Raw genomic sequence first — 72,089 nt, 5'->3', positions numbered from 1 at the left:
GTCTTCTCTTGAAAATTAGATTGGATACTATGACCAGTTGAGATATCTTGGAGTAGCTGGTTCTGCTGCCATGATGGTTCGCAACGCTAGCTTTTCTTGATGTTTGCTTCTGGAATCTAGAACTCTGGCAAAGATTACTGCTACTGTCCCCCTAGATTTTTTGAATCCCTTGTCTTCATGATTGTCTTCTTCTTTTTTCTGATTGCCCTCTTTGGTATTTTCCTTACTATCCTTTCTTGTGTATCGATCTTTGAAGGTGTAGCAATCTCCGATGGTGTGATTTTCTTTGGGGTGCAAGACGCAACGCATGTTTTCAATGTCGTCATACCTCCTGGGCTTGGAAAACTTCCTTGATTTGTCAGTGACTGCTACCGTGTTGTCTGGTCCACGTTTTCTTTCCTGATGTCTGTTGTTTCAAGGATTTTGCCTGTCTGGGTTGTCTCTATTATTTCTATCCGGGAATCTTTCTCATGTCTTTTCCTCTACGGTAATCATCTTTTCCACTATTCGTCTGAATTCTTCATTGTTTCTTGGGTTTTCTTTGCAGAAGTCTTGAAATTGCCACCTAGCCATGATTCCGTGAGAGAAAGCTTCGATCACTTCTCGTTGGGTGATGTCATGTACTTGAGCTTGTAGTTCACCAAATCATCGATAGTAATTTCTGAGACTTTCACCTTCTTTCTGCTTGAGTCCTTTTAGCTCTACATGGGTGATTAGGTGTGTAATGATACCCATGAAATTTTTGTAGAAAGCTCTTTGTAAGTCCTCCCAGTTCCTGATTGATCCGGGATTCAATTTGTCAAACCATTGAAGTGGCATGGTTTCTAGGGCCATGGGAAAGAACAAGGTCTTGATGTCATCATCTCCTCTAGCCAATTCAATTGATTGCGAGTAAATCCTGAGCCACTGCCTTGGTTCGGTCTTGCCATCATACTTGGAGTGGTTGGATGGCTTAAACTTGTGAGGCAATCATATTGAAGCAAGTCTGTTTGCAAAATAGGGGAATCTATCATGCGTTCTGGCTTCTGTGTATTCTGATTCAGCGCCCCCTTCTTGCCAACTGTTGTCTTGGTGAGAGTAGTTTTGTGTGACTATCCGAGTAGGTGCTTTACTTCTGGCCTTTCTTGGTTGTTCGGCTCGGTCGTTTTGACTATGGTTTCTTTTACTTTCTCTGTTGTGACTTCCACTTGGTCCAAGTCTCTAGAAGGTGGACTTCCTTTGATTTTGATCCTCCTGCTCATGAGATGTTGATCTGTCAGGTAATCTTAAGTGGGCCTTTCCGTCGTGCGTCCTTAAGACTGTTGATCGGAGGAAGTCCCGGAGTTGTTCTTGTTTTTCATTGGGATGTGAAGTCGCCCTGAGTTCTAGTGCTTCTTGGATCTTGTCATAGGGTGTATTCGCTGCTCGTCCTTCTTTGACCTCTCGCTCTGATTTTCTTCTATTGTATTTGGCTAGGTCTAACTCATATTTGATCCAAGCTTCCTTGCGCTGCTTAGCACGGCATTGACGTCCTTTTTTCAATTTGTTCTTTCTTTCCCTGGCTTGCCTCTGACTCTCGGTCTCACCATCGTGCCCCTGGGTAAATGGTGATATGTTGGACTTAGATTCATCTAAAGACCTGACGTCGGGCGCTTCTAGGGGACCAATGGTGATCGAGGACGGCGAATCATGAATACTTCTCGAGCGTGAGTTATTCTGTCATGGGCGTTGGTTTCCGTACTGTCAGAGTTGTTGATAACTTCAGTAGAGGCTTTGAGGTCGCAGATCGAGTCTCCTTCTTAGTAGGGTAGAATTGTTGTTGTCGCATTGTCGACTAGTTGGGTGCCACTATCCTCAGGAACAGAACCTGACCAGTGGACGATGCAGTCTTGAGATGTTATAGTTAAGACGAGACCCTCTTGAGCTCCCGTCTGTGGTATTCCAAGCACTGGATTTAGAGATCTTTCGAGCTGTGCCTGATAAGATGTTGCCATGTTGTGGAGTCCAAACGGAAGGGGACCTGACTTCTTTAAAGTACTCTGACTGTACTCTAAGTTGTATTCTTGATAGGTTGATGTCATGTTCCGGAGCCTTGTTGGAAAAGAACTCGATTTTCCGAAAGAACTCGGATAAGACTCCATCTCGGAAGCGGAACTTGAGTTTGAATCAGATGCATGAAGCCGCGGAATCTGAGTCGGATCGGACATCGTGAGCTGCGCGAATCTTCCAGCAAGTTGATCTGTCGTTGTCGCCAAAATGGAAAGGTCTTGATGATGATCTGAATCTTCGAGGGGGTGGCCTTGGAGCTTGCCATTGTCACCTGCCTCGCAGATCCATGAACCAAAGATGAAGGTGGATCCCATCGAGAAGATCATGTTATCGAGGTCCATCGAGCTCTCGGATGCAAAGTCGCTGAAAGCCCCTACCTGGCACGCCAGCTGTCGATGTTTCACCACCGATAGCCTGCCATGGGGGTCCCCGGGGCAGTATGTTTGGGCTTCAGCATATGCGGAACTCGATGGTTAATGCAAGAGACAGTCGATTTATCCTAGTTCGGACCCTCGATCTTTGATCGAGTAATAGCCCTACGTCCAGTCGGCGTTAGCCTTTGCGTTGGATTGATTGTCAAGTGTTGTGTTGTACAAAAAGTTGCCCTTGTCTAGGAACCCTTCCCTCCTTTATATAGTCAGGAGGTCAGAATCCTAGTCGGTTTACAATGAGAGTTCCTAGTAGGATTATAGAATAATACTACTACTAAGGTTACAGGGGAAGAATCCTAGTTAGACTAGGTCTTCTCCCTTCTGTGCGGGGTATCCCGTGGGTCCCGCACCGACACCGATCCAATCGTTTGGTCATTGGCCGATACGTACAACTAAAAAGGCTTACCTTGCTGAGGAGGGACCAGTACAGGTGGACATTTCATATATTCTTTTATCTCCTCAAATGCCTTTTGTTGCCTGACACCCCATTTAAATTCTTGATCATTTTCAACTTCAACAAGGGAGAAAACGGCAGAACCTATTCTGACAAATTCGAAATAAACCTCCTGATAAAATTAATCTTACCAAGCAAAGATTATAACTTTGTTTTAGTAGTCAGGGGCACTGCCTCATCAATTGCTTTCATTCTTTTTTGAACAATTTCGATTCCTCTCTCGTGGACCATAAAACCCAAAAAATGTCCAGCTGATACTCCAAAGGCACACTTATTGGGATTCATTTTTAAACCATGTTTTCTTGTGCACTCTAAAGTCTCCCACAAATTAGCTAGATGTTCCTTGTACCCTTTAGATTTTACCATCACATCATCAATGTAGATTTCAACAACCCTGCCGATCAACTTATGAAAAATATAATTTATCACCTCTGATAAGTTGCACCGACATTCTTCAAACCAAAGGTCATTACAACCCATTCAAATAAATTGATTGCGCCAGGGCACCTAAAAGCTATTTTTGCTATGTCTTCCTCAACCATAAAAAATGAATGTATCCTGCATTGCCGTCCATAAAACTAATAACCTTGTGCCCGACTGCTGCATCTACCAACATATCGGCTATCGGCATCGGATAACCATCCATGGGTGTAGCCTTGTTCAGATCTCTAAAATCGATGCAAACTCTTAACTTTCCATGTTTCTTATACATAGGAACAACATTCGATATCCACTCTGCATATCGGCATGGTCGGATAAATTTCGCTTTTAGTAATCTCTCAGTCTCCTTTTTTATATCATCAAGAATATTTGGGTTAAATCTCCTCAGAGCATGTTTAAACAGCCGATATCTAGGTTTGATTGGCAACCGATGTTCAACAATTGATCTATCTAGACCAGGCATCTCGTAGTATTCCTAAGTAAAACAATCTCTAAATTCCTTCAATAAATCCACCAACTCTTGCTTATACTCAGGATCCAACTTAGCACTTACATATGTCGGTCTAGGCCTATATCCAGAACTAATATCTATCTCTTCTAATTCATCGGCCGACGTAAAGCCATGTCCTAGTTTACCATCTGTACCATCTATTGGATTATCCATTAAAACAAAAACTCAGAGCCGACTGCTTGGATCGGCTATTGGTTTTCATAATTGATTTTAATGAAGCATCCTTCCCATAGCTTGCCAGAAAAACACTCGAAGTCTTCTAGCTCCCAATACATTGGATCAGCTGTTGCGATACTTATAGAATCATCAGCGTGAACTAGCTCAACATCATCTCCATGCCACTGAATCAAGCATTGATGCATAGTCGATGGTACACAACAATTTGCATGAATCCAATCACGACCAAGGAGTAAACTGTATGAACCCTTTCCATCAATGACGAAGAATGTGGTAAGCAAAGTTTTACTTCCGATTGTTAATTCGACGTTCATTGCCGCCCTAGTCTTGGATGCATTAGCCCCAAAATCCTTTAGCATCATATCAGTCTCAATCAAATCTCCTAGTCCCTTGCCAAGCTTGTAAAAAGTAGTATAAGGCATAAGATTAATAGAAGCACCTCCATCCACCAACATTTTGCTCATCGGCTTCTCATCAACGAAACCTTTTACATATAAAGTTTTTAAGTGCTGATGCATGACTGGCTTATCAAATATAGCTTGCTGTATAACTGTCAACTTGACAACTATCTCCTCATACTCTAATTCATCAAAATCTGAGTAGACTTTTTGATCTGCTAGAGCTCTAAATTCTAACGGCAATAGAAAAGCCATTTGAATATTAGCCGATGGTTGACCCTTATCGGCTATTTGTTTAGCACGCCACATTTGAGGTCTACTAGATGCCTGAGCCTGTTCTAGCTCTCTGTTCCTTAGGCATTGCACCCTTCTTTTCTAGCTTCTTATCAAACCTCCTGGACACCATTGCCCTTTCTACCAAACATATTCTTCCTCATTATCTTCTTTTTCATAATCAGCCCAGTTTTGATCAACAACTCGCTTCCCAAGCCGATCATGAACACTTCTATTTCTAAGCGTCGATCCATATTATTATGATGATACTCATCTTGAGCATGGATAGACTAGCAGTTGGCTTGAGATTGCATAAACTCCCAATATTGCTCACTGCACTTTGAGCAATCATTTCTAGTAGGCAACTTCAAACCTTCATTCCAACAATGTCTGAAGAAAGGACAATTCCAATGTGATTTAACTTGCTTTCTTTCATACCTCTCTTTCTCCTATTGACGCTGGTATTCTTTCTCTTCTAACCAACGCTGATAATCCTTTTCCTTTTGTCGTTGCATTTATTCAACAAAATTTGAGATGTGACACGTGGCCTTATCGCCACGTTTCTTGACGTCTGTCCCTGCTCATATTGATTCTTCTATTGGTCGTGATGCCTTTTAATCTCTCTATATTCATCAGCCGATATTTGCATCTCAGGATCAACTATTCTAGTTTCTTTTGCTCTGGTTGATGTTAGAACCTTAGTCTTCCCTTTGAGCCTCGCATCAACCATATTCTGATCTCTTGAGAAAGGATTATCATCAACTTTCATCTTCCGAGGTGTATCGAATTTAAGCTTCCCTTGCTGAATATCCCTTTGTATATGTTGCTAGAAAATTCTGCACTCGTTAGTAGAATGAGAAGTAGCATTATGAAACTTGTAGAACTTCTTATTCTTCAACTGATCAGGAAGCAACATAACATAATTGGCGGGCAACTTGATTTGTCCTCTTTCAAGCAAGAAATCGAGGAGCTTGTCTGATTTTGTAACGTCGAAATCATAGCTCTCTTCAACCCCTTTTCCCTAAGGATTTGGCACCATCACTGTCTTCTTACCCCAATTCCATTCGGCCGTAGCAACCTCTTCTTCATCGTCCTCATCGTCGTCATCAACTGAGTATGGATCATAGGCTTTAGCAATTGCGACACTCTTCTAGAATCGGGTATCTCTACGCAAACTCTGGAATTGGCTATTGAGTGCTGCCACTCGTTGAGCTAACTGACCTAAATTGTCAAACTCTTGCCCAAGCAGCTTCTCTCTCCACATTAGCAACATTCCTTGAATGGCCAAAGTAGCTAGCTGATCATCAGTCAAGTTCAATGAGAAGCACAAATTTCTGGTCTCTTGGAACCTCTAAAGAAACTCGGCACCCGATTAATTAGTTCTCTGCCTTATAGTCATCAAGTCTATGATTTTCTTCTCTCCTGTCCTAGTATAGAAATATGTATGAAACTTCTTCTCTAGGTTAGCCCAATTGGCAATGGAATTAACTGGCAATGATGAAAACCAAGTGAAGGCTGGTCCTGACAGGGATAAGGAGAAGAAATGAACTCGATGAGCCTCTTCAATGGACGCTTCACCCAACTGTGTAAGATATCGACTAATGTGTTCTATTGTACTTGTGCTATCTTGACTAGTAAACTTAGCAAATTCTGGGAGCCTATAACTTGTAGCGAGAGCGACCAAATCGTACCACTCTGGATATGGACGTTTGTATAAAAAGGTCTGCCCCTTTGGCTTCAAACAGAACTAATTCTTCATCATCTCACTCACCCTGAGCAACAACTCATCAGCATTTGAATCTAGATTTCTTTACAATTGTTGACCCATCTACGGATCAAAATTTTGGGTACCTTGATACCCCAGATTTAGAATCATATGAAGTGTATTATAATCTGTGCCATAATAATATCCTTGTAGAATCGCTATTTGTTGGGTCCTTTGTTGGTTTGTTGCTTGGAGTCTCTAGTTATAAATGTTAGGATCTATATCTCTATGAATCCTTTGAACTGATGGCACTATTTTTTTAGCCAACAATGATATTTGGCCTGATGTGCCAAAATTAACCATTTGATTATGAACTTGCCTCATCGGCTATTGCACATACTGCACTGCTGATCCAGGATTATTTTGTACTTGATTAGTAGTGGTGCCTTGAACTTGCTTAGATGAGCTCTGAACTGTCTGGACATCATCATTACTAGTTAGTGCTGCTTCTTGATGGCTAGTATCGGCTTGATTAGTCCCCTAAGTTGACGGATGTGGAATGTTGTAATAAGCTGGCCCAACCTAATCAATTGGATACCCATGAAACATCTCTCTCATGGTATTGTGGTAGGTGTTCAAGAAAACCGTATCATGGTTCAACATGGCATCATGAACATATTTGTTTACAACATCTATGAAGAAACATCTATCATCAGCTTCGTTTGTATCTGACTGACCATGCAACAAAACTCTTGCTAGTGGATATTTCTGAACAACTTTATTATCACGTGTCTTGGTGTAGAACAACAAACACTTGTTCTGAAATTCTTCTACAACTTTACTATTGATATCTTTATTCTCATCAGGTAGGTCTTCATAAGGCACCATAGGGATGTCACTATTGTTGTAAGTTGCCTAGTTGATTTTGGTGTCCCACTAGGCGTGCCATAACACGTGTCGGCACAAAAACATGTCAACACGCAGCAAGCCGGAAGGATCTACTTGGGATGAGCCCGGAGATCCGCTTGGCTTCAATGCAGGACTAGTTGACAAGGAGATAAAATTTATTAGTAATTTAAGGTGCAACATGTTAGTTTTGCCTAGATAGTTTCAAGTGTGCCGCTTCGAGAGCAGCCAGACGGGAAAATCGACTAAATACCCAATATGAGAAGAAATCGACTGTTAAAGACTGTAACACTCGTGGGTCTTAATTTATTTTATAGTAACGAATGCAACATGCCCAGATATAAGTAACATCATTAGCTAGATAAATGTAACTGGTTTAAAGCATTGAGCGATAAGTTTAACGAGAAAGGATATAACATGCGAACAAAATTGGTTGTCTAGTATAAATGGATCTACAGATGCTCTGAATCTAATCTACTACCATCAACAGTGAGGTTCAACCAGATCGATGAAGCTATGATGATAACAACAAACTAAAGCCAAAGAACCCATAAAACCATCTATACATTGACAGGTTTCTGAAAGACATGCTATATGTATGAAAGCATAGGCAAATCGACTGAAATAGTCGATTCAGGTAGAAAAAGGATTACAGCATGAGAACAATCGACTATTTAGCATGGACAGATCTGTAAACTCATCAGACATAACCTATTATCCTTAATAGTGGGGTTCAACCGGATCGATGATAGCCATGATAAAGACAACAAATCAAACCTTTAAAATAAATAGATCTATTCACATTTTACAGGATCATGAAAACATACTATAAGAGTTAAAGTGCGGGCGATCGGCTATTTAGCCGATGTAGGCATAGCAAACAGCCAAGGTCATGCCTGGTCGAAAGCAAATCTACCAACTAGCATCGTCCGATCTAAAGTACTAACAGTGGGGATCGACCGGATCGTTACATCCATATTAATGAGCTATAGATCAGATTCAACTAGCTAGTAAACCTTCTCAAGATCAGACATGCCTTAACCATGTACTATGCATGGTAGCCAGAGTAACAGTCGAGGAAGGAGAGGAGTTCGTAGCCGACGGTGGAGTCTACAACCTCGTCTATCCGAGGCAGACTAAAGGGGTCTTTAGGGTAGTGTTTGTTGAGATCAGTGTAATCAACGCACATTCTCCATTCTTTATTCTTTTTTGAATAAGAACTGGATTTGCTAGCCACTCAGGATGATACACTTCTTTAATAAATCCGGCTGCTAGGAGCCATTTTATTTCTACCCTAATAGCCTCATTCTTGTCTAGCGTGAATCGTCGGAGTTTCTGCTTGATCAGTTTGGCGGTCGGCAACACATTCAAGGAGTGCTCGATCTTCTCCTGTGGTACCACCGGCATGTCTGTAGGTTTCCAAGCAAATACATTGGCATTGGCACATAGGATGGAGATGAGCATGCTTTCCTATTTGGGGTCAAGATGAGCCCTAATCTTGAAGGTCTTGGTGGGGTCATCGAGGCTGAGGCTGTGCTAGGATCTCCAGGTCATCGGCTGGCACCGTCTTGGCGTTGGTGACCACGCTAGCCATCTAGATGGAGTGGTTGGTGGCTTTAGCAAGGGCAAGACTCTCTGTTTCGCAAGCATAGGTGATGGAGAGGTTGGCCTGCAGAGCCAGAACTCTAGCAGGCAAGGGCATCTTCAGTACCAGATAGGTGTAGTGTGGTATGGCCATGAACTTGGCCAGAGCTGGCCGTCCAAGTATGGCGTGGTAGGCGGTGTTGAAGTCGGCGACGTAGAAGTTGATGTGCTCGACACGGAAGTTGCTAGCCATGCCGAACTATACTGGGAGGGTGATCTCTCCTAGTGGTTTGGATGCCCTACCAGGTACCACACCCCAGAAGGAGGAGTCAGAGGGAGTGAGGTCTTCTATTCTGAGGCATAGCTCCTTTAGGGCTCCGACAAAGAGGAGGTTCAGAACGCTTCCACCGTCGACGAGTACTTTCCTAAAGAGTACTTTCTTAATGGTGGCATCGAGGACGAGAGGGGAACGCCCTATGTAAGGGATGTCTACCCACTGGTCAGCCCTACTAAAGGTGATAGGGACCTCAGACCAGGGGGCAATAGCTGGGGTTGGCGATGGCGTCTTCTGTGTTGACGGCGAGCACCCGACGGGTGGTGAGCTTTCGATCTCTTCTGCTCCTAGTGGCGGTGAGGCCCCCGAAGATAGTGGCGACCACCTTGTCATGATCCTAGAACATGTTGTTGTTGTTGTCCCTAGGTGGTCGGCGACCTCTGGCTTCGTTGTTGTTGTCGTCGTCCTTCTTTTTGGCCTAGAACACCTTAGCCAAGCCAAGACAGTCCTTCATCTTGTGCTTGTTGTTCTTATGGAGGGGGCATGAGCCTTTGAGGATCTTCTTGTACTGCTCATCATAGTTGTGCTTGGCGCAAGGTTCATCAATGGCGGCGATGACGTGGTTTGGTTAGCGGCGATGATATTGACCAGCTTTGGACCCTTCCGCCTGAAAGCTCTAGTTTGGTTTTGGTGAATTGATGAAACCCTAAGTGCTAACCTAGTTTATCAAGTGATCATGAGATAGGTAGCACATTCCAAGTGGTGAAGCAAATGAAGATCATGACATGATGATGGTGATGCCATGGTGATGATCAAGTGCTTGGACTTGAAAAGAAGAAGGAGAAAAACAAAAGGCTCAAGGCAAAGGTATAAATAGAAGGAGCTATTTTGTTTTGGTGATCAAGACACTTAGAGAGTGTGACCACATTTAGGTTTGATAGCCATACTATTAAGAGGGGTGAAACTCGTATCGAAATGCGGTTATCAAAGTGCCACTAGATGCTCTAACTCATTGCATATGCATTTAGGATCTAGTGGAGTGCTAACACCCTTGAAAATGTTTGTGAAAATATGTTAACACATGTGCACAAGGTGATACACTTGGTGGTTGGCACATTTGAGCAAGGGTTAGGAACTTCACTGGTGGAGTGTCCATCCATAGAGTGCGGACAGTCCGATGGTGCCACTGACGCCTTAGACAGAAAACATGGAGGTCACTGTAAGTGACCGGACGCTGGTCCCTGAAGGACCGACGCGTGCGGTCAGTAGCAGCAAAAAAAGTGCAGCGTCGGTCATCGATCGGACGCTGGCGCTGAAACGACCGGATGCTGGCTGGCTGCATCTGGTCACACTAACATGGTCGTGCATAGAGGAGTCGCCAAGTGATCGGACGCTGGGTGTGTCTGGTCGAGCATGACCAGACGCATCTAGTCGTGAAAAGTCGTCTCTGGATGCTTACTGGAAACAACCGGACGCTAGGGTTCAGCGTCCAGTCACTTTGAGCCATAGCGTCCAGTCATCACTTGACCATTGAGATCGAGCAATCAACATTTGAAGAGAGGGGACACGTGGCAAGCATCGTGTGACCGGACGCTGAGGTCTAGCGTCCAGTCGATATGACCGGAGCGTTCGGTCACCCCATGTTGTGCCTAGTGAAGGGGTACAACAGCTCTATTTCGTGGGGGCTTCTATTTAAGCCCCATGGCCAGCTCAAGCTCACTCTCTTGGCCATTTGTATTGACATAGCAACCTTGTGAGCTTAGCCAAAGCCCTCCCACCCATCTCCAACATTGATTCATCATCTTTGTGAGATTGGGAGAGAATCTAAGTGCATTGCTTGAGTGTTTGCATCTAGAGGCACTTGGTGTTCGTGTTTCGCTGCGGGATTCGCTTGTTACTCTTGGTGGTTGCCGCCACCTAGATGGCTTGGAGCAGCGAATATCATCGAGCGGAGGGTGGTGATTGTCTCCGGCCCCGATCATGGTGATTTTGAGGGGTTCTTGACCTTTCCCCGGTGGAGAGCCAAAAGGTACTCTAGTGAATTGCTCGTGGCTTGTGTGATCCTCATCTTATATTGGTTGTGTGGCACCCTATTGAGGGTTTGGTATGTGTTGCCAATTAACTCATGAACCTCCAAGTGAGTGAATCGCCACAACGACGAGTAGCTTGCCGGCAAGCAAGTGAACCTCGGTAAAAATCATTGTGTTCATCATTTGATTCCGAGGTGATTGGTCTTTATTGGTATTTATTCTTGTGATTGATTGGCTCCTTCCTCAACACGGTGGTATAAACAAATTGCTCACTCTCATTACTTTACTGCAAACTAGTTGTCAAGCTCTTTAGTGTAGCTAGTCGTGAGAGCTTGTTAATTTGGTTAGTGTGGCTCTTTAGTTAGCTTTTGAGAGCACATTAACTTAGTGTAGTGTCATAGCTATTGTATGGAGAGAAACTATATGAACTAGAATTGTGGTAGGTGGCTTGCTTTTTAGTAGGCTAGCACACACTTGCTTTGCCTCATAATTGTCTAACTGGTTTGTTAAGTGTTGTTGTAGAAATTTGTAATAGGCTATTCACCCCCCCTCTAGCCATTAGGACCTTTCAAGTGGTATAAGAGCCAAGGTCACCATGATTTGAGGCTTAACAACCTTCGGTGTAAAAATGGCTCAAATCAACAACACCAAGAAGCCACCCCAATTTGATGGCACAAATTATCCATATTGGAAATCAAAGATGACCACACATATCAAGTCAATCAATAGAAAAGTGTGGAAGGTGGTAGAAACCAAAATTGAGATTGGTGATCCGGAGAATCCCACCATGGCCGAAGAAGTGCTTCTCCAAAACAATGACATTGCTCTAAGTGCCATTCATGATGCAATTGATGAGAAAACATTTGAGCAAATCAAGAATATTGAGATGGCTCATGAGGCTTGGAAGAAGTTGGAAGAATCATTTGAAGGCACTCAAGCCGTGAAGGGTGCAAAGGCATACATTCTCAAAGAGAAGTTTGCTAGCTTCAAGATGAAGGAGGATGAGAGTGTGCCAGAGATGTTCCATAGGCTTCAAGTGCTTGTCAATGATCTCAAAGCACTTGGAGAAGAGGTGAAGGACAAGGATTTCTCCCACAAGTTCTTGAGATGTTTGCCTTCAAGATTTGGCACATTGGTCACTATTCTAGTGAGGAGTGGTATGGACACCATGACACCAAACCAAGTGTTGGGAGATATAATGACCGATGATAAATATAGAGATGATGATGAGAAGGAAGAAAAAAAGGAGAAGAAAGATAAGAAGGATGAGAAGAATAAGAGTGTGGCATTCAAGGCCACATCATCCAAGGGCAAGGCTAAGCAAGAAACATCAAGTGAAGATGATGGCTCATGGGATGATGATGATGATGAGAAGATGGCTCTCTTTGTCAAGAAGTTTGGCAAGTTCATGATGAAGAAAGGGTACCATGCTAGAAGAAAGAAATCTTCATCTAAGAACAAGGAAGAGTCAAGAAGGTGCTTCAAATGTGGAAGCAAAGATCATCTTGTTGCTCAATGTCCATACAATAGGGACAATGATGATGACAACAAGAAGAACAAAAAGAAGGACAAGAAGGAAAAGAAAGAGAAGAAGGACAAGATGACCTTCAAGAAGAAGAAGGGTGGTTCATATGTGGTCACTTGGGATAGTGATGCCTCCTCAAGTGATGATGATGATAGTGATGATGACAAGACCACCAAGAAGAAGGCACTTGCAAGCATGGCAATCAATGAGAAGCCTTCTCTCTTCGACACTCCATCATGCTTCATGGCTAAGGCCACTAAGGTACAAATTTATGATGATAGAAGTGATGAAGAACATGATAACGAAAATGAAAATGAAAATGATAGTGATAGTGATGATGATGAACCTACTAAAGATGAATTATTTGACATGCTAGAAGATGCTAAAGAACACTTTGACATTAAGAGAAGGGAATGCAAGAGCTTGAATAAGGAGGTAAAAGCCCTTAAGCAAGCCCTTGATGAGCTCAAAGCAACTCATGAGAAGCTAGAGGAAGCCCATGAGAAGCTTGAAAAAGCTCATTCCTCTTTGCTTAATGAGCAAAATAAAAGAAGCATGTTGAAACTTGCAATGTAGGCTTAACTTGTGATATAATTGATGAATCATTATCTATGCCTATCATTGTTGCTCCCACTAACCCTTCTTGTAGTACTTCTACTTCCACCTCATCTAGTAGTGATGGTTTCACTTGTGATGCCTCACTAAAGGTTGAGAATGAGAACCTCAAGAAGGAGGTCAACAAGCTCATTCACACCTTAGCTAAGGCCTATGGTGGTGAGGACCGCTTGCTTATGTGCTTGGGTAGCCAAAGAGCTTATCTCTACAAAGAGGGATTGGGCTATATCCCCAATAAAGGCAAGGCGGCCTTTGCTCCTCACAAGACTAGTTTTGTGAAGAACAATGGTCGGTTTTGCACTAGTTGCAAGCAAGTTGGTCATAAAGAGCATGAGTGCAAGAACAAGAGTAAAAATGCTAATGTATCCTCCATTAAGATTAATTCTTTCTATGTGCTTACTAAGGGGGCAAATGGTGTAAAGGCTAAGTTCATTGGTAAACCATGGATGGGCTCAAAGAAGAAAGCCATTTGGGTACCAAAGAGCTTAGTAACTAACCTTTAAGGTCCCAAGCAAGTTTGGGTACCTAAAAAGAATTGATCTTCTTTTGTAGGTCAATTACAAAGCCGGATGAAGGCATTGGGTTCTTGATAGTGGGTGCACTCAACACATGACCGGTGATGCAAGAATGTTCAACTCAATCAACACCAATGGCAATGCGGATCTTTCGGGCAGTGTTTGTTGAGATCTGTGTAGTCGACACACACGCGCACTCGTCCGTATTCTTTTTCTGTACTAGAACTAGGTTTGCTAGCCAATCTGGATGGAGGATTTCTCTGATGAATCCGGCTGCCATTAGTTTTGTGATTTCTTTTTTAATTGCTGCCTTCTTGTCGGGTGAGAATCATCATAGTCATTGCTTTACAGGCTTGGAGCCTTCATTGATATCAATTCTGTGCTCAGCCAACTCTCTTGGAACCCCTGGCATGTCGGCCGGCTTCCAAGCGAAGATATCTTTGTTGTCCCAAAGAAAGTTGGTGAGCGTGAGTTCCTATTTTGCCAAGAGGTAGGCGCTGATGGTTGCCGTTTTGGAGGGATCACCGGTGCCCAGGTCGATTTGCTTGACGTTGGCTTCTTTTGGTGGTGCTAGGATGCTGGGTTTTTTGGCCGGTATCACTAGCTCTTCGGGGCTCATTTCTGCTGCAACAGTGGCTGTTTCTTTTCTTCCATCGGTGGCCTGTGCTTTTGCTACAATTTGGATTGCCTGAACATCACAATCAAAAGCACGCTTCAAATCACTCCGAAGAGAAAGGACACCGTTAGGCCCTGGCATTTTAAGCAACAGGTACGGATAATGTGGTATCGCCATGAATTTTGCTAGTGCTGGGCGCTCGAGGATTGCGTGATATGATGAATCAAAGTCTACAACTTCAAACTTGATGAACTCTGTATGGTAGTTCGAGGGTGTCCCAAAAGTAACTGGTAGAGTGATTTGTCCAAGTGGCATTGCTGCCTTGCCAGGTACTATGCCATAAAAGGGGTGCTTGTGGGTGTAATCATCCTGGCGAGTTGTAGGCCCATCTTCCTTAGAGTTTCTGAGAAAATGATGTTGAGTCCGGCTCCCCCATTGATTAGTACTTTTGTGACAGTCATACCGGCAAATAGTTGGATCTAGAACCAGCCGGTAATGGCCTGCATTTCCTACGCTAGTCCATTGGTCTTCTCTTGAAAATTAGATTGGATACTATGACCAGTTGAGATATCTTGGAGTAGCTGGTTCTGCTGCCATGATGGTTCGCAACGCTAGCTTTTCTTGATGTTTGCTTCTGGAATCTAGAACTCTGGCAAAGATTACTGCTACTGTCCCCCTAGATTTTTTGAATCCCTTGTCTTCATGATTGTCTTCTTCTTTTTTCTGATTGCCCTCTTTGGTATTTTCCTTACTATCCTTTCTTGTGTATCGATCTTTGAAGGTGTAGCAATCTCCGATGGTGTGATTTTCTTTGGGGTGCAAGACGCAACGCATGTTTTCAATGTCGTCATACCTCCTGGGCTTGGAAAACTTCCTTGATTTGTCAGTGACTGCTACCGTGTTGTCTGGTCCACGTTTTCTTTCCTGATGTCTGTTGTTTCAAGGATTTTGCCTGTCTGGGTTGTCTCTATTATTTCTATCCGGGAATCTTTCTCATGTCTTTTCCTCTACGGTAATCATCTTTTCCACTATTCGTCTGAATTCTTCATTGTTTCTTGGGTTTTCTTTGCAGAAGTCTTGAAATTGCCACCTAGCCATGATTCCGTGAGAGAAAGCTTCGATCACTTCTCGTTGGGTGATGTCATGTACTTGAGCTTGTAGTTCACCAAATCATCGATAGTAATTTCTGAGACTTTCACCTTCTTTCTGCTTGAGTCCTTTTAGCTCTACATGGGTGATTAGGTGTGTAATGATACCCATGAAATTTTTGTAGAAAGCTCTTTGTAAGTCCTCCCAGTTCCTGATTGATCCGGGATTCAATTTGTCAAACCATTGAAGTGGCATGGTTTCTAGGGCCATGGGAAAGAACAAGGTCTTGATGTCATCATCTCCTCTAGCCAATTCAATTGATTGCGAGTAAATCCTGAGCCACTGCCTTGGTTCGGTCTTGCCATCATACTTGGAGTGGTTGGATGGCTTAAACTTGTGAGGCAATCATATTGAAGCAAGTCTGTTTGCAAAATAGGGGAATCTATCATGCGTTCTGGCTTCTGTGTATTCTGATTCAGCGCCCCCTTCTTGCCAACTGTTGTCTTGGTGAGAGTAGTTTTGTGTGACTATCCGAGTAGGTGCTTTACTTCTGGCCTTTCTTGGTTGTTCGGCTCGGTCGTTTTGACTATGGTTTCTTTTACTTTCTCTGTTGTGACTTCCACTTGGTCCAAGTCTCTAGAAGGTGGACTTCCTTTGATTTTGATCCTCCTGCTCATGAGATGTTGATCTGTCAGGTAATCTTAAGTGGGCCTTTCCGTCGTGCGTCCTTAAGACTGTTGATCGGAGGAAGTCCCGGAGTTGTTCTTGTTTTTCATTGGGATGTGAAGTCGCCCTGAGTTCTAGTGCTTCTTGGATCTTGTCATAGGGTGTATTCGCTGCTCGTCCTTCTTTGACCTCTCGCTCTGATTTTCTTCTATTGTATTTGGCTAGGTCTAACTCATATTTGATCCAAGCTTCCTTGCGCTGCTTAGCACGGCATTGACGTCCTTTTTTCAATTTGTTCTTTCTTTCCCTGGCTTGCCTCTGACTCTCGGTCTCACCATCGTGCCCCTGGGTAAATGGTGATATGTTGGACTTAGATTCATCTAAAGACCTGACGTCGGGCGCTTCTAGGGGACCAATGGTGATCGAGGACGGCGAATCATGAATACTTCTCGAGCGTGAGTTATTCTGTCATGGGCGTTGGTTTCCGTACTGTCAGAGTTGTTGATAACTTCAGTAGAGGCTTTGAGGTCGCAGATCGAGTCTCCTTCTTAGTAGGGTAGAATTGTTGTTGTCGCATTGTCGACTAGTTGGGTGCCACTATCCTCAGGAACAGAACCTGACCAGTGGACGATGCAGTCTTGAGATGTTATAGTTAAGACGAGACCCTCTTGAGCTCCCGTCTGTGGTATTCCAAGCACTGGATTTAGAGATCTTTCGAGCTGTGCCTGATAAGATGTTGCCATGTTGTGGAGTCCAAACGGAAGGGGACCTGACTTCTTTAAAGTACTCTGACTGTACTCTAAGTTGTATTCTTGATAGGTTGATGTCATGTTCCGGAGCCTTGTTGGAAAAGAACTCGATTTTCCGAAAGAACTCGGATAAGACTCCATCTCGGAAGCGGAACTTGAGTTTGAATCAGATGCATGAAGCCGCGGAATCTGAGTCGGATCGGACATCGTGAGCTGCGCGAATCTTCCAGCAAGTTGATCTGTCGTTGTCGCCAAAATGGAAAGGTCTTGATGATGATCTGAATCTTCGAGGGGGTGGCCTTGGAGCTTGCCATTGTCACCTGCCTCGCAGATCCATGAACCAAAGATGAAGGTGGATCCCATCGAGAAGATCATGTTATCGAGGTCCATCGAGCTCTCGGATGCAAAGTCGCTGAAAGCCCCTACCTGGCACGCCAGCTGTCGATGTTTCACCACCGATAGCCTGCCATGGGGGTCCCCGGGGCAGTATGTTTGGGCTTCAGCATATGCGGAACTCGATGGTTAATGCAAGAGACAGTCGATTTATCCTAGTTCGGACCCTCGATCTTTGATCGAGTAATAGCCCTACGTCCAGTCGGCGTTAGCCTTTGCGTTGGATTGATTGTCAAGTGTTGTGTTGTACAAAAAGTTGCCCTTGTCTAGGAACCCTTCCCTCCTTTATATAGTCAGGAGGTCAGAATCCTAGTCGGTTTACAATGAGAGTTCCTAGTAGGATTATAGAATAATACTACTACTAAGGTTACAGGGGAAGAATCCTAGTTAGACTAGGTCTTCTCCCTTCTGTGCGGGGTATCCCGTGGGTCCCGCACCGACACCGATCCAATCGTTTGGTCATTGGCCGATACGTACAACTAAAAAGGCTTACCTTGCTGAGGAGGGACCAGTACAGGTGGACATTTCATATATTCTTTTATCTCCTCAAATGCCTTTTGTTGCCTGACACCCCATTTAAATTCTTGATCATTTTCAACTTCAACAAGGGAGAAAACGGCAGAACCTATTCTGACAAATTCGAAATAAACCTCCTGATAAAATTAATCTTACCAAGCAAAGATTATAACTTTGTTTTAGTAGTCAGGGGCACTGCCTCATCAATTGCTTTCATTCTTTTTTGAACAATTTCGATTCCTCTCTCGTGGACCATAAAACCCAAAAAATGTCCAGCTGATACTCCAAAGGCACACTTATTGGGATTCATTTTTAAACCATGTTTTCTTGTGCACTCTAAAGTCTCCCACAAATTAGCTAGATGTTCCTTGTACCCTTTAGATTTTACCATCACATCATCAATGTAGATTTCAACAACCCTGCCGATCAACTTATGAAAAATATAATTTATCACCTCTGATAAGTTGCACCGACATTCTTCAAACCAAAGGTCATTACAACCCATTCAAATAAATTGATTGCGCCAGGGCACCTAAAAGCTATTTTTGCTATGTCTTCCTCAACCATAAAAAATGAATGTATCCTGCATTGCCGTCCATAAAACTAATAACCTTGTGCCCGACTGCTGCATCTACCAACATATCGGCTATCGGCATCGGATAACCATCCATGGGTGTAGCCTTGTTCAGATCTCTAAAATCGATGCAAACTCTTAACTTTCCATGTTTCTTATACATAGGAACAACATTCGATATCCACTCTGCATATCGGCATGGTCGGATAAATTTCGCTTTTAGTAATCTCTCAGTCTCCTTTTTTATATCATCAAGAATATTTGGGTTAAATCTCCTCAGAGCATGTTTAAACAGCCGATATCTAGGTTTGATTGGCAACCGATGTTCAACAATTGATCTATCTAGACCAGGCATCTCGTAGTATTCCTAAGTAAAACAATCTCTAAATTCCTTCAATAAATCCACCAACTCTTGCTTATACTCAGGATCCAACTTAGCACTTACATATGTCGGTCTAGGCCTATATCCAGAACTAATATCTATCTCTTCTAATTCATCGGCCGACGTAAAGCCATGTCCTAGTTTACCATCTGTACCATCTATTGGATTATCCATTAAAACAAAAACTCAGAGCCGACTGCTTGGATCGGCTATTGGTTTTCATAATTGATTTTAATGAAGCATCCTTCCCATAGCTTGCCAGAAAAACACTCGAAGTCTTCTAGCTCCCAATACATTGGATCAGCTGTTGCGATACTTATAGAATCATCAGCGTGAACTAGCTCAACATCATCTCCATGCCACTGAATCAAGCATTGATGCATAGTCGATGGTACACAACAATTTGCATGAATCCAATCACGACCAAGGAGTAAACTGTATGAACCCTTTCCATCAATGACGAAGAATGTGGTAAGCAAAGTTTTACTTCCGATTGTTAATTCGACGTTCATTGCCGCCCTAGTCTTGGATGCATTAGCCCCAAAATCCTTTAGCATCATATCAGTCTCAATCAAATCTCCTAGTCCCTTGCCAAGCTTGTAAAAAGTAGTATAAGGCATAAGATTAATAGAAGCACCTCCATCCACCAACATTTTGCTCATCGGCTTCTCATCAACGAAACCTTTTACATATAAAGTTTTTAAGTGCTGATGCATGACTGGCTTATCAAATATAGCTTGCTGTATAACTGTCAACTTGACAACTATCTCCTCATACTCTAATTCATCAAAATCTGAGTAGACTTTTTGATCTGCTAGAGCTCTAAATTCTAACGGCAATAGAAAAGCCATTTGAATATTAGCCGATGGTTGACCCTTATCGGCTATTTGTTTAGCACGCCACATTTGAGGTCTACTAGATGCCTGAGCCTGTTCTAGCTCTCTGTTCCTTAGGCATTGCACCCTTCTTTTCTAGCTTCTTATCAAACCTCCTGGACACCATTGCCCTTTCTACCAAACATATTCTTCCTCATTATCTTCTTTTTCATAATCAGCCCAGTTTTGATCAACAACTCGCTTCCCAAGCCGATCATGAACACTTCTATTTCTAAGCGTCGATCCATATTATTATGATGATACTCATCTTGAGCATGGATAGACTAGCAGTTGGCTTGAGATTGCATAAACTCCCAATATTGCTCACTGCACTTTGAGCAATCATTTCTAGTAGGCAACTTCAAACCTTCATTCCAACAATGTCTGAAGAAAGGACAATTCCAATGTGATTTAACTTGCTTTCTTTCATACCTCTCTTTCTCCTATTGACGCTGGTATTCTTTCTCTTCTAACCAACGCTGATAATCCTTTTCCTTTTGTCGTTGCATTTATTCAACAAAATTTGAGATGTGACACGTGGCCTTATCGCCACGTTTCTTGACGTCTGTCCCTGCTCATATTGATTCTTCTATTGGTCGTGATGCCTTTTAATCTCTCTATATTCATCAGCCGATATTTGCATCTCAGGATCAACTATTCTAGTTTCTTTTGCTCTGGTTGATGTTAGAACCTTAGTCTTCCCTTTGAGCCTCGCATCAACCATATTCTGATCTCTTGAGAAAGGATTATCATCAACTTTCATCTTCCGAGGTGTATCGAATTTAAGCTTCCCTTGCTGAATATCCCTTTGTATATGTTGCTAGAAAATTCTGCACTCGTTAGTAGAATGAGAAGTAGCATTATGAAACTTGTAGAACTTCTTATTCTTCAACTGATCAGGAAGCAACATAACATAATTGGCGGGCAACTTGATTTGTCCTCTTTCAAGCAAGAAATCGAGGAGCTTGTCTGATTTTGTAACGTCGAAATCATAGCTCTCTTCAACCCCTTTTCCCTAAGGATTTGGCACCATCACTGTCTTCTTACCCCAATTCCATTCGGCCGTAGCAACCTCTTCTTCATCGTCCTCATCGTCGTCATCAACTGAGTATGGATCATAGGCTTTAGCAATTGCGACACTCTTCTAGAATCGGGTATCTCTACGCAAACTCTGGAATTGGCTATTGAGTGCTGCCACTCGTTGAGCTAACTGACCTAAATTGTCAAACTCTTGCCCAAGCAGCTTCTCTCTCCACATTAGCAACATTCCTTGAATGGCCAAAGTAGCTAGCTGATCATCAGTCAAGTTCAATGAGAAGCACAAATTTCTGGTCTCTTGGAACCTCTAAAGAAACTCGGCACCCGATTAATTAGTTCTCTGCCTTATAGTCATCAAGTCTATGATTTTCTTCTCTCCTGTCCTAGTATAGAAATATGTATGAAACTTCTTCTCTAGGTTAGCCCAATTGGCAATGGAATTAACTGGCAATGATGAAAACCAAGTGAAGGCTGGTCCTGACAGGGATAAGGAGAAGAAATGAACTCGATGAGCCTCTTCAATGGACGCTTCACCCAACTGTGTAAGATATCGACTAATGTGTTCTATTGTACTTGTGCTATCTTGACTAGTAAACTTAGCAAATTCTGGGAGCCTATAACTTGTAGCGAGAGCGACCAAATCGTACCACTCTGGATATGGACGTTTGTATAAAAAGGTCTGCCCCTTTGGCTTCAAACAGAACTAATTCTTCATCATCTCACTCACCCTGAGCAACAACTCATCAGCATTTGAATCTAGATTTCTTTACAATTGTTGACCCATCTACGGATCAAAATTTTGGGTACCTTGATACCCCAGATTTAGAATCATATGAAGTGTATTATAATCTGTGCCATAATAATATCCTTGTAGAATCGCTATTTGTTGGGTCCTTTGTTGGTTTGTTGCTTGGAGTCTCTAGTTATAAATGTTAGGATCTATATCTCTATGAATCCTTTGAACTGATGGCACTATTTTTTTAGCCAACAATGATATTTGGCCTGATGTGCCAAAATTAACCATTTGATTATGAACTTGCCTCATCGGCTATTGCACATACTGCACTGCTGATCCAGGATTATTTTGTACTTGATTAGTAGTGGTGCCTTGAACTTGCTTAGATGAGCTCTGAACTGTCTGGACATCATCATTACTAGTTAGTGCTGCTTCTTGATGGCTAGTATCGGCTTGATTAGTCCCCTAAGTTGACGGATGTGGAATGTTGTAATAAGCTGGCCCAACCTAATCAATTGGATACCCATGAAACATCTCTCTCATGGTATTGTGGTAGGTGTTCAAGAAAACCGTATCATGGTTCAACATGGCATCATGAACATATTTGTTTACAACATCTATGAAGAAACATCTATCATCAGCTTCGTTTGTATCTGACTGACCATGCAACAAAACTCTTGCTAGTGGATATTTCTGAACAACTTTATTATCACGTGTCTTGGTGTAGAACAACAAACACTTGTTCTGAAATTCTTCTACAACTTTACTATTGATATCTTTATTCTCATCAGGTAGGTCTTCATAAGGCACCATAGGGATGTCACTATTGTTGTAAGTTGCCTAGTTGATTTTGGTGTCCCACTAGGCGTGCCATAACACGTGTCGGCACAAAAACATGTCAACACGCAGCAAGCCGGAAGGATCTACTTGGGATGAGCCCGGAGATCCGCTTGGCTTCAATGCAGGACTAGTTGACAAGGAGATAAAATTTATTAGTAATTTAAGGTGCAACATGTTAGTTTTGCCTAGATAGTTTCAAGTGTGCCGCTTCGAGAGCAGCCAGACGGGAAAATCGACTAAATACCCAATATGAGAAGAAATCGACTGTTAAAGACTGTAACACTCGTGGGTCTTAATTTATTTTATAGTAACGAATGCAACATGCCCAGATATAAGTAACATCATTAGCTAGATAAATGTAACTGGTTTAAAGCATTGAGCGATAAGTTTAACGAGAAAGGATATAACATGCGAACAAAATTGGTTGTCTAGTATAAATGGATCTACAGATGCTCTGAATCTAATCTACTACCATCAACAGTGAGGTTCAACCAGATCGATGAAGCTATGATGATAACAACAAACTAAAGCCAAAGAACCCATAAAACCATCTATACATTGACAGGTTTCTGAAAGACATGCTATATGTATGAAAGCATAGGCAAATCGACTGAAATAGTCGATTCAGGTAGAAAAAGGATTACAGCATGAGAACAATCGACTATTTAGCATGGACAGATCTGTAAACTCATCAGACATAACCTATTATCCTTAATAGTGGGGTTCAACCGGATCGATGATAGCCATGATAAAGACAACAAATCAAACCTTTAAAATAAATAGATCTATTCACATTTTACAGGATCATGAAAACATACTATAAGAGTTAAAGTGCGGGCGATCGGCTATTTAGCCGATGTAGGCATAGCAAACAGCCAAGGTCATGCCTGGTCGAAAGCAAATCTACCAACTAGCATCGTCCGATCTAAAGTACTAACAGTGGGGATCGACCGGATCGTTACATCCATATTAATGAGCTATAGATCAGATTCAACTAGCTAGTAAACCTTCTCAAGATCAGACATGCCTTAACCATGTACTATGCATGGTAGCCAGAGTAACAGTCGAGGAAGGAGAGGAGTTCGTAGCCGACGGTGGAGTCTACAACCTCGTCTATCCGAGGCAGACTAAAGGGGTCTTTAGGGTAGTGTTTGTTGAGATCAGTGTAATCAACGCACATTCTCCATTCTTTATTCTTTTTTGAATAAGAACTGGATTTGCTAGCCACTCAGGATGATACACTTCTTTAATAAATCCGGCTGCTAGGAGCCATTTTATTTCTACCCTAATAGCCTCATTCTTGTCTAGCGTGAATCGTCGGAGTTTCTGCTTGATCAGTTTGGCGGTCGGCAACACATTCAAGGAGTGCTCGATCTTCTCCTGTGGTACCACCGGCATGTCTGTAGGTTTCCAAGCAAATACATTGGCATTGGCACATAGGATGGAGATGAGCATGCTTTCCTATTTGGGGTCAAGATGAGCCCTAATCTTGAAGGTCTTGGTGGGGTCATCGAGGCTGAGGCTGTGCTAGGATCTCCAGGTCATCGGCTGGCACCGTCTTGGCGTTGGTGACCACGCTAGCCATCTAGATGGAGTGGTTGGTGGCTTTAGCAAGGGCAAGACTCTCTGTTTCGCAAGCATAGGTGATGGAGAGGTTGGCCTGCAGAGCCAGAACTCTAGCAGGCAAGGGCATCTTCAGTACCAGATAGGTGTAGTGTGGTATGGCCATGAACTTGGCCAGAGCTGGCCGTCCAAGTATGGCGTGGTAGGCGGTGTTGAAGTCGGCGACGTAGAAGTTGATGTGCTCGACACGGAAGTTGCTAGCCATGCCGAACTATACTGGGAGGGTGATCTCTCCTAGTGGTTTGGATGCCCTACCAGGTACCACACCCCAGAAGGAGGAGTCAGAGGGAGTGAGGTCTTCTATTCTGAGGCATAGCTCCTTTAGGGCTCCGACAAAGAGGAGGTTCAGAACGCTTCCACCGTCGACGAGTACTTTCCTAAAGAGTACTTTCTTAATGGTGGCATCGAGGACGAGAGGGGAACGCCCTATGTAAGGGATGTCTACCCACTGGTCAGCCCTACTAAAGGTGATAGGGACCTCAGACCAGGGGGCAATAGCTGGGGTTGGCGATGGCGTCTTCTGTGTTGACGGCGAGCACCCGACGGGTGGTGAGCTTTCGATCTCTTCTGCTCCTAGTGGCGGTGAGGCCCCCGAAGATAGTGGCGACCACCTTGTCATGATCCTAGAACATGTTGTTGTTGTTGTCCCTAGGTGGTCGGCGACCTCTGGCTTCGTTGTTGTTGTCGTCGTCCTTCTTTTTGGCCTAGAACACCTTAGCCAAGCCAAGACAGTCCTTCATCTTGTGCTTGTTGTTCTTATGGAGGGGGCATGAGCCTTTGAGGATCTTCTTGTACTGCTCATCATAGTTGTGCTTGGCGCAAGGTTCATCAATGGCGGCGATGACGTGGTTTGGTTAGCGGCGATGATATTGACCAGCTTTGGACCCTTCCGCCTGAAAGCTCTAGTTTGGTTTTGGTGAATTGATGAAACCCTAAGTGCTAACCTAGTTTATCAAGTGATCATGAGATAGGTAGCACATTCCAAGTGGTGAAGCAAATGAAGATCATGACATGATGATGGTGATGCCATGGTGATGATCAAGTGCTTGGACTTGAAAAGAAGAAGGAGAAAAACAAAAGGCTCAAGGCAAAGGTATAAATAGAAGGAGCTATTTTGTTTTGGTGATCAAGACACTTAGAGAGTGTGACCACATTTAGGTTTGATAGCCATACTATTAAGAGGGGTGAAACTCGTATCGAAATGCGGTTATCAAAGTGCCACTAGATGCTCTAACTCATTGCATATGCATTTAGGATCTAGTGGAGTGCTAACACCCTTGAAAATGTTTGTGAAAATATGTTAACACATGTGCACAAGGTGATACACTTGGTGGTTGGCACATTTGAGCAAGGGTTAGGAACTTCACTGGTGGAGTGTCCATCCATAGAGTGCGGACAGTCCGATGGTGCCACTGACGCCTTAGACAGAAAACATGGAGGTCACTGTAAGTGACCGGACGCTGGTCCCTGAAGGACCGACGCGTGCGGTCAGTAGCAGCAAAAAAAGTGCAGCGTCGGTCATCGATCGGACGCTGGCGCTGAAACGACCGGATGCTGGCTGGCTGCATCTGGTCACACTAACATGGTCGTGCATAGAGGAGTCGCCAAGTGATCGGACGCTGGGTGTGTCTGGTCGAGCATGACCAGACGCATCTAGTCGTGAAAAGTCGTCTCTGGATGCTTACTGGAAACAACCGGACGCTAGGGTTCAGCGTCCAGTCACTTTGAGCCATAGCGTCCAGTCATCACTTGACCATTGAGATCGAGCAATCAACATTTGAAGAGAGGGGACACGTGGCAAGCATCGTGTGACCGGACGCTGAGGTCTAGCGTCCAGTCGATATGACCGGAGCGTTCGGTCACCCCATGTTGTGCCTAGTGAAGGGGTACAACAGCTCTATTTCGTGGGGGCTTCTATTTAAGCCCCATGGCCAGCTCAAGCTCACTCTCTTGGCCATTTGTATTGACATAGCAACCTTGTGAGCTTAGCCAAAGCCCTCCCACCCATCTCCAACATTGATTCATCATCTTTGTGAGATTGGGAGAGAATCTAAGTGCATTGCTTGAGTGTTTGCATCTAGAGGCACTTGGTGTTCGTGTTTCGCTGCGGGATTCGCTTGTTACTCTTGGTGGTTGCCGCCACCTAGATGGCTTGGAGCAGCGAATATCATCGAGCGGAGGGTGGTGATTGTCTCCGGCCCCGATCATGGTGATTTTGAGGGGTTCTTGACCTTTCCCCGGTGGAGAGCCAAAAGGTACTCTAGTGAATTGCTCGTGGCTTGTGTGATCCTCATCTTATATTGGTTGTGTGGCACCCTATTGAGGGTTTGGTATGTGTTGCCAATTAACTCATGAACCTCCAAGTGAGTGAATCGCCACAACGACGAGTAGCTTGCCGGCAAGCAAGTGAACCTCGGTAAAAATCATTGTGTTCATCATTTGATTCCGAGGTGATTGGTCTTTATTGGTATTTATTCTTGTGATTGATTGGCTCCTTCCTCAACACGGTGGTATAAACAAATTGCTCACTCTCATTACTTTACTGCAAACTAGTTGTCAAGCTCTTTAGTGTAGCTAGTCGTGAGAGCTTGTTAATTTGGTTAGTGTGGCTCTTTAGTTAGCTTTTGAGAGCACATTAACTTAGTGTAGTGTCATAGCTATTGTATGGAGAGAAACTATATGAACTAGAATTGTGGTAGGTGGCTTGCTTTTTAGTAGGCTAGCACACACTTGCTTTGCCTCATAATTGTCTAACTGGTTTGTTAAGTGTTGTTGTAGAAATTTGTAATAGGCTATTCACCCCCCCTCTAGCCATTAGGACCTTTCAAGTGGTATAAGAGCCAAGGTCACCATGATTTGAGGCTTAACAACCTTCGGTGTAAAAATGGCTCAAATCAACAACACCAAGAAGCCACCCCAATTTGATGGCACAAATTATCCATATTGGAAATCAAAGATGACCACACATATCAAGTCAATCAATAGAAAAGTGTGGAAGGTGGTAGAAACCAAAATTGAGATTGGTGATCCGGAGAATCCCACCATGGCCGAAGAAGTGCTTCTCCAAAACAATGACATTGCTCTAAGTGCCATTCATGATGCAATTGATGAGAAAACATTTGAGCAAATCAAGAATATTGAGATGGCTCATGAGGCTTGGAAGAAGTTGGAAGAATCATTTGAAGGCACTCAAGCCGTGAAGGGTGCAAAGGCATACATTCTCAAAGAGAAGTTTGCTAGCTTCAAGATGAAGGAGGATGAGAGTGTGCCAGAGATGTTCCATAGGCTTCAAGTGCTTGTCAATGATCTCAAAGCACTTGGAGAAGAGGTGAAGGACAAGGATTTCTCCCACAAGTTCTTGAGATGTTTGCCTTCAAGATTTGGCACATTGGTCACTATTCTAGTGAGGAGTGGTATGGACACCATGACACCAAACCAAGTGTTGGGAGATATAATGACCGATGATAAATATAGAGATGATGATGAGAAGGAAGAAAAAAAGGAGAAGAAAGATAAGAAGGATGAGAAGAATAAGAGTGTGGCATTCAAGGCCACATCATCCAAGGGCAAGGCTAAGCAAGAAACATCAAGTGAAGATGATGGCTCATGGGATGATGATGATGATGAGAAGATGGCTCTCTTTGTCAAGAAGTTTGGCAAGTTCATGATGAAGAAAGGGTACCATGCTAGAAGAAAGAAATCTTCATCTAAGAACAAGGAAGAGTCAAGAAGGTGCTTCAAATGTGGAAGCAAAGATCATCTTGTTGCTCAATGTCCATACAATAGGGACAATGATGATGACAACAAGAAGAACAAAAAGAAGGACAAGAAGGAAAAGAAAGAGAAGAAGGACAAGATGACCTTCAAGAAGAAGAAGGGTGGTTCATATGTGGTCACTTGGGATAGTGATGCCTCCTCAAGTGATGATGATGATAGTGATGATGACAAGACCACCAAGAAGAAGGCACTTGCAAGCATGGCAATCAATGAGAAGCCTTCTCTCTTCGACACTCCATCATGCTTCATGGCTAAGGCCACTAAGGTACAAATTTATGATGATAGAAGTGATGAAGAACATGATAACGAAAATGAAAATGAAAATGATAGTGATAGTGATGATGATGAACCTACTAAAGATGAATTATTTGACATGCTAGAAGATGCTAAAGAACACTTTGACATTAAGAGAAGGGAATGCAAGAGCTTGAATAAGGAGGTAAAAGCCCTTAAGCAAGCCCTTGATGAGCTCAAAGCAACTCATGAGAAGCTAGAGGAAGCCCATGAGAAGCTTGAAAAAGCTCATTCCTCTTTGCTTAATGAGCAAAATAAAAGAAGCATGTTGAAACTTGCAATGTAGGCTTAACTTGTGATATAATTGATGAATCATTATCTATGCCTATCATTGTTGCTCCCACTAACCCTTCTTGTAGTACTTCTACTTCCACCTCATCTAGTAGTGATGGTTTCACTTGTGATGCCTCACTAAAGGTTGAGAATGAGAACCTCAAGAAGGAGGTCAACAAGCTCATTCACACCTTAGCTAAGGCCTATGGTGGTGAGGACCGCTTGCTTATGTGCTTGGGTAGCCAAAGAGCTTATCTCTACAAAGAGGGATTGGGCTATATCCCCAATAAAGGCAAGGCGGCCTTTGCTCCTCACAAGACTAGTTTTGTGAAGAACAATGGTCGGTTTTGCACTAGTTGCAAGCAAGTTGGTCATAAAGAGCATGAGTGCAAGAACAAGAGTAAAAATGCTAATGTATCCTCCATTAAGATTAATTCTTTCTATGTGCTTACTAAGGGGGCAAATGGTGTAAAGGCTAAGTTCATTGGTAAACCATGGATGGGCTCAAAGAAGAAAGCCATTTGGGTACCAAAGAGCTTAGTAACTAACCTTTAAGGTCCCAAGCAAGTTTGGGTACCTAAAAAGAATTGATCTTCTTTTGTAGGTCAATTACAAAGCCGGATGAAGGCATTGGGTTCTTGATAGTGGGTGCACTCAACACATGACCGGTGATGCAAGAATGTTCAACTCAATCAACACCAATGGCAATGATGGTTATGATAGTATTACATTTGGTGATAATGGCAAAGGCAAGGTCAAAGGGCTTGGTAAGATTGCAATATCCAATGACATGAGCATATCCAATGTGTTGCTAGTAGAGAGCTTGAACTTCAATTTGCTATCTGTGGCTCAATTATATGATCTTGGATTCAAATGCATATTTGGGGTAGATAATGTAGAGATCATAAGTGTAGATGGCTCTAACTTGATCTTCAAAGGCTTTAGATATGAGAATCTATACTTGGTTGATTTCAATGCTAGTGAAGCTAAATTATCTACATGCTTGTTCACTAAGTCTAGCATGGTTGGTTATGGCATAGAAGGCTTGGTCATGTTGGAATGAAACAATTGAATAGATTGGTTAAGCATGACTTAGTTAAAGGCTTGAAAGATGTTGTGTTTGAAAAGGATAAGCTTGGTAGCTCTTGTCAAGCCAGAAAACAAGTTGGAAATACCCATCCCAAGAAAAGCATGATGAGCACTAGTAAAGCATTTGAGTTATTGCACATGGATTTATTTGGGCCAACACAATACATTAGCATCGGTGGTAACAAATATGGCTTTGTGATAGTGGATAATTATACTAGATACACATGGGTATTCTTTCTAGTGGACAAAAGTGGTGTGTTTGCAACATTCAAATCATTTGTCAAGGGCATTCACAATGAGTTTGAAACAACCATCAAGAGAGTTAGAAGTGACAATGGTAGTGAGTTCAAGAACACTAGAATTGATGAGTTGTGTGATGAATTTGGAATTAGACATCAATTCTCGGCCAAGTACACTCCATAATCAAATGGCCTTGTTGAGAGGAAAAATAGAACACTCATTGATATGGCAAGGTCTATGCTTAGTGAGTACAATGTGAGTCAATCCTTTTGGGCCAAAGCTATCAACATAGCTTGCTATTGTAGCAGCCGCCTCTATTGTCACCCATTGAAAGAGAAGACACCATATGAGCTCTTGAATGGTAGAAAGCCCAACATTGCATATTTTTGGGTCTTTGGTTGCAAATGCTATATCTTGAAGAAAGGCACTAGATTGGGCAAGTTTGACAAGAAATATGATGAAGGATTCCTACTTGGTTATTCCACTACAAGCAAAGCATATAGAGTTTGAACTTAGATAGTGGTACTCTTGAGGAAGTTCATGATGTTGAATTTGATGAAACCAAGGGTTCACAAGTAGAGAATGAGAACTTGGAAGATGTTAGAGGCATTCAACTTTCAAATGCCATGAAGAACATGGATGTTGGTGAATTGAGGCCTAGGCAAGTGAATGATGATGAAGATGATCAAGTGCAAGTGCTCTCTAACTCAAATGTGCAAGATGATACAAATCAAGTTAGTACAAGTGGCTCTCATGATAATGAACAAGATCAAGTGGCTAGTACATCAATCTCAACCCAATGATCAAGCAAGTGCAAGCAATCAAGTTTCAATCCTCCAATCAACCAATATTGCAAGGGATCATCCATTGGACACTATAATTGGTGATATTTCTAGAGGTGTACAAACAAGATCAAGATTGGCTTCATTTTGTGAGTATTTCTCATTTATGTCATCCATTGAACCAAAGAAGATAGATGAAGCATTAAAGGATGTTGATTGGGTGAATGCTATGCATGAAGAATTGAATAATTTCACAAGAAATCAAGTATGGGAATTGGTAGAAAGACCAAAGGGACACAATGTGATTGGAACCAAATGGGTCTTTAGAAACAAGCAAGATCAAGATGGGATAGTAGTAAGGAACAAAGCAAGATTGGTAGCACAAGGCTATACACAAGTTGAAGGTCTTGACTTTGGAGAAACATATGCCCCGGTTGCTAGATTGGAAGCAATTAGAATCTTGCTAGCCTATGCTTGTGCCCACAACATCAAGCTCTATCAAATGGATGTTAAGAGTGCATTTCTCAATGGTTACATCAATGAAGAAGTATATGTTGAGCAACCTCCCGGTTTTGAAGATGACAAGAAGCCGACCATGTGTACAAGTTGAAGAAGGCATTGTATGGCTTGAAGCAAGCACCTAGAGCATGGTATGAGAGATTAAGGGATTTCCTACTCTCTAAAGGGTTCATGATGGGCAAGGTTGACACAACTCTTTTCATCAAGATGATTGGAAAAGATTTATTTGTGTTGCAAATCTATGTTGATGACATCATATTTGGATCAACCAATCAAGATTTTTGTGATGAGTTTGGAAAGATGATGGCTAATGAGTTTGAGATGTCCGTGATTGGAGAGTTGAGTTACTTCCTTGGTCTTCAAATCAAGCAATTGAAGAATGGTACTTTTGTGAGTCAAGGCAAGTATATCAAGGACATGATCAAGAAGTTTGGCATGAGTGATAGCAAAGTCATTAGCACACCAATGGGAACAAATGGTAACTTGCATAGTGATGCAAGTGGCAACATGGTGGATCAAAAATTATATCGGTCTATGATTAGAAGCCTACTCTATGTGACCGCATCAAGGCCGGATGTCATGTTTAGTGTATGCATGTGTGCAAGATTTCAAGCCTCACCAAGAGAAAGTCATTTTAAGGCTACAAAGAGAATATTGAGGTACTTGAAGCTTACACCAAATGTTGGTTTGTGGTATCCCAAAGGAGCAAAGTTTGAGCTAGTTGGTTACTCCGACTTGGATTATGCGGGATGCAAGGTTGAAAGGAAGAGCACCTCGGGCACATGTCAATTGTTGGAAAGATCACTTGTCTCATGGTCGTCAAAGAAGCAAAATAGTGTTGCATTATCAACCGCCGAAGCCAAATACATATCCGCCGGTAGTTGTTCTGCATAAATACTTTAGATGAAGGCCACTTTGAGTGACTTTGGAATCAAGTTCAAGAAAGTGCCATTGCTATGTGACAATGAGAGTGCAATCAAGTTGACCAACAATCCGGTTCAACATGCAAGAACAAAGCACATTGATGTCCGCCACCATTTCATAAGAGATCACCAACAAAAAGGGGACATTTGCATTGAGAGTGTTGGCACCGAAGATCAACTTGCCGATATATTCACCAAGCCATTGGATGAGAAAAGGTTTTGCAAGCTAAGGAATGAGTTGAACATATTGGATTTCTCAAATATGTGTTGACGCACCCCCACTCATATGGCATGCCTCTCCTTCGAGCAATCCAAGGTAAAAGTTGATTGGCATGGCATACATCCTTGCTAAGGACATGTTTAGTGCATCTAGACATCTTTCACATTTAATAGGCTCATTCATGAAAAACAAATAAATTTGATGATTATGCTTATTTTTGATCTAGTGGTAGCATATGACATGTTTGTGGGCTTGTAAACCTAGTGTTTAATCTAGGAAATGAGCTCTAAGTGTTTAACTCAACATGGTACAAGATAACCCTTATTTGGAGGTGTGAAGAAGCTTGTCCTTGGATCAAACTGAGTTAAATATCTTTGGTAAATGATATAGATTGGACCAAATTTAAGAAAATGATCCTCACCCCATTGATTGACATTGATAATCTCAACCTATCTACATTTTGAACCTTTGTGGTCATTGATGACAAAGGGGGAGAAATAGTGTACAAAGATAGTGAAAAGACAACAAAAGGGAGAATTTGATATAGGGGGAGAAATATGACAAAGGAAAGGGATCGATTAAAACTTTGAGCACACAAGTAGGGGGAGCAAGCTCATGAACTTGTATGGTGCATTTGAATGTGCATTTCATATGTTTGCTTGCATGGCACAAGTTTTAAATTTCAATATTCATGCTTGTGTGGAGTATACTAGTTATAGGTTTGAATGATGAAATGAAAATCTAGCATGCATAGGTTATCTAGTGATTTCATTTCCAAGTGTTTCCAAGTGGTATCGAGCTAACCATGGTGCTAAGGATGGTATAATAGTGCACTCTGATTGGTATCACGCTTCAAAGGTCCATCTTTTATACCTTAGCATCATTGGGTAGACATTGTCTCCTATATTTCCTATCTAAGCATATGTGCAAGCTACAATCCAAACTCTTAGCACATATGCAGGGGGAGCAATTGCTACCATATAGAGTTCATAAAACTTGTCCATATCCTTTTACACATAGTAAATATGCTTGGACAAGCAACATGGATTCAATTGAATTTTCAATTCATATCTTTGTGAAAGGTTAGTCATCAAATACCAAAAAGGGGGAGATTGAAAGCTCTAGTTTGGTTTTGTTGAATTGATGAAACCCTAAGTGCTAACCTAGTTTATCAAGTGATCATGAGATAGGTAGCACATTCCAAGCGGTGAAGCAAATGAAGATCATGACATGATGATGGTGATGCCATGGTTGTGACAGAACCGCCCAATTTATACAAGATCAAGTACGGCTATCCCCGCTAACACGTTGACACGCGCATACTTCCACTTATATAAACCCGGTAGTCCGCCGAGTGTCCCGAAAGACCTCGGTAAAACAACATCCCAACCAAGATCGCGTGATTAAGCAAATACACATCACATATGCAGGGTTGCAGCGGAAATAATATTACAAATGGGTTCACAAATAATAGTACAAGTTTGGGTTTCAAAACCACTTAGTGAAAACAACATAGCTTTCAAATGATTACCTTAATATGAGTTCCAAATACATTGCTAGCATAAGTGACATCCTCAGACAAAAGCATATAGATGAGAAGTAACTATAGAATCACCAAGCCCACCGGTGGTTAGCCACCATCTTCAATAGGCCAAGAACTTCACCTGCAACATGGTGGGATAAACCCTGAGTACTTGAATGTACTCAGCTAGACTTACCCGTCATAAACCAGAAATAAAGTGATACCAAGGATTATGCAAGGCTTTAACAGTGGATCTAGCTGGACAACCTTTTTGCATAAATGCTTGAGTAACCATTAGCATTATTCACCTGTACTAGTAGTGACTTTTGGCCATTACCTACCATCTATATTAGCACCTGTACTAATCAATCACTTAATTAAGTTGCAAACAATAATAACCATATCAGGTTTTCATGGCTCATTATCATTATCATCATCATCATCATCCTTTAACCATATCTTTAAATTTAATGAATCTACGTTGCCGCTGCTCAGTCAAGTTCTCACTATCCGTTAGAGATGGCGATTCGAATCGATTCCTATCTAGCTAGAGGGGTATTCCTAACACAAACCCTGCTTCCCCCATCAGGGTCGCAATCAAGTCACCTTTGGCACAACTCCAGAGTCGCGAGTCCGAACAGATTAGCATTCTTAGACAACCACTCTGCCAAGGTTGTTCGGGACTCTAACCCGCCTTGGACTTATGCCAATGGCTCTCCGCACATCCTTACTACCTCCAGAATGCGCACCACTGCTCGCGTTCCCGGCCTGAGTCGAGCTACTAGGCTTCACGGTCGGAACGAGTTATCTGGCTAGCTAAGTGTTAGGCTGTGTTCAACATAACATGAGGACGTACAATGTATCGGTCCTTAAACGACATAGACGGGGATAGATTCATACCCAAGACCTCCATGCCTTGTTGCTGCACTACCATCATCCTGTCCGGTCTCCATTCATTATTAACACATGGTTCTTTTTCATGATAGCAATTATAGCCAACCATGACCAGAGCTCATCCTACATCTTGCAGGTGATAGGAAATCACTCGACGTCTACCTGTCTAAGCATAGCTAAGCATCATTCGATCCTACACTTAATTAGGATTCATAGGATTTTATCTGGACAAGGTAAGGATATAATGCAACAATTGGTTCCAACCAATTCCTATACTTAATGCATCATCAACAATAAAAGATACTCAAGATATTTGTAAAAACATGGGAGACTTAGAATGCTCCGGGGCTTGCCTGGGATCCGACACAAGTCAGTTCAGTTAGCTTGCACCGTCTTGGTGACATCTCTGGTCCTAGCACTTGCTTAGTCCTTCCATCTTCGGGATAGATCCACCAAACCCAATCTTCGAGTTCGGCTCCACATCACATCCTTCACGTGGTTCATCTAGCGTACCTAAATGAGCTGCAAGATGCATGTGTATGAATGTGATGAATGGTAACACAAGATGCATCACATAAGCACTCAAGACAAACACAAGATTATGCAAGACATAGACACCAATAGCTATTTAACTAACATCACACAACTAACTATAGAGAGCAAGCACATCAAGCATGACACAAGTTTAACAAGGTCACAAGTATCATAACTTGACCATCAACAAGGGCATAAGCCACACTTAGCAACACATGGAGTAAACAACCAAAACTAGCATATGTCTATTTCTAGACTGGAAACAACAGCTTCATGTTTGGATCATAACTAGAGTTATACAAATCCAATAGACATGCAACAAGACATTTTGGAAAGCTTATGAAATTTTATACAATTCATCTTTAATCATCTTAGCATGATTCTCAAGCTAACTAAGTCAAATATACCCATTTACATAAACTGGTCCACAATTGACAGAGAGCAGCCATTTCTGAAACCCAACTTTAAACAGGCATAACTCACAAACCACAAGGCTAAATACCACCAAAGTTTAACAGCTGCTAGATATATGAATTATCTAGAACTTTGTTATTATCACCAAAAGCTTATTCCAAAGCTAACTAGGTCAAACATGCCAATGTTTCAGATCTACACCGAACTAGGGCAGAAAAGTAGTAGTAGTTTCAAAATGGCATAACTGGAGTTACAGACATCAAATAAGCATGAACCTTAGCTTTATAGAAAGCTTATTAAATTATATAAAACATGTTTATTATCATCACAAGGTGATTCCACCATTAACAAGGTCAATCAAGCACAATTGAGCACCTCTATCCAGACTTGGATAGATTCTGCCATGTAACTTCGCAAGCTTATAACTGGAGCTCTACAACACCAAAATGGATGATCTTTAACAAATTTGGAAAGCTCATGAAAGGCACTACACTTATTCTATTATCTCTAAGACATGATTCAAAGCGTAGCTAAGTCAAACAAGACAATCATTCAGATCTCTACAGAGAGCATGTAAAATCTGACAATGAACTTACAAAATCTATAACTCCTAAATTATCAGGCCTATGTCCATGCAATTTGAACACAAGCAAGATTATGAAATTAGCTACAACTTTGGTATTCACTACAACCACAGAAAATATCATTTCCGCCACAAAAATGATTGCACAAGCAAAAACTGCAAATGCAGCCCAACAGCAGTGGCACAGAAAACTGATAGGAACTTCAGAGAAGCATAACTGGAGTTCTAGACCTCCAACAAACATGAACCATAACTTTTTGAAAAGCTTAGGAAGTGACCTACAACTTTATTATTCTCATATTAAGATGATTCTACAGTTAGAAGGGTCAATTAATCCAATAATTGCATCTCTATCCAAAACATAGACAGAAACTGACATGCCACTTTAAACAGATATAAATGGAGTTATACATGTCCAATAAATGCGGTTATAGACTTTTTAGAAATATTAGAAAATTCTAAACAACTTTGTTGTAAACACCTCAAGCTAATTCTACAATTAAGAAGGTCCCACAGTAAGAACAAGGAAACCCTCTCTGGGTTTGGGCAGAAACAGCCACAGAGATTTAAGCAAGTATAACTCAAGATCTACTTAACAAAAAATCATGATATTTATCTTTTTGAAAAGCTTAATAAAAGTACTACAACTCATGTATTATCATAAAGTCATGATTCATAACTTAACTAAGCCAATAAATTCAAACATGCAGGACTATTCAGAATAGGAACAAAGCAATATAGGTAATTTGTTATTTTTATAGATCTTAAACTATCAAGCCTAAAATATTGAAATTTTTACCAGACATCAAACATAACCTTAGTAGCACTCCAAAAAAATTTCACAATTATTTCAGCAAAACAACTGCAGTTATGAAAATAACAAATTCAACTAGCATTACAACCTTACTGCACAAATCTATTTTTTTGCAGCTAAAACTTTAACTAAAACAAGTCATATTATAGATCTACTGCATAGACAATATCATAAGGATTCCAAAAAGTCCTCATTTGATATTTTACGAATTTCCTATGAATTACTATGAATTTCCAGAATTCAGCAAATTTCCTGCAAAAAGGTCCTTAACATCACTATTCATTCGAGTCATAGACTTCGCAGTTAGGCCCCTTCCTTTCCTCGAATTTTAAGACGAGGTCCCTGACGCGAACATGAACAGAGGAGGCACCGGAGCTTGTCGATGTCGGCCGGAGGAGACTCGTCGGCGGCGTGGGAGTGGAGGCGGAGCACTAGGAGCCTCGCGCGCATCCATGGGACAACTCATCTAGGCACGAGGCGGCTCGTGGTGGCGCGACCATGCACGCACGCCGAGCGGTGGCGGCGCAGCAGTGGCTGCCCGCTGGCAGCAGCCCAGCGTCCCGGCGGAGGAGCGTACGAGGATGGGGAGAGGGCAGAGCAGCCCAGGGCGAGGTCGGCTCGGCCCGCAACATAGCGCAGCAGCGGCGGCTATGGAGCAGGGCGGCGGCCATGGCTGCGGCGTCCACGCGTGGCGCGTGCGCGCGAGCAGGGGCGAGGGAGAGGCGTAGGGGGCGAGGGAGAGGCGTAGGTAAGCTCGGGCGCTCGGTTGGAGGAGGACGGCAGTGGCAAAGGAGCTCCCTCGGCGGCCATGCTCGAGCTCGTGGCGGCATCCATGGCGGCCGCATCCCCAAGCGCGAGCGCGGCGCCAGAGAGCGAGGGAGGGAGAGTGGAGAGGAGAGTGAGGGAGTAGGAATGGAGAGGGCGGGGGAACAGGGCTCGGACTCGGCTTCACCAAGTGACACGCGACAGCGAGGTGGTGAACGGCAGTGAGCGCGCGAAGGCCACGCGGTAGTAAGCTTCTGAACAGGTCGGCCACGTTCAAATTTTCAGGCTAGCTCAAAAATATGCCTGAAACTCCAAATTCGTCCCTCCATAACTCCTAAACCACGACGAGATAGCAAAAACTCTACAAATAAAAGTTGTAGATCTACATACCAGCTCCAACTTTTATTTAGGGGTTATGGTCTAAATCTTAATGGTTCGAGAGTAATATCAACCCAAAGTGCAGCACTTGAAACTGTAACGCGATCTCAGACTTAGAAAAATTTTCACACTCAAAAACAGTAATACCCTTGCTACTTGTGGAATATTTTTTAGCATGCTATGCACCGAATTAGACTTTTACCCAAATATAAAAGTTATTGATCTAGTCAAGTACTACAACTTTGCTTAAGGGTGCACTTCCATGCAAAGTTTCTAGAGTACAATTCAAACCAAGTCAATGTAGCATCACGATAAAGCTTAAATCTGAGTTTTAGACAGATTGATGCATTTTCTTGACTTCTGCTCAACATGAACCCTTCATGACTTTTGTTGTAGAGTTCAATTAGAGTCATTTGGGCAAGGTACCAAGGTTTGGTTGATGATCTATAATTCCATTCACTTTATAACACAATTCAAGCAAGGACATAACTTGTCATTTCATGTGACTTCTTGATTCCAAACTTCACGAAACTTTTCCATGGATCAATATAGATGGATATTGATGTGAGACACATGAAACAAGTACATCCAGCATTACTCAAGCATACTTTTTAGAAAGGCAGCATGTAAGCAATACTGCATGGTCCAAGTTTAAGTGGTGTCTCATTTTCATATGTTTGACCTAACATCTCCAACACCACTTAACATGTCATGGTTGAGCTCAAACCCATTGCTTAACTGGTGACAAACACCTGGGGTGTTATAGCCCTCCCCCCTTAAAGGAATCGCGTCCCGAGATTCAGGACAAAAGACTTTTATGGAAGAGAGACATGTTACCAGTTTCCAATATCAGCAATAGATTTAGGCTACATTGATTCAAGCATCAGAGGGACCAAATTGGTCGAGACAACTTTATATACTTGTTCTTTGTAGTAAATTTTTGTCAAAAGAATTTACTTCATTGGCTTCCATAAAGCATAGTTACATTGGGAGGAATCCAAGATAGCACTGTCCGTCGTACTTCATCCTCGATGTACGAAGAGTGATACTGGCATAGACTAAATACTTGTAACATCTACTTTCCTAGTGGATATAGCACATACCATATGGACTTTGCACTAGACTGCAGTCTGTTGATGGATATTCCTTGCAACGGTGCTATATTTGTTCACAAGGTTTGAAAAGCAGTTCTCTACTAAAGTGGCTTGGGCACAACTTTCCGTAAAGGATGTGATCATAGACGGGGTAAACATCCTTTGAGGGTATGAGAAGCTAGCTAACCAATCTCCATCATTGATTCGTCATCTTGGTGAGATTGGGAGAGAATCCAAGTGCATTGCTTGAGTGTTTGCATCTAGAGGCACTTGGTGTCACGGTGATGGAGTCCTCGGACAAAAGCGGTGATGACTTCTGCTTCTGTGATGTTGGGAATAGAATTCCTCATCTCAAAAATCTCCTGATGTAGCTTCAGAGAAGCTCGGGCAGTTTTTGATAGATGCGATTCAGATCATGCTTGGTGCCCGACCGAGTACACGTAGCCATGTAGTTGTTCGTGAAGATCTTCTTCAGCTGTTCCCAAGATCCAATGGAATCCAGGGCGAGGCTCATGAGCTAGTTCATTGTGGTTGGCATGAGCATGATGGGAAGATAGTTCGCCATGACACTGGTATCTCCCCCGACGGCGCGCATAACAGTGGCATAAGCTTGAAGCCACTATGTGGGGTTCATCCGCCCCTCATAGGGCTCTACCCAGGTGATTTTAAAACCACGGGGCCACTGGAGACTTCGGAGTGCCCTCATGAATGCTCAGGGCCCTTCAGGATCGTCACCATCATGATCGATGGTATTACCAGCGTTAAGTGGCTCGAGGGCAGTGTCCGGATTGCTGAATTCCTGCTTGTATTCTTGACACCGGCGTACTTCATCTTCATGGTGAGAGAAACGGTGCCCGTCGATATGATGTCGCGCGTCCCAAAGATTGTTGATGTGCACCCGAACATCCTAGTTGACTTCTTGGTCATGTTGGCGAGGGTAGTCGATGCGGTTTCCCCTAGCTCCCCTGGAGGGGTTGTCCATCATCATGTTGTTGGTCGGCGAAATGGCTTCGGCTGGGCGGCGATTGGATCTTGGCGCGACGGATCGGTGAATTGAGCTTGTTCTCTACTAAAGTGGCTTGGGCACAACTTTCCATAAAGGATGTGATCATAGACGGGGTAAACATCCTTTGAGGGTATGAGAAGCTAGCTAACCAATATCCAAGCCGGCTGTAGCGGTGCAATCACTCAGATGTTAACTGATGGAAAGTACATAATGTTCCATGTGTGCAGTGCTCTTTCTCTGATAACAACACTATATTATCTGGGTCTATTGAGTGAAGATGAATGTGATAGCTGACTCTGACTACCCAGCAATTTCGATGCTCATTAGCTAAGGGAACCTTAGAATCTAAGTGGCCACAGGAATCTAGGTTAAACTTGATGCAACCTCTTAGGTAAAAACACAAGGAAGACACCAAATGACAAGGCAGCATTGGTAAACATTGCCAAGGATGATGGATAGCGCGGCCTAGAGTGCAATAAAAGTTGCAAGTATTTCCTCAAACTAGGGAATTAATTCACTACCATGCATTCTGAGTATGATTCTCCTTCATGGTGCAGTTGCTCAGTAAGTTGGGTTGACTTGCACTATATCGAAACTATCTTTGTGGAACTACTTTTGACATTGGGGCTTCATTTCTAATGTCAGTCAATATCTCCAAATCACAATTTTGAAATCTATTGTTTGACACCTTTCAAATTGCTTCCGATTTGCAAGGGTACAAATTGACTCGTAGAACACCTCGATTGCTCGAATATTGTTGATAGAAGAGGCCAAGAACAAGGTACAAAGGGGTCCAAGGAGTCTTATTTAGGGCATCTAAAGGATTATCTGGTAACAATTATTGACCGTGTTACATACCTTGGCATCAATTGCAAACACAACTTTCGAATGCGAAGGATGATCGCAGTCACAAAGAAATTATAGATTCCGTACCCTTTTGTTTTCTGTCCATCTCACAAGCTACTACTCCATTATGCACAAATTTTCGTGGGCATGTAGATCCATGGGTCTTCTAACTACGCACCAAAATTCAGCTCAAACGGACACTATTTGACTATCCAAACAATGCGGCTACCAAAACTGCTCTATTCTATAATTATAGCGTACCGAATTGACAAAACATCTCTCAAATCCAATGTTTCACTCAACCAATCCTCAAACAAACTGAAGGCATCGACGTGTCCTCAGTGAGGAATGAGGTCACCAAAGTTTGAGGCCATTCCAACCATGTTTGAGTCACTAATCGTTGGCTTGAAGATGTTCGGTTTTGTACCAAAAAAATCTGGACAGATTTCTCGTTCTTCTCTTTCTTTGCTTCACACGTTGTGGTGCGTGTTCTATACTCCCAATCTCTTTGTATAGCAGCAGCAGCAGCTCTTTTCTCTTAGGATGTAGAATAAGGTTTTCCATATGTGGTTCTTAGGAAACAACTTAAATCGTTTGATTTAGACACTAACTTGACGACGCACAAGCATTGGACTTGTGGCTATGTTTTCGGGACACAAAGCATACTCTACATGGAGGGACTGTCCTACAGAGATAAGGAACCATTCCTATATATCCTTCGGCACTTCGTCCAATATAGTCCGGACACATGTGTTAGTGGCACCTAAGGGCACAAAGATACTGACTGAAACTAGGGACGTACTTTCGCTAGCTCCTTACGTAACCGATACAACGTCTTGTACTATCTGTGTGATTGTCCAAGATGGAATTGACTTGATAGCACAGGTTTTGGAAAACAAAGAAGTAGTTGCATTGCTAAACGGCTTGCTGTTTCATTGCTTAACATTGCTCTGCGAGACATAGCCTTCGTAATTAGCAAAAAGTTGTCACCTAGCTAGAGGTTAAGCTTCCTACTAGTAACTACTCAGTTGTCTCTCACACTAAAAGTTCTAAATCTTCACTCTTGCCAACAATAGTTGTGATTGACGCATAATAGACGGTCGCCATCGAAGTCAGCAGACAAGGGGTCACACTAGAGATGGTTGATCTCGACTGTGCGATCCGCATGCACATAATGATCAAGACTTGGATAGCCAGGTCATAATCATAATGTGACGTTCGATTCTTATCTGACTAACAACTTGTCCAACATTAAGTGCTGTGTGCCTTTCTGATCCAATGAGAATGACATAAGTTGCTCACTAGATGATTGACATCATTACAGGGACCGTCAAGTAGAGTCACTTGTCTACCATCTCTTGCAGTTTGTTATTGTTTATGTCAGTGACCTGTTCTTCAAAGGTTATCCTTTAGACGACTCCAGAAGGAAGTCCTATGGTATCTAGTTCGACATACAGATCTTCTGACACGATAAGGAGAGATAACCGAGGAAGAGCTCAAGTGCAAATAACACATCAGTGCAGTTTGGCAATGGATCATGACTAGGAACCTCGATACCAGCGCGTGTCGAGCAGCACAACCTTGTGTGCGCGCCCACATGAGGCTCTCGGTTTCGTCATGGCACCGTAGATCGCTAATCGTGGCACCATTACTGAACATACAACCCACAAGAATTTTCACGTGGCACAAATTTGGTTGCATAGGAGCAAGCACTATGCGATGGAAGGATAGCAAACAAAGGTAGTCACAAGGTTAGGAGCCAACAAGGAGGCAATCAGAAGATGAAAACACAGCACAAAAGAACATAGCCTAATTGCCGAAGGCAACTAAGCAGGAGACTCTTGCTTAATTTCCATAAATGCCTTGTGTCCACCAAGGTGATTACTAGGTAAAGATTAACATGAGATTTGGTCTTGCCGAGCAGCAACATGAGATCAAGACTGATAAACATCTAGAGACTTGAAAGGGTTAGAGGCAAAATAAACGAGATTCGAGGGATAGAGCCAAGGCACTGACTAGGGATTTAGTTGATAAAGCAATGACATGAGCTGCTAGGAAAAGGTTCCAAAGCCAGGATAGATAGCGATTAGCGTTGCACCAGATCATCTGTAAAAGAAGGAGCAATGAGATCTAACAAGGGTTTTTTGCAGCAGGGTCCTCCCACACAGGAGCGGGACAACCATGAACATGCAAGCAATTAAGGAAACTAAGCTTAGGCCTAAGGTCAAGCAAAGGCATGGATAAAGGTCTTCGTAGTGCAACGTTCAAGGCTAGCAACCACGTGTACAGGCTCAGGTTCCTAAGATAGAACTTAATTGGAGACGACAACCATGATATTATCAAAACTTGGACGTTGTTCCAGGATAGCGCTCTTCAACACTCGTATGCTTACCGAGGACAAAAGGGGTGACAACTACGGCACTACCTAGATAACGAGCATCCACACATACATCATGGTCTTAAGCGAGCATTTCAAACACTCAATCCAATTAGCTTAAATGACTGTTACGAAGCACAAAGCTCGTACATAACAAGCAGTCACCTACAGCAACACCACTACACATATCATGCAACACATGGTGGTAAGGCACTATTATCTTTTGTTTCCTTTTTACTGAGTAGCACTACTACACAAACTTTATTGGAGGCGGGCATTTTCGGTTTTCCGCGGCAGGCAAAGCCGTCCGCCACGGTCTAGAGGCCACGGTAAATTGTGGCTTAACCGCGGCGGACGGCCTTGCCCGCCGCGGTTAACCGATTTACCATGGCGGGCGGTGTAACGTGCCCGCCGTGGTAAATATACTTTTAGCACGGTGGGCACGTTAGGATGCCCGCTGCGGTTAATCATTTAAAAAAACAAAAAAACCAGGAGCCCACCGGAGCCCGTTCTCGAGCCCACTAGCGAGCCCACCGGCGACGGATCCGGGCTTCCCACAGCTGCAGATCTGTGCCGCTTGGGGAGGGAGAAGTGGAGCAGCCGGCCAAGCCCCAGCGTCCCAGGACCGTGGTGGAGGTCCCGGCGTCATGGCCGTGGTGGATCCCGGCGTCGTGGCCGTGGTGGAGATCCCGCCATGGTGGAGGGAGGCCGCCGCGCCGAACCGTCCTCACCCGCCACGGCGGGATCCGGTCACCGTGCGCCGCCACTGGCCAGATCCGCCTTAGGACGGGCTCGTCATTGCTGTCCCACGATCTGTGGAGGAGGAAGTCGTCGCCGTTGGATCTGGAGAGAGGAAAAGGGAGGAGTGAGAGAGATGGAGAGAGGAAGAGGGAGATGGAGAGGAAGAGGGAGATTAACTCACCTACCTCGGATCGACGTCCTCTGCGCTGCTGGCCTGCCGGATCTAAAACCCTAGCCCCGCACCATCGACCCGCATGCCGTCGTCCCACGTGCGCCGTCTCCCCGCGCGCCGCCGTTGCTCCGCACGTGCCATCGCCCAGCGCGTCGCTGTTGCCCCACGCGCGCCATCGCCCAGTGCGCCGCCGCGCATGCCACCTCTCGTCATCTTGTCACGCGTCGTGCTCCGCCTCGCGATGCAGAGAGCGGGGAGGGAGGCATGGAGGGGGAGAATGAGATGAGAGCCTTGCGACGTAGAGAGTGGGGAGGCGGAGAGAGAGAGGGAGTCAGGGAGGGGAGGGAGTCGCGGCGCAGAGAGTGAGATGAGAGAGGGAGGCACGGTTGCTAGGAGTGCGAGTGAAACCCTAGTCTGTGTATATATATGACGACGGAAATAGTGGGCCTCGCTTTGGGCCTATTGGGCCTCCAATTTTCCGTGGCGGGCCTTAAACGATGCCCGCCACGGTAAATAACGATTTCCTGCGGTGGGCAAGTAAGGTGGCCCGCCGCGGTAAACCCTTTTCCCGCAGCGGGTGCCTCGGTGGCCGGCCTCACTGGCCGGCCACCGGTTAACCGTGGTGGGCAAAAGAGGTGCCCGCCACAAAGCCCATTTTGGCCACGCTACGCAAATTGATTCTTGTAGTAGTGTAGGTGGATATTTTTACAAAACAAGTCTTACATTTAGCAATTTAGTCTTCCAAGGGGTGAAGTTTTTGCTAATTAATAACTTGTCATCTATTTCCTTTGGAAGCAAACACACAAGATGAGCTAATCACACACTATCTTCAAGCATAGCTATTCAAGCAGCATGGGACAAGGCATTTTGTCTAGCTTCACACAGGGAAGATAGTAACATCACATTGATCACAAGTTACTTAATATTAGAATAAAGTGAGGGAAGCATATTTATGCACAAGCACAATCATGATGCATGCTCATCCTATTCATCCTCACAAAATTGCCAGCCTAAGGTGGCAATCACGTTCTATGTCGGTGGCATAACACGTACTCTCTCGATATATAGCTAGTCGTCAGCTACATTCAATCTACGCATTCGTGGTTAGCGTACCTGTAGGCAAATTCATTGCAGCCCATCCCCACAAGAGATAAATAAGCACATAATGAAAGCAGTAAACTAAGATACTCTCCATATATACATCCCCAGATGTATATACCTCGATATCCATAGCTACACGATAAATATACCCGCAATTAAGTACCTTCATATATACATGTGTGTGACATGTAAATATTCCAGTAACCACAGCTAACTCTCCCCTAGACCAGCAGTTGGACGGTCATGCTCTCACAACTCACACTTACCTGGGCGTAGAGGCAATTGATCCATACATTACCATTTAAATGAATGGCATCCATACAATAGCACGCCGTATGGACGATGAAAGTAAAAACCACCATGTTAGTACTTAGATAGCCACCTAATAGTCCTTAACTGGGCATAAAGGAGGATGTCGCTAGCATAGTTTTGCAAATAAGTTTTGACAAATTTGCCTATAGCAAAAGTTTTAGTCAAAATAGGATTTTTAAAACCAAAACTTTGTTTTTAAAACTATGTACCTGATAGTATTATGCTTAATCTTGCTCTGATACCAGCTGTGACAGAACCGCCCAATTTATACAAGATCAAGTACGGCTGTCTCCGCTAACACGTTGACACACACATACTTTCACTTATATAAACCCGGTAGTCCGTTGAGTGTCCCGAAAGACCTCGGTAAATCAATATCACAACCAAGATCGCATGATTAAGCAAATACACATCACATACGCAGGGTTGCAGCAGAAATAATATTACAAATGGGTTCACAAATAATAGTACAAGTTTGGGTTTCAAAACCGCTTAGTGAAAACAACATAGCTTTCAAATGATTACCTTAATATGAGTTCCAAATACATTGCTAGCATAAGTGACATCCTCAGACAAAAGCCTATAGATGAGAAGTAACTATAGAATCACCGAGCCCACCGGCGGTTAGCCACCATCTTCAACAGGCCGAGAACTTCACCTGCAACATGGTGGGATAAACCTTGAGTACTCGAATATACTCAGCTAGACTTACCCGTCATAAACCAGAAATAAAGTGACACCAAGGATTATGCAAGGCTTTAACAGTGGATCTAGCTGGACAACCTTTTTGCATAAACGCTTGAGTAACCATTAGCATTATTCACCTGTACTAGTAGTGACTTTTGGCCATTACCTACCATCTATATTAGCACCTGTACTAATCAATCACTTAATTAAGTTGCAAACAATAATAACCATATCAGGTATTTCATGGCTCATTATCATTATCATCATCATCATCATCATCCTTTAACCATATCTTTAAATTTAGTGAATCTACGTAGTCGCTGCTCAGTCAAGTTCTCACTATCCGGGAGAGACGGCGATTCGAATCGATTCCTATCCAGCTGGAGGGGTATTCCTAACACAAACCATGCTTCCCCCATCAGGGTCGCAATCAAGTCACCTTTGGCACAACTCTGGAGTCGCGAGTCCAAATAGATTGGCATTCTTAGAGAACCACTCTGCCAAGGTTGCTTGGGACTCTAACCCGCCTTGGATTTATGCCAATGGCTCTCCACACATCCTTACTACCTCCAAAATGCGCGCCACTGCTCGCGTTCCCGGTCTGAGTCGACCTACTAGGCTTCGCGGTCGGAACGAGTTATCTAGCTAGCTAAGTGTTAGGCTGCGTTCAACATGACATGAGGACGTACAGTGTATCGGTCCTTAAACAACACAAACGGGGATAGATTCACACCCAAGACCTCCATGCCTTGTTGCTGCACTATCGTCATCCCGTCCGGTCTCCATTCATTATTAACACATGGTTCTTTTTCATGATAGCAATTATAGCCAACCGTGACCAGAGCTCATCCTACATCTCGCAGGTGACAGGAAATCACCCAACTTCTACCGGTCTAAGCATAGCTAAGCATCATTCGATCCTACACTTAATTGGATTCATAGGATTTTATCTGGACAAGGTAAGGATATAATGCAACAATTAGTTCCAACCAATTCCTATACTTAATGCATCATCAACAATAAAAGATACTCAAGATATTTGTAAAAACATGGGAGACTTAGAATGCTCCGAGGCTTGCCTGGGGTCCGACACAAGTTAGTTCAGCTCGCTTGCACCGTCTTGGTGATATCTCTGGTCCTAGCACTTGCTTAGTCCTTTCATCTTTGGGATAGATCCACCAAACCCAATCTTCGAGTTCGGCTCCACATCACATCCTTCACGTGGTTCATCTAGCATACCTAAATGAGCTGCAAGATGCATGTGTATGAATGTGATGAATGGTAACACAAGATGCATCACATAAGCACTCAAGACAAACACAAGATTATGCAAGACATAGACACCAATAGCTATTTAACTAACATCACACAACTAACTATAGAGAGCAAGCACATCAAGCATGACACAAGTTTAACAAGGTCACAAGTATCATAACTTGACCATCAACAAGGGCATAAGCCACACTTAGCAACACATGGAGTAAACAACCACAACTAGCATATGTCTATTTCTACACTGGAAACAACAGCTTCATGTTTGGATCATAACTAGAGTTATACAAATCCAATAGCCATGCAACAAGACATTTTGGAAAGCTTATGAAATTTTATACAATTCAACTTTAATCATCTTAGCATGATTCTCAAGCTAACTAAGTAAAATATACCTATTTACAGAAACTGGTCCACAATTGACACAGAGCAGCCATAAAGCATAGTTACATTGGGAGGAATCCAAGATAGCACTGTCCTGTGTACTTCATCCTCGATGTACGAAGAGTGATACAAGCATAGACTAAATACTTGTAACATCTACTTCCCTAGTGGATATAGCACATACCATATGGACTTTGCACTAGACCGCAGTCTGTTGATGGATATTCCTTGCAACGGTGCTATATTTGTTCACAAGGTTTGAAAAGTAGTTCTCTACTAAAGTGGCTTGGGCACAACTTTTCATAAAGGATGTGATCATAGACAGGGTAAACATCCTTTGAGGGTATGAGAAGCTAGCTAACCAATCTCCATCATTGATTCATCATCTTTGTGAGATTGGGAGAGAATCCAAGTGCATTGCTTGAGTGTTTGCATCTAGAGGCACTTGGTGTTCGTGTTTCGCTATGTGATTCGCTTGTTACTCTGGGTGGTTGCTGCCATGTAACACCCTAGGTGTTTAGCTTCCACATTTGCACTGCATTTCATAAACATGAGCATCATGCATCCATTCGTGAACTTATAGCACATGAAACATAAGTTCGAAACATTGCAACGTGTTGTATATTTCATGTGTGTTGTTCTTTTATGAAATGTAAAGTGTGCAATACTTGAGTGCAACTTGTGCCACTCACTTAGTGAAACAAGATTAGTTAATACTATGCAACGAGATCATGAAACGTGTGAAACATGACTATGAAACAATTGCAACATTTCTTGTGTTTTTCATGGTTTCAGTACATACCTTGCTTGATTCTTGTGTGACCAATGTGTGGTGTGGCTAATAATCATCCTAAGTAACTTAGTTACACCTAGAATGTCATTAGGACCAATGTTCATGTTGATCATTTTAACTAATTAGGTTTACAAGTCATGGTTGACCAATTTGGACCCCTAGAGCTCCTGTGTTTGACTGTTTTAAAAGTGTAGCTTAGGATGTTTGCATGTCTGAGCAACCTAAAGCAAAGTTGTAGAGAATTATGTAAGGAACAAAAGTTATTTTGTGACCAACTTGTGAAAATGTGCACAACATGCCCAAAAAGGTCCCACAAGTCAGCTTTGAAGGTGGATTCAACACTTGAAATTATTTCTAAGTCCTAAGTGTAGTTTCAGTTTCATGTACCATAGTTGAGAGCTCTGTAGTCTGCAAACCAAGCCGAACCAGCTCGAGCTCCAATTGTGAAAGTTGTAGACCACATGTAGATCTCCATCTTTGTTAACTACACCTCGAGCCAGATCAGCACGGATTGGGAGATATAACCGCTTGAAATTGTCCTGTCAGTCGGTCGTTTGCTGCCGATTCAGAAAAATTCAGACTCGCTACAGTGTTTCGGCAGTTCAAGACATGGCCGACCGAGCTTAGGCCGCGCACGCCAGGTGGTGGCCGTACGCCGGCGTTGCCCCCGCAGGTCAGGTTATCGCGGCCACGACGACGCCACGCGCCCCTCAGCTCGCCTATTTGCTTCGCCGCGCGCGTCTGGCCTCGTCAGTTCACGCCAAACCGAGCACCGCGCCGCTCCGCTTTGCCGCCGAGAGCACGCCGTCGCCCCGCTCGCTCGTCGTCGCGTCAGTGCTAACTCCAGCTAGCCCCTGACTCCCTCTTCTTCCTCCGGAGCTCGTCCACCTCACCACTGAGCCAGAGAGTCAAGGTAGCCGCCATTCTTCTTCTTCTCCGCAGCGCTCCTCCATTGCCGCCGGAGTCGGAGGTGAGCCCGCCGTGGCCAACCCCCACCGGAGCTCTCTCCCTCCTTTCTCTCCCTTCCCTCGGTTGCACTATGGACTCTTGATGCTCACGCCAAGCTTAGGTCGGACCGTCTTGGTCATAGTTGGCCGGCGCACCACCGAGCTCCTCCACCGTGCCGCCATGAACGTCGGCGAGCTACCTCCGGTGGCTCCGCCCTCCCATCACCTACCCCTATCGATGCGCATGGATGAGTAGAACACGCTAGTGCCCTTGGTCTCGCCGGAAAAGTAGCCGCCGGCGAGCTACGCCATTCCCGCGCCATCACAGCCGCCATGCTCTGTTTCGTCTCACTGACGGGTGGGGTCGGCTGACATCGGGTCCCGCGTGTCAGTGGCTGAGCAGTCTTGGGCTAGTTCAAATTTTCAGTTTTGAATGCTGATTTGTGATTTTTGTAACTCCTAATTGGTAGATCCAAATTGAGTGATTCCAATTTTGGTAGACTCACTGTTAGGTCTAGTATTTAAGAAAAATATATCTTGAGCATATTATGTAGAAATTTTGGGTGAATTAAATAGGAACTTGAAAAGTGTTTTTGAATGCATGCAAACTTGTTTAAATCATATCATGAGTTTCTGTGATCCAAAAATTATGAAATTTTGTGGGTAAGCTAGTATTGTATAGTAGAAGCTCTGGTTAAAATTTGAGAGTCATTGCGTGTGTAGTTTTTAAGTTATAGATTTTCCTTTTATCTTTGGTAGATACTTGTGTGAATTTTTGTAAATTATCTATGAATCCTATGGCCATGAAACTTGGTAGGTAGTATCTTGGTACCTTATAGATGCTAGGAAAAATATGAAATCTGTTGCTTGACACTTTTCACTAAGGTTTCCTAATTATGCCATTTTAAGCCATTCTGTCTTACCATTTTTTGTGTAGGCTGTTGTACTTACTAAAATGGTGTGAAATTTTTATGGTAGTCTACTTGGACCATGTAGGGTCTACTGTAATTTTTGTAGATTTAATGGTGTAGCTTTCACATGTGTTTACTATTTTCCCTAATTAATTAAATAAATTAAGAAAGGTATTAAAAGAATTGTTTTGGTGATGAACACCCTACTTTCTGGTGTTCATGTGATATGTGTGATATGTCAGTAAAGTTGGTTTTGTCCAATTAAGTGTTTATAGCATAAGTTAATAATTAATTGTTTGCATTATGTCCCTCTGGACAGATCTGGGGACTTTAGAAAGTTCCCCATGATATTTTGGTTTTCTGTGAATGTGATGAATACAAGAGTGTAGATAATTTATGTATCTAGCTCCTATCAAAGTTTGAGGGCAATTGGCCCAGTAGTTTAGAAACTACAGCTGTTTAAAGTTAGGTTCCAGTTTTTGCTTACTCTCTGCCTTGTGAGGATAGACTTCTGTTGATTGATGAATTCAACCTGGTAAAAGTTTGAATCATGCTTTGAGGTCTGAAAATGTTTTGTAGACAATTTTATAAGCTTTCCAGATTGTCTTGTTGCATATCATTTGGATTTATAAATCTCTAGTTATGGCTAGTTTACTGTACCGATACATAGTCTCCATTTGGTAATACAAATGCTTGAGTGTATGCTTGTGCAATGTTCTCATTGATTGTTTAGGGGTTAGCCTAACTTGAGAATATGCTTAGGTGCAGGTGCTAGGTCGTTAACTGAAGATGAGCAATTATACATTAGGTTGTATAAACTTGGTAAGTAAAGTGATTTGAATAGGGCTTAAGTTGGAATATGCAAACTACAGCGAACATGTGCATTCCCCGAGCATCCCTGACATTCGTTCATGTGCATCCATGATATTTATCTGCGCATTCATGCAATAGGTGTGCCGGAGGGAGTGACGTTGCTGGAGTTCGAGGGAGCCAACCAGGAGGAGGAACCCGAGGTGCAGGAAGCCGACGAAGCAGTCGCCGCGGAGGAATTGCCCGAGTGCCCTGACCACCAGCCTTCCTCATTCCTGAAAGGCAAGCCCCGGAGCATATTAAGCCTCCTATGTTTTCACAAATACATTGAGTATCTTTTATTGTTGATGATGCATTAAGTATAGGAATTGGTTGGAACCAATTGCTGCATTATATATCCTTCCTTGTCCAGATATCGCACTGGAATCCTAATTAAGTTCAGGAACGGGTTAAATGCTTAGCCATGCTTAGTGCGGTAGAAGTCAGGTGATTTCCTGTCACCTGCGAGCTTTAGGATGAGGTGGATCACGGTTGGCTATATTTGCTATCGTGGAAAAGAACCATGTGAATAATGAATTAAGACCGGGCGGGGTCTTGTGTAGGTTTGAACATAGTGACTCCGTCTGAGTCGTTTAAGGACCGATACGCTGTACGTCCTCATGTCATGTTGAACGCAGCCTAACACTTAGCTGGCCGGATAAGTCGTTCCGACCGCGAAGCCTAGTAGCTCGACTCAGGCCGGGGACACGAGCAGTGGCGACATTCTGGAGGTAGTAAGGATGTGCGGAGAGCCATTGGCATAAGTCCAAGGCGGGTTAGAGTCCCGAACAACCTTGGCAGAGTGGGTCTCTGAGAATGTCGATCTGTTCGGACTCGCGACTCCTGAATCGTACCAAAGGTGACTTGTTTGCGACCCTGACGGGGGAAGCAGGGTTTGTGTTTAGGAATACCCCTCCAGCTGGATAGGAATCGATTCGAATCGCCGTCTCTCCCGGATAGTGAGAACTTGGCTGAGCAGCGGCAACGTAGATTCAATTAATTTAACGATATGGTTAAATGGATGATGATAAGGTTGCCACAATGAATACCTAATATGGTTATTAATGTTTGCACCCTAATAAAATGATTGCTTAGTACAGGTGCTAATATAGATGACAGGTTAATGGCTAAAAAGTCACTGCTAGTTCAGGTTAAGAATTGATCATTATTACTTATGCTTTTCTGCAAAAAGAAAGGGTCAGCCAGCTCCACTACATTAAGCTATGCATAATCCTTGGTGTCATTTGTTTGGTTTTCGATGGGTAAGTCTAGCTGAGTACATTCCCGTACTCAGGGTTTATTCCCTCTTGTTGCAGATGACCTCCTATATCAGGGATTCTGCAAGTATTGTCTCCACCCGGCGGGTGATGAGGACTAGATCATGGGCATGATCTCCTCTCTCTTATCTGAATGCTTTTGCGGTCTGTGATCAACCAACCAGTATGTGTATTTGAACTCGGTGTGTGAGTTAAACTATTTGCTTCCGCATGTTTTACAAGACTTGTTTTGTAATAACAATGACTCTGTGATGATGTAATCTATTTGCGAACATCTGCGAAATGTTGTAACGTACGATGTGTTATGTTGGATTACTGTGATCTTGGTTGTATGCAAGTTGGTTTGAAATCCTTCGAGATTTCGGTTGACTACCGGGTTTATATGGGCTCAAGTTCGAGAATTTGATCGTTTCGGCGATTGTTTTTGTACTTGTGCTCTTATAAATTGGTCGGTTCTGTGACAGCTGGTATCAGAGCTAGATTCAACATTAAACATGTCTTACGGCTATTTAAAATAAAAGCTTTTGTTGTAAAATGGTTTTCAAACTTATAGTTATATATAAGTGTTCAAAAATCAAAATTTTTATGGTATACTGGTGATCACATCCCTTATAGCCCACTTAAGGACTTCTAGGTGGCCTATATATAATTACTAACTGGGGGAATTGATTGTTTCTATTTCGTCGTCCATGCGGCGTGATATTGCATGGATGCCATTCATTTGAATGGTAATGTATGGATCAATTGCCTCTACGCTAAGGTAAGTGTGAGTTGCGAGAGCATGACCGTCCAACCGTCGGTCTAGGGGAGAGCTAGTTGTGGTTACTGGAGTAATTACATGTTGCATACATGTATATATGAAAGTACTTAATTGGGGGTACATTTCTCGGGTAGTTTGGATACCGAAGTATATATATCGGGGGGATGTATATATGGAGAGTATCTTAGTACTACTTGTGTAATTAGCATTATATCTTGTTGGGTTGGGCTGCAATGAAGTTTTTCTGCAGGTACGCTAACAACGCACCGTGTAGATCGACTAGTTACCGCTAATTGAGAGAACGTATGTATGCCACCGTATAGTCCGCTAAAGCTTAAAATTTCTTAGGTTTGTGAAGACGTACGGAACGAGCATGCATCATATTCACTCATGACATTCATATTGCATTACTTCCTCCCTTATAATTGCTTATCCTAAGTATAAAGTGAAATCTCTCGGCAAGAAGTTTGAAGGAGAGGAATACCTAGAAGAAGTCCAAGGTGTCTCCAAGGTGGACAGTAATCACTTCGACAAGTAGTTCGTTAGCAAGTCTCACTAGTTAAGATTTTGCAGTCATACTGGTAAAGTACCTCAATTCGCTCCCTTCGGGATGCGTATCGTAATGGTAAAGTTTAAAACTTATCATGTTGGAATGCACTGCGTATAGCGCTAGTAGTTTACTTGATGATGTGGTGATTGGAGAATGAATTATTGCCTCTGTTTATTGTATGAAGTTTTAATTCTCGTCAGTAAATACAGTTTGGCACGATTATATTGTTCTTCTCCAATGTGCTGACATCATCAATAATTACTGATTGCGCATTGTGCAGATGCCTCGTACTCGTTCCACCGGTGCGAGTGATGATGATGATCTTCCGCCACCACCACCCACACCAACGGAACTTATAGCAATGCTTGCGGAAGGACAGCGCACTATGGCTGAGGCCCTCCGTACGATTGCAAATCGTGATGGCCGTGGTCCACGCCAAGGACCGGATCCAAATCAGTACAGTGATTTCAAGGATTTTCTTGACACAAAACCCCCAATCTTCAAGGAGGCTGAGGAGCCTCTACAAGCTGATGAGTGGTTGAATACTCTCGAGCAGAAGTTCCGTCTGCTCCGCTTGACTGAGGTGCTCAAAACTGAATACGCATCGCACCAACTTCATGGACCTGCTGGCATCTGGTGGAGTCATCATCGGTCCACTATGCCTGCTAATGCCCAAATCACATGGGATCAGTTCAAGTCTGCTTTCAGGGGAAATTACATTCCTCCTGGTCTTATGGCGATCAAACATACAGAGTTCATGAAGCTGACTCAGGGAAACAAGAGCCTGAACGAATACCTGCAAGCTTTCAACAACCTTGCAAGGTACGCCACCGAGTTTGTGGACACCGAGGCTAAGAAGATTGCTAGCTTCAAGCGGGGACTTAGCCCCAAACTGATGAAGACCATGGGAAATTGCAAATGTGCTCATTTTAATGAGTTTGTGAGTGATGCTTTATCGCAAGAGAACAACAATGCTGTGTATGCTGCTTCAAAAAGTCGTAAGAGGGCCTATGAGGCGGGTGCCTCACAATCTAAGGCTCCCGTCGCACAAAGGGCTCCATTCCGTCCTCCAGCATCAGCCGCCAAGTTTCGCCCCCCGCAGAAGAAGAATCCCGTCAAGACTGGGTTTCGCAAGGCATTTACAGTTGCTCTTCCCAAGGGCACTACCAGTCAGGGCAGTTCCAGAGCTCCACCAAGCAACATGCCATGTTGGAACTGCAACAAGACAGGCCACTGGGCAAGGGAATGCCCTTACCCTAAGAAGAATAATTACCTGGGTGGCCGTCAAGGACAAGTGAACCACACAAATATTACTGAGATTCCTTCAGGTGAGGTAGTGACTGCCGGTAAGTTTCTAATTGACCAACACCCCGCAGTTGTACTATTTGATTCAGGTGCTTCGCATTCCTTCATTAGTCCATCATTTGCATCCAAGTTTATGCAGAAAACATATACTGTTGAGGGTGAGGGTTATTGTATTAGAGCTGCTAGTGGTATTATTCCAACCAAGCTGGTAGTTGGGAATGTACAGTTTGTGATAGAAGGGCGAAGTTATCAGGTTGATCTGGTAATTTTACCAGGGCTAGGTATCGATGTGATATTGGGAATGAACTGGATGAGCCGTCATGGAGTGCTTATCGATACATCCACTAGGGTAGTTATGCTCAGAGATCCGAGCAATCAGGAGGGTTTTCTAGTACAGTTACCCAAGGATATCAGTCTTTCTTGCATGACCAATGCGGTGCAAGCAAAGTCTCTGGCAGATATCCCTGTCGTGTGTGACTTTCCGGATGTTTTCCCCGATGATTTGCCTGGATTGCCCCCGGATCGAGAAGTAGAATTCAAGATAGAGTTGCTTCCTGGTACAGCTCCCATCTCTAGAAGGCCGTATAGAATGCCTCCCAATGAACTAGCTGAACTTAAGACCCAGTTGAATGAACTGCTAAAGAAAGGCCTTATCCGCCCTAGTTCATCTCCGTGGGGGTGCCCAGCCATCTTTGTGAAGAAGAAGGATCAATCTCTACGCATGTGTGTAGATTATAGACCCTTGAATGCAGTTACAATCAAGAATAAGTACCCTCTGCCACGCATAGATATCTTATTTGATCAGTTGTCTAAGGCAAAAGTCTTTTCCAAGATTGATTTGAGATCTGGGTATCATCAAATCAAAATTCAGCCTGAGGATGTTCCAAAAACCGCATTCTCTACAAGATATGGTCTATATGAGTACCTGGTTATGTCTTTTGGATTGACCAATGCCCCCGCACATTTTATGTATCTGATGAATTCAGTGTTTATGCCCGAGTTGGACAAATTTGTGGTGGTATTTATAGATGATATCCTGGTCTATTCTGAGAATGAAGACGATCATGTTGAACATTTGCGGGTGGTTCTTACTAGATTGCGAGAACACCAGCTGTATGCAAAGTTCAGCAAATGTGAATTTTGGCTTCGTGAGGTACCTTTTCTTGGACACGTGTTGTCCGATGGTGGAATTATGGTTGATCCCACCAAGGTGCAAGAAGTATTGAACTGGAAGGCTCCCATCTCGGTGCACGAGGTTCGGAGTTTTCTGGGGTTGGCTGGCTATTATCGTCGCTTCATCCCGGATTTCTCTAAAATAGCCAAGCCTATGACTCGATTGCTGCAAAAAGACATGAAGTTTGTCTGGACTCCTGAGTGTGATGCGGCTTTCCATACCCTGCGAACTCTTCTAACATCGGCTCCGGTTTTGGCGCAACCGGATATCGAGAAACCTTTTGATGTGTTCTGTGATGCATCAGGTATTGGGTTAGGAGGTGTTCTTATGCAAGAGGGTAGAGTCATCGCTTATACCTCTCGCCAACTTCGAAAGCATGAAGTGAATTATCCAACGCATGACTTGGAACTCGCTGCTGTTGTTCATGCTTTGAAGGCCTGGAGACATTATCTGCTTGGCAATGTGTGCAACATCTACACTGATCACAAAAGTCTCAAGTACATCTTCACTCAACCAGAGTTAAATATGCGTCAGAGAAGATGGCTCGAGTTGATTAAGGATTATAACCTTCAAGTGCACTATCACCCTGGCAAGGCAAACGTCGTCGCGGACGCCTTAAGCAGAAAGTCTCATTGCCACTCGTTAATTGAGAGTGATGTCCATTTGTCAAAGCTTCTTCATCCTGCAGTCCTGCACAACATCACTGTCAGTTGTACTCTACAGAGTCAAATTATCGAGCTACAGAAGACAGATGCAGGTGTGTTTCACATCAAGCGCAAGATGAAAGAGCAAGAAACCAAACATTTTCGAGTCGATGAGGAAGGCGTGTTATGGTTCAAGGATCGGTTGGTAGTTCCGAAGGATAGAGAGCTCAGAAACCAAATCATATCCGAAGCTCATTCCTCCAAACTATCTATTCATCCTGGTAGTAGTAAAATGTATCATGATTTAAAACCGCGATTTTGGTGGACCAAGATGAAGAAAGAGATAGCCGCTTATGTGGCTAGGTGTGACACTTGTTGTCGGGTCAAGGCTGTACACATGAAAGCTGGATTACTTCAGCCACTCTCTATTCCTGGTTGGAAATGGGAAGAGATAAGTATGGATTTTATAGTTGGACTCCCTACCACTCAGAGGAATTTTAACTCAATTTGGGTAATTGTGGACCGACTGACCAAGTCGGCACACTTCATTCCGGTCCGCATAGACTTTCGTCCAACCGACTATGCGGAGTTGTACTTCAACCAGATAGTCCGACTTCATGGGATCCCTCGTACTATTGTCTCAGATAGAGGACCACAGTTCACTGCTCGCTTTTGGGAGCACTTACACGGATTATTAGGGACTAAGCTCGTAAGAAGTTCTGCCTATCATCCGCAAACCAATGGGCAAACTGAACGGGTGAATCAAATCTTAGAAGATATGTTGAGAGCTTGTGTCATCTCGGCTAAGGGCTCATGGGAAAAATGGTTACCCCTAGCTGAATTCTCGTACAATAATAGTTATCAAGAGAGCATAAAGATGGCACCATTTGAAGCTTTGTATGGCCGGAAGTGTAGAACCCCGTTGAACTGGGTAGAAGCCGGTGAAAGGAGATATTATGGAATTGATTTTGTTCAAGAAGCCGAAGAACAAGTCCGTACTATCCAAACCCACATGGCCGCAGCTCAAGCTAGGCAGAAAAGTTATGCTGATCGACGTAGAAAACCTATTGAATTCGAAGTTGGAGACTTCGTTTATCTGAAAGTCTCACCTATGAAGAGTGTCCAACGCTTTGGTGTGAAGCGAAAGCTTGCGCCGAGATATGTCGGCCCATTTCAAATCATTGGACAAAGTGGTAAAGTGGCGTACAAGATTCAATTACCTCCTGAGATGAGTGCTATCTTCAATGTCTTTCATGTATCCCAATTGAAGAAATGTCTTCGCGTCCCTGAAGAGAGAGTTCCATTGGGGGATATCGAGTTAAAATCGGATTTGACCTTTGAAGAAAAGCCGGTTCGAGTGATTGACACTCGTGAGCGAGTGACTCGAAGTCGGGTAGTTAAGTTCTTTAAAGTCATGTGGAGCAATCAGGGTAGTGAACGCGATGCAACGTGGGAAAGGGAAGACTATTTGAGGGATGGTTATAAGGAATTCTATCAACAATGGTACGCTTTTCAAATCTCGGGACGAGATTTTTATAAGGGGGGAGGGCTGTAACACCCTAGGTGTTTAGCTTCCACATTTGCACTGCATTTCATAAACATGAGCATCATGCATCCATTCGTGAACTTATAGCACATGAAACATAAGTTCGAAACATTGCAACGTGTTGTATATTTCATGTGTGTTGTTCTTTTATGAAATGTAAAGTGTGCAATACTTGAGTGCAACTTGTGCCACTCACTTAGTGAAACAAGATTAGTTAATACTATGCAACGAGATCATGAAACGTGTGAAACATGACTATGAAACAATTGCAACATTTCTTGTGTTTTTCATGGTTTCAGTACATACCTTGCTTGATTCTTGTGTGACCAATGTGTGGTGTGGCTAATAATCATCCTAAGTAACTTAGTTACACCTAGAATGTCATTAGGACCAATGTTCATGTTGATCATTTTAACTAATTAGGTTTACAAGTCATGGTTGACCAATTTGGACCCCTAGAGCTCCTGTGTTTGACTGTTTTAAAAGTGTAGCTTAGGATGTTTGCATGTCTGAGCAACCTAAAGCAAAGTTGTAGAGAATTATGTAAGGAACAAAAGTTATTTTGTGACCAACTTGTGAAAATGTGCACAACATGCCCAAAAAGGTCCCACAAGTCAGCTTTGAAGGTGGATTCAACACTTGAAATTATTTCTAAGTCCTAAGTGTAGTTTCAGTTTCATGTACCATAGTTGAGAGCTCTGTAGTCTGCAAACCAAGCCGAACCAGCTCGAGCTCCAATTGTGAAAGTTGTAGACCACATGTAGATCTCCATCTTTGTTAACTACACCTCGAGCCAGATCAGCACGGATTGGGAGATATAACCGCTTGAAATTGTCCTGTCAGTCGGTCGTTTGCTGCCGATTCAGAAAAATTCAGACTCGCTACAGTGTTTCGGCAGTTCAAGACATGGCCGACCGAGCTCAGGCCGCGCACGCCAGGTGGTGGCCGTACGCCGGCGTTGCCCCCGCAGGTCAGGTTATCGCGGCCACGACGACGCCACGCGCCCCTCAGCTCGCCTATTTGCTTCGCCGCGCGCGTCTGGCCTCGTCAGTTCACGCCAAACCGAGCACCGCGCCGCTCCGCTTTGCCGCCGAGAGCACGCCGTCGCCCCGCTCGCTCGTCGTCGCGTCAGTGCTAACTCCAGCTAGCCCCTGACTCCCTCTTCTTCCTCCGGAGCTCGTCCACCTCACCACTGAGCCAGAGAGTCAAGGTAGCCGCCATTCTTCTTCTTCTCCGCAGCGCTCCTCCATTGCCGCCGGAGTCGGAGGTGAGCCCGCCGTGGCCAACCCCCACCGGAGCTCTCTCCCTCCTTTCTCTCCCTTCCCTCGGTTGCACTATGGACTCTTGATGCTCACGCCAAGCTTAGGTCGGACCGTCTTGGTCATAGTTGGCCGGCGCACCACCGAGCTCCTCCACCGTGCCGCCATGAACGTCGGCGAGCTACCTCCGGTGGCTCCGCCCTCCCATCACCTACCCCTATCGATGCGCATGGATGAGTAGAACACGCTAGTGCCCTTGGTCTCGCCGGAAAAGTAGCCGCCGGCGAGCTACGCCATTCCCGCGCCATCACAGCCGCCATGCTCTGTTTCGTCTCACTGACGGGTGGGGTCGGCTGACATCGGGTCCCGCGTGTCAGTGGCTGAGCAGTCTTGGGCTAGTTCAAATTTTCAGTTTTGAATGCTGATTTGTGATTTTTGTAACTCCTAATTGGTAGATCCAAATTGAGTGATTCCAATTTTGGTAGACTCACTGTTAGGTCTAGTATTTAAGAAAAATATATCTTGAGCATATTATGTAGAAATTTTGGGTGAATTAAATAGGAACTTGAAAAGTGTTTTTGAATGCATGCAAACTTGTTTAAATCATATCATGAGTTTCTGTGATCCAAAAATTATGAAATTTTGTGGGTAAGCTAGTATTGTATAGTAGAAGCTCTGGTTAAAATTTGAGAGTCATTGCGTGTGTAGTTTTTAAGTTATAGATTTTCCTTTTATCTTTGGTAGATACTTGTGTGAATTTTTGTAAATTATCTATGAATCCTATGGCCATGAAACTTGGTAGGTAGTATCTTGGTACCTTATAGATGCTAGGAAAAATATGAAATCTGTTGCTTGACACTTTTCACTAAGGTTTCCTAATTATGCCATTTTAAGCCATTCTGTCTTACCATTTTTTGTGTAGGCTGTTGTACTTACTAAAATGGTGTGAAATTTTTATGGTAGTCTACTTGGACCATGTAGGGTCTACTGTAATTTTTGTAGATTTAATGGTGTAGCTTTCACATGTGTTTACTATTTTCCCTAATTAATTAAATAAATTAAGAAAGGTATTAAAAGAATTGTTTTGGTGATGAACACCCTACTTTCTGGTGTTCATGTGATATGTGTGATATGTCAGTAAAGTTGGTTTTGTCCAATTAAGTGTTTATAGCATAAGTTAATAATTAATTGTTTGCATTATGTCCCTCTGGACAGATCTGGGGACTTTAGAAAGTTCCCCATGATATTTTGGTTTTCTGTGAATGTGATGAATACAAGAGTGTAGATAATTTATGTATCTAGCTCCTATCAAAGTTTGAGGGCAATTGGCCCAGTAGTTTAGAAACTACAGCTGTTTAAAGTTAGGTTCCAGTTTTTGCTTACTCTCTGCCTTGTGAGGATAGACTTCTGTTGATTGATGAATTCAACCTGGTAAAAGTTTGAATCATGCTTTGAGGTCTGAAAATGTTTTGTAGACAATTTTATAAGCTTTCCAGATTGTCTTGTTGCATATCATTTGGATTTATAAATCTCTAGTTATGGCTAGTTTACTGTACCGATACATAGTCTCCATTTGGTAATACAAATGCTTGAGTGTATGCTTGTGCAATGTTCTCATTGATTGTTTAGGGGTTAGCCTAACTTGAGAATATGCTTAGGTGCAGGTGCTAGGTCGTTAACTGAAGATGAGCAATTATACATTAGGTTGTATAAACTTGGTAAGTAAAGTGATTTGAATAGGGCTTAAGTTGGAATATGCAAACTACAGCGAACATGTGCATTCCCCGAGCATCCCTGACATTCGTTCATGTGCATCCATGATATTTATCTGCGCATTCATGCAATAGGTGTGCCGGAGGGAGTGACGTTGCTGGAGTTCGAGGGAGCCAACCAGGAGGAGGAACCCGAGGTGCAGGAAGCCGACGAAGCAGTCGCCGCGGAGGAATTGCCCGAGTGCCCTGACCACCAGCCTTCCTCATTCCTGAAAGGCAAGCCCCGGAGCATATTAAGCCTCCTATGTTTTCACAAATACATTGAGTATCTTTTATTGTTGATGATGCATTAAGTATAGGAATTGGTTGGAACCAATTGCTGCATTATATATCCTTCCTTGTCCAGATATCGCACTGGAATCCTAATTAAGTTCAGGAACGGGTTAAATGCTTAGCCATGCTTAGTGCGGTAGAAGTCAGGTGATTTCCTGTCACCTGCGAGCTTTAGGATGAGGTGGATCACGGTTGGCTATATTTGCTATCGTGGAAAAGAACCATGTGAATAATGAATTAAGACCGGGCGGGGTCTTGTGTAGGTTTGAACATAGTGACTCCGTCTGAGTCGTTTAAGGACCGATACGCTGTACGTCCTCATGTCATGTTGAACGCAGCCTAACACTTAGCTGGCCGGATAAGTCGTTCCGACCGCGAAGCCTAGTAGCTCGACTCAGGCCGGGGACGCGAGCAGTGGCGACATTCTGGAGGTAGTAAGGATGTGCGGAGAGCCATTGGCATAAGTCCAAGGCGGGTTAGAGTCCCGAACAACCTTGGCAGAGTGGGTCTCTGAGAATGTCGATCTGTTCGGACTCGCGACTCCTGAATCGTACCAAAGGTGACTTGTTTGCGACCCTGACGGGGGAAGCAGGGTTTGTGTTTAGGAATACCCCTCCAGCTGGATAGGAATCGATTCGAATCGCCGTCTCTCCCGGATAGTGAGAACTTGGCTGAGCAGCGGCAACGTAGATTCAATTAATTTAACGATATGGTTAAATGGATGATGATAAGGTTGCCACAATGAATACCTGATATGGTTATTAATGTTTGCACCCTAATAAAATGATTGCTTAGTACAGGTGCTAATATAGATGACAGGTTAATGGCTAAAAAGTCACTGCTAGTTCAGGTTAAGAATTGATCATTATTACTTATGCTTTTCTGCAAAAAGAAAGGGTCAGCCAGCTCCACTACATTAAGCTATGCATAATCCTTGGTGTCATTTGTTTGGTTTTCGACGGGTAAGTCTAGCTGAGTACATTCCCGTACTCAGGGTTTATTCCCTCTTGTTGCAGATGACCTCCTATATCAGGGATTCTGCAAGTATTGTCTCCACCCGGCGGGTGATGAGGACTAGATCATGGGCATGATCTCCTCTCTCTTATCTGAATGCTTTTGCGGTCTGTGATCAACCAACCAGTATGTGTATTTGAACTCGGTGTGTGAGTTAAACTATTTGCTTCCGCATGTTTTACAAGACTTGTTTTGTAATAACAATGACTCTGTGATGATGTAATCTATTTGCGAACATCTGCGAAATGTTGTAACGTACGATGTGTTATGTTGGATTACTGTGATCTTGGTTGTATGCAAGTTGGTTTGAAATCCTTCGAGATTTCGGTTGACTACCGGGTTTATATGGGCTCAAGTTCGAGAATTTGATCGTTTCGGCGATTGTTTTTGTACTTGTGCTCTTATAAATTGGTCGGTTCTGTGACAATTCTGTAACGTCCCGCCTCTCTGAGGCCGGGCCTGCTTACATCTGACAGCTTCTCTAGGATATAGACTGCCCTCACAGACCAACACATGTCTTTTCTGCGCACTTTGTCCTCACTCGTGCGCACCCGGGAAGAACTTCCCGGTCGGTCACCCATCGCTCCAGGCCAAGCACGCTTAACCTCAGAGTTATTTGCAGATGGGCTTCCGGAAAAGAAGTTGCAACTTATTGGTATGAGTATCCTATTAATCCTGTTAAGCCCTGGGCCATGATGTTACATCCTCACCCCCTTAAGAGATCGACGTCCTCGTCGATCAATCCCAAGCCAGGAGCGTCCTCTCTTGGCCACGTCCGTGTGTCCAGAGCCAGCGCATGTGCCATGCTGTGTGACCACGCCGGATCCACACCAGCCATGCGCACCATGCCTGCGCAACTGCGACACACGTGCCCGTGAAACCGCGAGAGTCGGCTCTGATACCATTCTGTAACGTCCCGCCTCTCTGAGGCCGGGCCTGCTTACATCTGACAGCTTCTCTAGGATATAGACTGCCCTCACAGACCAACACATGTCTTTTCTGCGCACTTTGTCCTCACTCGTGCGCACCCGGGAAGAACTTCCCGGTCGGTCACCCATCGCTCCAGGCCAAGCACGCTTAACCTCAGAGTTATTTGCAGATGGGCTTCCGGAAAAGAAGTTGCAACTTATTGGTATGAGTATCCTATTAATCCTGTTAAGCCCTGGGCCATGATGTTACATTGCTGCCACCTAGATGGCTTGGAGCAGCGAGGATCGTCGAGCGGAGGGTGGTGATTGTCTCTGGCTCCGATCGTGGTGATTTTGGGGGGTTCTTGATGTTTCTCCGACGGAGAGTCAAAAGGTACTCTAGTGAATTGCTCATGGCTTGTGTGATCCTCATCTTGTGTTGGTTGTGCAGCACCCTATTGAGGGTTTGGCGTGTGATGCCAATTAGCTCGTGAACCTCCAAGTGAGTGAATCGCCACAACAAGGAGTAGCTTGCCGGCAAGCAAGTGAACCTCGGTAAAAATCATTGTGTTCATCATTTCATTCTGTGGTGATTGGTCTTCATTGGTGTTTATTCTTGTGATTGATTGGCTCCTTCCTTGACACGGCGGTATAAACAAATTGCTCACTCTCATTACTTTACCACAAACTAGTTGTCAAGCTCTTTAGTGTAGCTAGTTGTGAGAGCTTGTTAGTTTGGTTAGTGTGTCTCTTTAGTTAGCTTTTGAGAGCACACTAACTTAGTGTAGTGTCATAGCGATTGTGTGGAGAGAAACTATATAAACTAGAATTGTGGTAGGTGGCTTGCTTTTTAGTAGGCTAGCGCAACACTTGCTTCGCCTCATAATTGTCTAACCGGTTTGTTAAGTGTTGTTGTAGAAATTTGTAATAGGCTATTCACCCCCTTCTAGCCATTAGGACCTTTCCCTGGTCGATCACGACCACTGTCATGATGGTGGTTGCGGTCGTCATAGCAGCGGTCACTGTGGCATCATTCATTGAGGCGCTCGTCCCTGCGTTGAGTTGGCCGGTCAGTGCCCACATCCTCGTTGAAGCAAACTTTGGCCTCTTCAGCTTCGGCGTACTGATCGGCGGTCGTGATCATCTCGCCAATACCCTTTGGCAGCTTGCGATTGAATTTTGAGCGAAGATCACAGTGATGGAGTCCTCGGACAAAAGCGGTGATGACTTCTGCTTCTGTGATGTTGGGAATAGAATTCCTCATCTAAAAAATCTCCTGATGTAGCTTCGGAGAAGCTCGGGCAGTTTTTGATAGATGCGATTCAGATCATGCTTGGTGCCCGACCGAGTACACGTAGCCATGTAGTTGTTAGTGAAGATCTTCTTCAGCTGTTCCCAAGATCCAATGGAATCCAGGGCGAGGCTCATGAGCTAGTTCATTGTGGTTGGCATGAGCATGACGGGAAGATAGTTCGCCATGACACTGGTATCTCCCCCGACGGCACGCATAACAGTGGCATAAGCTTGAAGCCACTATGTGGGGTTCATCCGCCCCTCGTAGGGCTCTACCCAGGTGATTTTAAAACCACGGGGCCACTGGAGACTTCGGAGTGCCCTCATGAATGCTCAGGGCCCTTCAGGATCGTCACCATCATGATCGATGGTATTACCAGCGTTAAGTGGCTCGAGGGCAGTGTTCGGATTGCTGAATTCCTGCTTGTATTCTTGACACCGGCGTACTTCATCTTCATGGTGAGAGAAACGGTGCCCGTCGATATGATGTCGCGCGTCCCAGAGATTGTTGATGTGCGCTCGGACATCCTAGTTGACTTCTTGGTCATGTTGGCGAGGGTAGTCGATGCGGTTTCCCCTAGCTCCCCTGGAGGGGTTGTCCATCATCATGTTGTTGGTCGGCGAAATGGCTTCGGCTGGGCGGCGATTGGATCTTGGCGCGACGGATCGGTGAATTGAGCTTGTTCTCTACTAAAGTGGCTTGGGCACAACTTTCCATAAAGGATGTGATCATAGACGGGGTAAACATCCTTTGAGGGTATGAGAAGCTAGCTAACCAATATCCAAGCCGGCTGTAGCGGTGCAATCACTCAGATGTTAACTGATGGAAAGTACATAATGTTCCATGTGTGCAGTGCTCTTTCTCTGATAACAACACTATATTATCTGGGTCTATTGAGTGAAGATGAATGTGATAGCTGACTCTGACTACCCAGCAATTTCGATGCTCATTAGCTAAGGGAACCTTAGAATCTAAGTGGCCACAGGAATCTAGGTTAAACTTGATGCAACCTCTTAGGTAAAAACACAAGGAAGACACCAAATGACAAGGCAGCATTGGTAAACATTGCCAAGGATGATGGATAGCGCGGCCTAGAGTGCAATAAAAGTTGCAAGTATTTCCTCAAACTAGGGAATTAATTCACTACCATGCATTCTGAGTATGATTCTCCTTCATGGTGCAGTTGCTCAGTAAGTTGGGTTGACTTGCACTATATCGAAACTATCTTTGTGGAACTACTTTTGACATTGGGGCTTCATTTCTAATGTCAGTCAATATCTCCAAATCACAATTTTGAAATCTATTGTTTGACACCTTTCAAATTGCTTCCGATTTGCAAGGGTACAAATTGACTCGTAGAACACCTCGATTGCTCGAATATTGTTGATAGAAGAGGCCAAGAACAAGGTACAAAGGGGTCCAAGGAGTCTTATTTAGGGCATCTAAAGGATTATCTGGTAACAATTATTGACCGTGTTACATACCTTGGCATCAATTGCAAACACAACTTTCGAATGCGAAGGATGATCGCAGTCACAAAGAAATTATAGATTCCGTACCCTTTTGTTTTCTGTCCATCTCACAAGCTACTACTCCATTATGCACAAATTTTCGTGGGCATGTAGATCCATGGGTCTTCTAACTACGCACCAAAATTCAGCTCAAACGGACACTATTTGACTATCCAAACAATGCGGCTACCAAAACTGCTCTATTCTATAATTATAGCGTACCGAATTGACAAAACATCTCTCAAATCCAATGTTTCACTCAACCAATCCTCAAACAAACTGAAGGCATCGACGTGTCCTCAGTGAGGAATGAGGTCACCAAAGTTTGAGGCCATTCCAACCATGTTTGAGTCACTAATCGTTGGCTTGAAGATGTTCGGTTTTGTACCAAAAAAATCTGGACAGATTTCTCGTTCTTCTCTTTCTTTGCTTCACACGTTGTGGTGCGTGTTCTATACTCCCAATCTCTTTGTATAGCAGCAGCAGCAGCTCTTTTCTCTTAGGATGTAGAATAAGGTTTTCCATATGTGGTTCTCAGGAAACAACTTAAATCGTTTGATTTAGACACTAACTTGACGACGCACAAGCATTGGACTTGTGGCTATGTTTTCGGGACACAAAGCATACTCTACATGGAGGGACTGTCCTATAGAGATAAGGAACCATTCCTATATATCCTTCGGCACTTCGTCCAATATAGTCCGGACACATGTGTTAGTGGCACCTAAGGGCACAAAGATACTGACTGAAACTAGGGACGTACTTTCGCTAGCTCCTTACGTAGCCGATACAACGTCTTGTACTATCTGTGTGACTGTCCAAGATGGAATTAACTTGATAGCACAGGTTTTGGAAAACAAAGCAGTAGTTGCATTGCTAAACGGCTTGCTGTTTCATTGCTTAACATTGCTCTGCGAGACATAGCCTTCGTAATTAGCAAAAAGTTGTCACCTAGCTAGAGGTTAAGCTTCCTACTAGTAACTACTCAGTTGTCTCTCACACTAAAAGTTCTAAATCTTCACTCTTGCCAACAATAGTTGTGATTGACGCATAACAGACGGTCGCCATCGAAGTCAGCAGACAAGGGGTCACACTAGAGATGGTTGATCTTGACGGTGCGATCCGCATGCACATAATGATCAAGACTTGGATAGCCAGGTCATAATCATAATGTGACGTTCGATTCTTATCTGACTAACAACTTGTCCAACATTAAGTGCTGTGTGCCTTTCTGATCCAATGAGAATGACATAAGTTGCTCACTAGATGATTGACATCATTACAGGGACCGTCAAGTAGAGTCACTTGTCTACCATCTCTTGCAGTCTGTTATTGTTTATGTCAGTGACATGTTCTTCAAAGGTTATCCTTTAGACGACTCCAGAAGGAAGTCCTATGGTATCTAGTTTGACGTATAGATCTTCAGACACGATAAGGAGAGATAACCGAGGAAGAGCTCACATGAAAATAACACATCAGTGCAGTTTGGCAATGGATCATGACTAGGAACCTCGATACCAGCGTGTGCCGAGCAGCACAACCTTGTGTGCGTGCCCACATGAGGCTCTCGGTTTCGTCATGGCACCGTAGATCGCTAATCGTGGCACCATTACTGAACATACAACCCACAAGAATTTTCACGTGGCACAAATTTGGTTGCATAGGAGCAAGCACTATGCGAAGGAAGGATAGCAAACAAAGGTAGTCACAAGGTTAGGAGCCAACAAGGAGGCAATCAGAAGATGAAAACACAGCACAAAAGAACATAGCCTAATTGCCGAAGGCAACTAAGCAGGAGACTCTTGCTTAATTTCCATAAACGCCTTGTGTCCACCAAGGTGATTACTAGGTAAAGATTAACATGAGATTTGGTCTTGCCGAGCAGCAACATGAGATCAAGACTGATAAACATCCAGATACTTGAAAGGGTTAGAGGCAAAATAAACGAGATTCGAGGGATAGAGCCAAGGCACTGACTAGGGATTCAGTTGATAAAGCAATGACATGAGCTGCTAGGAAAAGGTTTCAAAGCCAGGATAGATAGCGATTAGCGTTGCACCAGATCATCTGTAAAAGAAGGAGCAATGAGATCTAACAAGGGTTTTTTGTAGCAGGGTCCTCCCACACAGGAGCGGGACAACCATGAACATGCAAGCAATTAAGGAAACTAAGCTTGGGCCTAAGGTCAAGCAAAGGCATGGATAAAGGTCTTCATAGTGCAACGTTCAAGGCTAGCAACCACGTGTACAGGCTCAGGTTCCTAAGATAGAACTTAATTGGAGACGACAACCATGATATTATCAAAACTTGGACGTTGTTCCAGGATAGCGCTCTTCAACACTCGTATGCTTACCGAGGACAAAAGGGGTGACAACTACGGCACTACCTAGATAACGAGCTAATCACACACTATCTTCAAGCATAGCTATTCAAGCAGCATGGGACAAGGCATTTTGTCTAGCTTCACACAGGGAAGATAGTAACATCACATTGATCACAAGTTACTTAATATTAGAACAAAGTGAGGGAAGCATATTTATGCATAAGCACAATCATGATGCATGCTCGTCCTATTCATCCTCACGGAATTGCTAGCCTAAGGTGGCAATCACATTCTATGTCGGTGGCATAAACGTACTCTCTCGATATATAGCTAGTCGTCTGCTACATTCAATCTACGCATTCATGGTTAGCGTAACTGTAGACAAAAGCATATAGATGAGAAGTAACTATAGAATCACCGAGCCCACCGGCGGTGAGCCACCATCTTCAACAGCCCGAGAACTTCACCTGCAACATGGTGGGATAAACCTTGAGTACTCGAATGTGCTCAGCTGGACTTACCCGTCATAAACCAGAAATAAAGTGACACCAAGGATTATGCAAGGCTTTAATAGTGGATCTAGCTGGACAACCTTTTTGCATAAACGCTTGAGTAACCATTAGCATTATTCACCTGTACTAGTAGTGACTTTTAGCCATTACCTACCATCTATATTAGCACCTGTACTAATCAATCATTTAATTAAGTTGCAAACAATAATAACCATATCAAGTATTTCATGGCTCATTATCATTATCATCATCATCATCATCATCCTTTAACCATATCTTTAAATTTAGTGAATCTACGTTGCCGCTGCTCAATCAAGTTCTCACTATCCAGGAGAGACAACGATTCGAATCGATTCCTATCCAGCTGGAGGGGTATTCCTAACACAAACCCTGCTTCCCCTGTCAAGGTCGCAATCAACTCACCTTTGGCACAACTCCGGAGTCGCGAGTCCGAACAGATCGGCATTCTCAGAGAACCACTCTGCCAAGGTTGCTCGAGACTCTAACCCACCTTGGACTTATGCCAATGGCTCTCCGCACATCCTTACTACCTCCAGAATGCGCGCCACTGCTCGCGTTCCCGGTCTGAGTCGAGCTACTAGGCTTCGCGGTCGGAACGAGTTATCTGGCCAGCTAAGTGTTAGGCTGCGTTCAACATGACATGAGGACGTACAACATATCGGTCCTTAAACAACACAGACGGGGATAGATTCACACCCAAGACCTCCATGCCTTGTTGCTGCACTACCGTCATCCTGTCCAGTCTCCATTCATTATTAACACATGGTTCTTTTTCATGATAGCAATTATAGCCAACCGTGACCAGAGCTCATCCTACATCTCGCAGGTGATAGGAAATCACCCAACTTCTACCGGTCTAAGCATAGCTAAGCATCATTCGATCCTACACTTAATTAGGATTCATAGGATTTTATCTGGACAAGGTAAGGATATAATGCAACAATTAGTTCCAACCAATTCCTATACTTAATGCATCATCAACAATAAAAGATACTCAAGATATTTGTAAAAACATGGGAGACTTAGAATGCTCCGGGGCTTGCCTGGGGTCCGACACAAGTTAGTTCAGTTCGCTTGCACCATCTTGGTGATATCTCTGGTCCTAGCACTTGATTAGTCCTTCCATCTTCGGGATAGATCCACCAAACCCAATCTTTGAGTTCGGCTCCACATCACATCCTTCAAGTGGTTCATCTAGCGTACCTAAATGAGATGCAAGATGCATGTGTATGAATGTGATGAATGGTAACACAAGATGCATCACATAAGCACTCAAGACAAACACAAGATTATGCAAGACATAGACACCAATAGCTATTTAACTAACATCACACAACTAACTATAGAGAGCAAGCACATCAATCATGACACAAGTTTAACAAGGTCACAAGTATCATAACTTGACCATCAACAAGGGCATAAGCCACACTTAGCAACACATGGAGTAAACAACCACAACTAGCATATGTCTATTTCTAGACTGGAAACAACAGCTTCTTGTTTGGATCATAACTAGAGTTATACAAATCCAATAGCCATGCAACAAGACATTTTGGAAAGCTTATGAAATTTTATACAATTCATCTTTAATCATCTTAGCATGATTCTCAAGCTAACTAAGTCAAATATACCCATTTACATAAACTGGTCCACAATTGACAGAGAGCAGCCATTTCTGAAACCCAACTTTAAACAGGCATAACTCACAAACCACAAGGCTAAATACCACCAAATTTTAACAACATCTAGATACATGAATTATCTACAACTTTGTTATTATCACCAAAAGCTTATTCCAAAGCTAACTAGGTCAAACATGCCAATGTTACAGATCTACACTGAACTAGGACAGAAAAGTAGTAGTAGTTTCAAAATGGCATAACTGGAGTTACAGACATCAAATAAGCATGAACCTTAGCTTTATAGAAAGCCTATTAAATTATATAAAACATGTTTATTATCATCACAAGGTGATTCCACCATTACCAAGGTCAATCAAGCACAATTGAGCACCTCTGTCCAGACTTGGATAGATTCTGCCATGCAACTTCGCAAGCTTATAACTGGAGCTATACAACACCAAAATGGATGATCTTTAACAAATTTGGAAAGCTCATGAAAGGCACTACACTTGTTCTATTATCTCTAAGACATGATTCAAAGCATAGCTAAGTCAAACAAGACAATCATTCAGATCTCTACAGAGAGCATGTAAAATCTGACAATGAACTTACAAAATCTATAACTCCTAAATTATCAGGCCTATGTCCAAGCAATTTGAACACAAGCAATATTATGAAATTAGCTACAACTTTGGTATTCACTATAACCACAGCAAACATCATTTCCGCCACAAAAATGATTGCACAAGCAAAAACTACAAATGCAGCCCAATAGCAGTGGCACAGAAAACTGATAGGAACTTCAGAGAAGCATAACTGGAGTTCTAGACCTCCAACATACATGAAC

At 43.3% G+C, this 72,089-nt stretch overlaps 1 long non-coding RNA gene across 1 annotated transcript; it reads left to right on the top strand.

Moving 5' to 3' along the window:
• The first annotated feature begins 51,413 nt into the window (after window positions 1-51,413).
• Window positions 51,414-62,637, top strand: LOC136514472 (uncharacterized). The gene is made up of 3 exons (XR_010773655.1): window positions 51,414-51,450; window positions 51,580-51,720; window positions 61,840-62,637. It is a non-coding gene; the product is annotated as an uncharacterized lncRNA (long non-coding RNA).
• Window positions 62,638-72,089: the final 9,452 nt, after the last annotated feature.

This window comes from Miscanthus floridulus, chromosome 16 (assembly GCF_019320115.1).
Source record: "Miscanthus floridulus cultivar M001 chromosome 16, ASM1932011v1, whole genome shotgun sequence".
Lineage (NCBI taxonomy): Eukaryota > Viridiplantae > Streptophyta > Magnoliopsida > Poales > Poaceae > Miscanthus > Miscanthus floridulus.
The sequence above is the reverse complement of the archived record's forward strand: the minus strand, read 5'-3'. Positions and strand labels throughout refer to the sequence as shown.